This window comes from Musa acuminata, chromosome BXJ3-6, assembly GCF_036884655.1.
Source record: "Musa acuminata AAA Group cultivar baxijiao chromosome BXJ3-6, Cavendish_Baxijiao_AAA, whole genome shotgun sequence".
Lineage (NCBI taxonomy): Eukaryota > Viridiplantae > Streptophyta > Magnoliopsida > Zingiberales > Musaceae > Musa > Musa acuminata.
In genome coordinates, this window is record NC_088354.1 from 24553525 (window position 1) to 24625613 (window position 72089).

General features: G+C 40.2%; 1 pseudogene; it reads left to right on the top strand.

Moving 5' to 3' along the window:
• The first annotated feature begins 2590 nt into the window (after positions 1-2590).
• Positions 2591-26232, top strand: LOC135641409 (pyrophosphate-energized vacuolar membrane proton pump-like; annotated as a pseudogene).
• Positions 26233-72089: the final 45857 nt, after the last annotated feature.

Genomic DNA, 72089 nt, shown 5'->3' on the forward strand with positions numbered 1-72089 from the left:
TCAGTGTATGTTTAGTGCTCTTTTAGTGCTAAATGGGTGGGGTATTTATAGGCCCCAACCCAGTTTGAATTTGGAGCTCAAAACTGTCAATTCTCGGAATTTCGGGATCTGGCGGTAGCACCTCCTGACTGAGGTGGTTGCACCGCCTGGCAGAGCTCGAAGACTGAGCCTCTGGGTGGTGCCACCTCCTGTCAGGGGTGGTTGCACCTCCTGCTAGAGCTCGAAGACCGAGCTCTAGCGGTGCCACCGCCTGACTGAGGCGATTGCACCTCCTGCCAGAGCTCGAAGACCGAGCTCAGGCGGTGCCACCTCCTGTCAGGGGAGGTTGCACCGCCCAGTCTCGCTCGGAGACTGAGCCCAGGCAGTGCCACCTCCTGGCTGGGGTGGTTGCACCGCCCAATCTCGCTCGGAGACTTAGCCCAGGCGGTGCTACCTCTTGGCTTGGGCGGTTCAACCGCCTGGCAGAAATCAGGGTCCGAATGGGTTGATCCATTTGGCCCAATTTGGGTTTTTCAAGGGCCCAATTGCCCCAAGATTAAGTTAATGGGATCACCTCCCATTTCCAACTTAATCATTGTGCTAACTACAATATTTCCTAAGATATTTACTGTAACTTACTCCGGTGCGTCAATCGTTTCTTCCGGCGAGCTTCCGGCGAACATCCGTCGATTATCCAATGAACCCTCGGTGATGCTCCTGCGGACTTCCAGCAAACTCCTGGACTTGCGACGATCCACTTGCGAGTTCCGACGAGCTTCTTTGGCAAGCTCATGGACTTCTCGGATTTGTTCCCGTAGAACTTCCGACGACTGTCTGAACTTCCGTCAAACTCTCGAACTCCCAACGTGATCATTGTCTTGACTCCAGCGCAACTCCTGCTGCATATCTTACTTTCATCGTAGTTAATCTTGCACACTTATCTCAACATATAGATTAGATAATAATTGACAATTGACTTCATCATCAAAATCTGAGATTCAACAGTAAGAAGGTTGTAAGAGGGGTATTTGGTCCTCCCCTTCAAAGTGATTTGCTAGTGAAAGTTGGGAGCCTCATCGAAGAAGGCTTCGAAAGTGGATGTAGGTCATTTGACCGAACCACTATACATCATGGTGTTCCTTGAATGTGTGAGTGTTTAATGTTCTGAACCATTTCTCTATTTAGCTACAAACCGTTCGGATTTCATCTCCCTACCCTTGACTACCTTTACTCGAGCTATTTTAGCTAAGTCATCCTTTGTCGAATCGAAATCTCTACACATTTACGAAATCGATTTCAAAATTATGAGTTTTAATCGGCTACACTAATTCACCCCCCCCCCTCCTCTTAGTGTCGCTCCAATCCTAATAGCAAAAACTACCTGCGTGACCAGGTATGGAGCGTTTGAGTTCTTGGTGATGCCTTTCAGTTTAACCAACGCTCTGGCCACGTTCTGCACTCTTACTCTTATGAACCAACTATTCAAAGAGTATTTGGATAAGTTCATAGTTGTCGACTTGGACGATATCGTCGTCTACAGCCAAACACTTGAGGAGCATGTCGAGCATCTTCGGACAATTTTCAAGGTTCTCAGGGAGAATACTTTGTTCATGAAAGGGAGAAGTGCTACTTTGCTCAAACAGAGATCTTATTCTAGGGGCATCGAATCGGTGATGGCTCCATTCGGATGGACAAATCGAAGGTGCAAGCTGTTGCAAAATGACGAACTCCAAAGAAGGTGCCAGAGTTGAGATCCTTCCTTGGTTTCGTCAACTACTATTAACACTTCATAACGGGGTGTTTGAAGCGTGCAACTCCACTGACGGAGTTACTGAAGGAGCAGCCTTGGAGGTGGTCTAACAAATGTGAAGCTGCATTCCTAGATCTGAATGCCGCTGTGTTGGAAGAATCGGTGCTCAAATTGTCGGACTATGAGGAGCCCTTCGAAATCCATACAGATGCTTCAAACTTTGCTATTGGGGGAGTACTCATGCAGGAGGGTCATCCGGTGGCCTACAAGAACTGCAAGCTCAACAAGACCGAGCGGCAGTATCCGGTGCACGAGAAGGAGATGTTAGCGGTGGTCCACTATCTACGAGTTTGGTGACACAACCTTCTTGGATCACGATTTGTGCTGAGGACAGATAACATCGCTTTGAGCTATTTCCGAACTCAGAAGAAACTCTCCCTAAGGCAAGCATGACAGTAGGACTTCCTGGCTGAGTTTGATATGTCAATGGAGTACAAGCCCGGAAAAGCAAATGTCGTGGCCGATGCATTGAGTCGGAAGGTGGAGTGAGTAAACGCCATACAGTTGGAGGGTAGAGCCCAAGCAAGTAAGTTACACTCCAACTTCTTTTCTAGGATCAAGGATGGACTTTATAGTGAACCCCAGGCAGTAACCCTAATACAGCTCATCAAAGAAGGCAAGGCACGACTATTTTGGGTCTAGGAGGGACTCGTGTACACAAAAGGGAATAGGGTTTATGTTCCTCGAGTGGATAATTTGAGACGTGAACTCTTGATAAAGTGTCACGATTCCCTTTGGGCTGGACATCCGGGCATTCATAGAACCTTGGCTCTTGTGGAAAGGGCCTTCTTTTGGCTGAAGATGGGGACTGATGTGGAGGAGTATGTTCGAATGTGCCTCACTTGCCAACAAGACAAGGTGGAGCAGCGGAAGTCGGTGGGGCTTTTGGAGCCGTTGCCTGTACTAGAAAGGCCATGGGAGAGCATTTCCTTGGACTTCATATCAAGCTTGCTGACAGTATGGAGACTGGGATCGATACTCGTAGTGGTCGATCGATTTTCAAAGTTTGCAACTTTCATTGTTGCGCCCCTACAATATTCAGCAAAGGAGGCAGCCAAGTTGATGATGAAGAATGTGGTGAAGTATTGGGGAGTCCCGCACAATATTATCAGTGATCGAGACGCTCGGTTCCTGGGACGATTCTGGACCGAGCTATTTAAATTATTGGGGTCTAAGTTATATACTATTTGAGCTATTTAAACAAATCTCGCCAGCAAGGATATTCTTCCTCAACAAACTCAGGCCACAACAAACATCGCCAACAAGGATATTCTGTCTCAACAAGTACTATCCAGGATATTGTGCTGCAACAATCTTATCGTGCTTCAACAAACCCTGCCAATCAAGACCACATGATTCAAGGTATTTTAAAGTTTAAAAATCTGCAAGCTATAGATGAAGTGGATAAATATAGGAATAAAACCATAAAAGGTAAGGATATTGTACGGGAGGAAAATACAAAACCGAAGGATAAGAAAAAGGATGGTACAGTCCATCCAAAGTCGTAGGATGAATACCTTACCACCTTTTCATTTCTTTATTACTGATGAAGATAACATGTTGGAATGTTCGCGGACTTAATAAGCCGGAGAAATGTCGGGAGCTCAACAGAATAATCAAGTCTGCCGCATGTGATATTGTTATTCTAGTAGAAACGAAAATTAAACAATCGCGCGTTCAAGCTCAAAAGAATTTAATATGGCCGGACGCAGAACTGTTTACCAATGACTCAAATGAAACTTTTGGTAGAATATGGGTCTTATGGCATCCTAACTCTATTAATGCTTGGTTTATTTCTGCTACTGATCAATTCATTCATCTTTAAGGTAGAGGACAAAAAGAATGGTTGTCAATTCAATTTCACTAGTATATATGCTTCAAATAGTATGCAAGAAAGAAATACTTTTTGGTCTGACCTGACTAAAATTGTAAATGGCTGTCTCAATGTACCTTGGATTGTTCTTGGAGACTTTAATACTGTTCGGTACACAAATGAAAAAGAGGGGGGTAGACAACTTTCAGAAAGCCAGCTTCAAAGTTTTAATGATTACATTGACACTGCAGCTTTGTTTGATATGAAATCTGTGGGCAATTGGCTCTCCTGGAGTAATCAAGGTGCTGCTAACAGAAAAATAATGGCTCGACTTGATAGGTGTTTGATTAATCATGAATGGTTAACAGTTTACCCAGATTCACTTCTTGAGTATGGTGCTCCTTTGTTTTCTAACCATTCTTTAATGTATATACACGCAGACAAAGCGACACCAAGAGGCAAGAAACCGTTTAGATTCTTTAACATGTGGAGTACTCATCCTCAACTTCTTGATGTTATCAGATCTGCTTGGAATGTTAATGTGCATGGATCCCCCCCTTACATCTTATGTCAAAAGCTCAAAGCCTGTAAAGCAGCACTAAAGGAGTGGAATACAAATACCTTTGGCAATATTACCACCACAGTTTAATTTTGCAGGAAGGAACTAATGTCATTGCAACATGAGCTGCAACTTCAGCCAAATGATGAGAATATTATCTACAAAGAGACAGAAGCCAGAAATAACTTCATGCAAGCCTTAAAACAGGAGGAAAGTTTTGCAAAGCAGAAGTCTCGACAGCATTGGCATACACTAGGAGATTCAAATACTAAATTTTTCTATGCTTCAATTGCTACTCGAAGGGCTGTTAACCGTATCAGCAAATGCAGAGACAAAGATAATAATCTTATTGAGAATTTAGATGAGGTTAAAGCACACATAGAGCAATTTTTTTATTCCTTACTCAATCAAGCTGGGAAAACTAATAACATTCATGTGGAGCCGACTAGAAAACTTGATTCGGAAGCTATTTCAATCCTCAATGCTCCAATTACAGATGACGAAATTGTATGTGTTGTCTTTAAGTCACCAAAGCACAAAAGCCCAGGTCCAGATGGATTTCCAACTGAATTTTACCAAACTGCTTGGTCTATTATTGGAAATGATGTGATTAAGGCTTGCCAACATTTTTTCTCTTCAGGTCATATTCTTAGAGAGATGAATTGCACTTTTATTTCTTTAATTCCGAAGAATGCAGGGGCTGATTCACTAGAGAACTATCGACCCATATCATTATGCAATTTTATTTACAAGATCATCTCCAAAGTATTGGCAAATAGAATGCAAAAGGTAATACACAAGATCATTAGCCCAAATCAAGCTGCTTTCATCAAAGGGAGAAGTATACATCATAAAATTTTGCTTGCTAATGACTTGGTCAAAGATTTGCATTCAAAAGCAAGAGGGACAAAAATATGTTTTAAAGCTGATTTACGGAAAGCCTTTGATTCAATTAATAGGAAATTTATCTATAAGATGCTCCTCGATATGAACTTCCCACAGCAGTGGGTTAATTGGATTCAATCTTGCCTGGAAACTCCAAAGTTTTCGATACTCTTTAATGGCTCACCTATTGGTTTTTTTGGGAGCACGAATGGCATCCGACAAGGTGATCCACTCTCTCCGTATCTCTTTACTATTGCGATGGAAGGACTTGTTGAATCTCGTATTTTGATGATTAAACTCCTTGATATATGTTTATGATTTAATCTGCGTTTTGAGTGACGTAGGGTGCTTCGATCAGGATGAGACAATTCAAGCAGGAACATCATGTTGTGCCGGAGGAACATGTCAGAAGATTGGACGTCGGGCCGGTGGATCGGTCGACGTATCGACAAAAGGCTTCGGGCAGTGGACTCGGGCATCAGGCCAAGAAGAGCGGTTATTATGTCAAGGATATCGGAGTTGCGGAGTCAACTGGCCGATTGGGCAGTAGGCCGCAGGAGAGGACGATGCGCCGAAGAATCAGACGAAGCGTCGAGGGACCAATGACATGCCGGACAACTTGGTTAATTGCTTAGGATTAATTGTCTCGATCGAAGTTTTGTTTTAATTGTGCAGGATTAACTATGATAACGATGAAGACATAAAGCGAAACAAAGTGTCGGAGTCAAGCGCGAAGGATTTGTTGCCAGTTCGAGAGTTCGACGGAAGTCCAAAGGTTCGTCGGGAATGCTACCGGAACTAGCCGAGAATGAAGTCTAGGAGCTTGCCGGGAGTCCGCAGAATGGTTTCCGAGAGTTCATCGGAAGACCGCCGGAAGTTTGCTGGAAGTCGCCAGAAGAAGTCTTGACTTGCGGACTTTGTAATAGCTTAGAAAATGTCTTTAAAATCATAGTTAGCACATTAATTAGGGTTAGGATTAGGTGTTAATCCTATAACCCAAGTAGGGGCCAATTTGGCCCAAGTTCGGACTGGTTTGGGCCAAGTTTGGAGCCAAACCAAGTGAGCTGAAATAGTGAAAGAGGTGGCACCGCCCCAGCCAGGAGGTAGCACCGCCCAGGCTATGTCTCCCAGCGAGACTGGGAGGTGCAACCGCCCCAGTCAGGAGGTGGCACCGCTTGGGGCTCAGTCTTCGAGCAAGACTGGGCGGTGCAACCTCTCTGGCAGAGAGGTGGCACCGCCTGAGCTCGGTCTTCGAGCTCTGCCAGGCGGTGCAACCTCTCCAGTCAAGAGGTGCAACCGCCTGATCCCGGAATTCCGGGATTTGATCGTTTTGAGCTCCAAATTTGAATTGGGTTGGGGCCTATAAATACCCCACCCATTCAGCACTGAAAAGAGTAAGAACTTACCCGAAATCTTGATCTTTTCAGTGGTTCTTAGAGCTCAAAACTGCTAGTTTTCCTCCTCCTTCTGTTCTTCAAGTTTGAGTTGTAAAGAGAGGAGAGAAAACATCAATAAGGGTTGTCTCCTAAGCCCGTCAAAAGGAGTGAATCTGTAAGAGGGTAGTTGGCCTTCGCCTATTGAAGGAAGGCCTCTAGTTGACGTCGGTAACCTCATCGGTGGAGGAAGCCAAAAGTGGAGTAGGTCAAGACTGACCGAACCACTCTAAATCTCTGGTTTGCGTTTATTTTGAGCACTTTATCATTACTGCAAACCTCCTACATAGCTACTGCTCTCTGCGCTTTTACGAACGAGTTCTATGCAGTTTACGTTCACGTCTTAATTCCATTTACAAACTGCAAACTGCTCTCTGCGCTTTTACGAACGAATTCTGTGCAGTTTACGTTTACGTCTTGATTCCATCTACAAACTGCAAACTGTCTCTCTGCGCTTTTACGAATGAGTTCTGTGCAGTTTACATTTACGTCTTGATTTCACTTACAACTGCAAACTATCTTCTGCGCCTTTTTTACGGACAAGGTTCTGTGCAGTTTACGTTCACGTCTTGATTTCATTTACAACTGCAAACTGTCTTCTGCGCTTTTACGAACAAGGTTCTGTGCAGTTTACGTTTAAGTCTTGATTTCATTTAGAACTGCAAACTGTCATCTGCGTTTAGATGCAAACTGCGTTTAGACGCAAACTGCGTTTAGACGTAAACTGCGCTTAGACGCAAACTGCGTTTAGACGCAAACTGCGTTTAGACGTAAGCTGCGTTTAGACGTAAACTGCTCTTAGACGTAAACTGTGTTTAGACGCAAACTGCGCTTAGACGCAAACTGCGTTTAGACGTAAATCTGCGTTTAGACGTAAATCTGCGTTTAGACGTAAATCTACGTTTTAGACGTAAAACTGCGTTTAGACGTAAACTACGTTTAAACGTAAAACTGTGTTTTAGACGTAAACTGAGTTTGGACGTAAATCTGCTTTTAGACGTAAATCTGCGTTTAGACGTAAATCTGCGTTTAGACGTAAAACTGTGTTTAGACGCAAACTGCATTTAAACGTAAGTTGTGTTTAGACGTAAACTACGTTTAGACGTAAACTGCACTTAGTCATAAGTTATCTTTGAGTCGGCTTTTGCTTCAAAACTGATTTTTATCGAACGAACGCAGCTTTTGTTTTTAATCGCTAAAAGATATCCGCTGCACTAATTCACCCCCCCCTCTTAGTGCTCTCGATCCTAACATTTGGTATCAGAGCGGGGTATTTCTCATTTCGGATTTACACCCGAGAGAAATGGCTCTTCAAGAGGGCTTTTCGGTCTTTCATCCACCGTTCTTTAACGGATTGGACTACACTTATTGGAAAACTCGAATGAGAGTTTTCTTGATTTCTCTAAATCTGGATTTATGGAATATCGTTGAAAACGGTTTTCAACTTCCCTCTAAACCGATGAACGAATGGTCGGATTTAGAGAAGAAGTATTTTTCTTTAAACGCAAAGGCTATAAATGCCTTATTTTGCGCTTTGGACAAAAATGAGTTCAATCGGGTTTCTTTGTGCGAAACGGCTTTCAATATTTGGCGTGCTCTTGAAATCACGCACGAGGGAACTAGTAGAGTCAAAGACTCGAAAGTTAATATTTTACTGCATGATTTCAAGCTTTTTCATATGAAACCAAGTGAAACCGTTGTTGACATGTACACCCGTTTTACGGATGTCGTCAATGGTTTAAAATCACTTGGTAAAAGCTTTTCGGATTTTGAACTCGTTAACAAAGTTTTGCGCTCACTTTCTAAAACTTGGGATTCAAAAGTAACTGCTATTCAAGAATCAAAAAACTTGAACCAATTTCCACTTGAAGAACTAATTGGTTCATTGATCACATATGAAATGACGTGCAATGCACGTGAAGAACTTGAGAACCACCTTCCAAAGAATAGGAAGGATTTGGGACATAGAACATTTGAAGACCACTCGAGCATAAGCTCAAGTGATGGTGAACTTAAACTACAAATGAAACGAAAATTAAAAGGCAAAAAGAATCAAACTACTTGCTTTAAACGCAAGAAGAAGAACAAAAATTGGGATGAATCGAGCTCCTCCGAAGAAGAGAAAGTCAACAAAAGCAAGGCGGCAAACTACGCCTTAACAGCCCACAATGATGAGGTAATCGAAATCCCCCTAATTTATTTTGAAATTACTTGATGCTTTCATGATGTATTTTTCTCTTTTAGTTTAGAATTAATTTTCTTAAAAATTACATGTTAAAAAAAAATTATTATGATCATACTAAGTAATTTCGAAAATGATAATATTGCATATTTTATGATAAACAAATAAAATGATCTTGATTGAAAATATGAAATCATGGTTAAGAAGTAATAATGTGCATTACGTTGATTTCCATTGTTATTTCTCGATTTTGATTAAAGATCATGTTTGATTTGAAGAAATGCATAATGATGAAATTAAATATTTCGATTGACAATTTCATGCATGAGATATACATGATGATTTTTGTGATTGATGGTTTTATGATGAAATTCATTTTACGATCCTAAACGTTGATGCATGTTTTCATTTGACATAAATGAAAAGGCATGCTAACATGAAATCGATCACTTAAGATGAAACACTTAAAAAAGGGAAGAAATATATGAATTGATGCTATAAACACTATGCTATGATTATCCCATGCTTGCATCATCAAGAGATATATGAATTGATGCTATGATTGCCAAATTTGCATTATGCCATGTTTGCATCATGCGTTAAGATATCAAGAACTTGTATCGTAATTTTACGCATTGATATCTTACCATATGATGAAATGCTACAATTGATGAACACTTGAAATGTAATCCTCTATCTTATTGATCTTTCAATAAATCTATGCTTGTCATACATGAATTTATTGAATGTAATTTTGAGGATGATTTCAGATTTGTCAAATGCTTGATTCGTATTTACGACATAAGATACACTTTAAATATGAAACATGCTTCAATCATGTTAAATGCTTCAATCATTTTCTATCTCTAGAGTTCTCGATTTTGATGAAATACAAGTGATAAATTCATTTATGATATCTTGTAAATCACTTGAATTATGAATGAGTTTTTTATGATGTGTTAAAAGAATCACTTAAAAAGAAAATGCTTTTCCCATCTAATCGAGATTAATGATTTCATGATATTTTGTGAATCTCGAAATTAATTTTAATGACTTGATTATGAATTTCAAGTTAATGATTTGATTTGAATAAGTTTTATCTAAATCATAATCTTGATCTTGCAAAATTGAAGTCACAAATAATATCCTGTGCTATTCATGAATTGATACTCACAATATGAAAGCATTGATATTCATGACTTGAATTGGATTGAAACATTGTATGCTTAAATTAATCATTCTCCTATGTTTCAAAAATTCCTTAAATGCCTTATGTGATGATTGAAAACTAACTTGCTTTATGATGAATCACGAATCATAACTTGATCTATGATGCCTTGAAATGATTGAAATATTTAACACTTTTATGCTCTACCCCCTACTTTCTTCTTGTTTTCAATGATAAAATGGGGAGAAGTTTTGATCATGCATGGTAGGATATAATTTGACAAAATTGATACCATCATGATATGAAACATTTATGATGTGCAATTATGCATGCAATACTTGTGCTTTCTAATTATGATGTGATGTGTTGCATATGATGTAAATCATGATTTAAAATGCTATGAGTGCTAAGTTACACACTTTGAGAAGAAATTGCTATATTGAAACATTAATGTAATTATGAATGGTGATATGAAATTATGCATGTAATACTTCAACCTATGATAACGATGCATGCAATGATAAAATATTCATGATGAAAAATTGTCTTGACATTCATAACTTGATTATTCATCCTTTGTCATGATTTTGAAATCATTGTAAAAGGAAAACGAACTACAAAACTGTATTCTTCCTTTCTTTTTGACAATGACAAAGGGGGAGATAGCTAGCTTGCACAAGTCAAGAAGATGCAAAAACTTGATTGCTAACTTGCTTATTTCAAGAAGCAAAAATTGTCTTCTTGAAAATCACTATCTTGAATATCTCAAGAAGCAAGACTTGCAACCTGCACATTACAATAGGAAGCAATAATCATGAGCCTACACAAGAAAGTTATCTTGCATTTGCTTTCGAAGTTTTTGCTAGCTTGTATATTGCGAAACTTGTATATTGTAAAAATTGCTAGCTTATAGTCTAAAGAGAAGCGAAAAGTTGCTATCTCAAAAGAAGCATATGTGTTATCTTGCCTATCTCAAGAGGCAAAAATGCTAACTTGCACATCTAGCAAAACTTGACAAATTTGCATATCTCAAGAAGCAAGAGTTGCTTTCTTGAACATCTCTAAATTGTTAGCTTGCATATTTCTAAAAGTGCTATCTTGTATACTGTAAAACTTGCATATCTAAATCTTGATAAGCTTGAATGTTCGAAGCATGATATAACATTTGCTAAATTTTTTTGGCTTCAAAACTGCATGATGATAAAACTTGATATTATGTTTTTCATGCAATGAGTTGAACCAATATCACAAACACTTGATTGTGATACTTCTCCTTTTTGTTGATGACAAAGGGGGAGAAGTATGTTGATGACATGACATGTGATGCATAAGTTTATGCATATGTTCATGTTGACGTGTTGAAAGTATTCATGATGAATATTGCAATGACTTAAATTCAGTTTGAATTCAAGGTTCTATCAATATGGCATATTGATAGGGGGAGTTTGTTTAAACTCTGGGAGTTAAGGTTAACTCAGTTTATGATGACATGTTGCTTAGATTTTTGAATCTAAGAGTTTCTATCAATAAGGCATATTGATAGGGGGAGTTTGTTTAAACTCCGGGAGTTAAGTTTAACTCCGTCATCAAGTAGTTGTCATCATCAAAAAGGGGGAGATTGTTGAATCTCGTATTTTGATGATGAAACTCCTTGATATATGTTTATGATTTAATCTGTGTTTTGAGTGACGCAGGGTGCTTCGATCAGGATGAGACAATTAAAGCAGGAACATCATGTTGTGCCGGAGGAACATGTCAGAAGATTGGACGTCGGGCCGGTGGATCGGTCGACGTATCGACAGAAGGCTTCGGGCAGTAGACTCGGGCATCGGGCCAAGAAGAGCGGTTATTGTGTCAAGGATATCGGAGTTGCGGAGTCAACTGGCCGATTGGGCAGTAGGCCGTAGGAGAGGACGATGCGCCGAAGAATCAGACGAAGCGTCGAGGGACCAATGACATGCCGGACAACTTGGTTAATTGCTTAGGATTAATTGTCTCGATCGAAGTTTTGTTTTAATTGTGCAGGATTAACTATGATAACGATGAAGACATAAAGCGAAACAAAATGTCGGAGTCAAGCGCGAAGGATTTGTTGCCAGTTCGAGAGTTCGACGGAAGTCCAAAGGTTCGTCGGGAATGCTACCGGAACTAGCCGAGAATGAAGTCTAGGAGCTTGCCGGGAGTCCGCAGAATGGTTTCCGAGAGTTCATCGGAAGACCGCCGGAAGTTTGCCGGAAGCTCGCCAGAAGAAGTCTTGACTTGCGGACTTTGTAATAGCTTAGAAAATGTCTTTAAAATCATAGTTAGCACATTAATTAGGGTTAGGATTAGGTGTTAATCCTATAACCCAAGTAGGGGCCAATTTGGCCCAAGTTCGGACTGGTTTGGGCCAAGTTTGGAGCCAAACCAAGTGAGCTGAAATAGTGAAAGAGGTGGCACCGCCCCAGCCAGGAGGTAGCACCGCCCAGGCTATGTCTCCCAGCGAGACTGGGAGGTGCAACTGCCCCAGTCAGGAGGTGGCACCGCTTGGGGCTCAGTCTTCAAGCAAGACTGGGCGGTGCAACCTCCCTAGCAGAGAGGTGGCACCGCCTGAGCTCGGTCTTCGAGCTCTGCCAGGCGGTGCAACCTCTCCAGTCAAGAGGTGCAACCGCCTGATCCCGGAATTCCGGGATTTGATCGTTTTGAGCTCCAAATTTGAATTGGGTTGGGGCCTATAAATACCCCACCCATTCAGCACTGAAAAGAGTAAGAACTTACCCGAAATCTTGATCTTTTTAGTGGTTCTTAGAGCTCAAAACTGCTAGTTTTCCTCCTCCTTCTGTTCTTCAAGTTTGAGTTGTAAAGAGAGGAGAGAAAACATCTGTAAGGGTTGTCTCCTAAGCCCGTCAAAAGGAGTGAATCTGTAAGAGGGTAGTTGGCCTTCGCCTATTGAAGGAAGGCCTCTAGTTTACGTCGGTAACCTCATCGGTGGAGGAAGCCAAAAGTGGAGTAGGTCAAGACTGACCGAACCACTCTAAATCTCTGGTTTGCGTTTATTTTGAGCACTTTATCATTACTGCAAACCTCCTACATAGCTACTGCTCTCTGTGCTTTTACGAACGAGTTCTGTGCAGTTTACGTTCACGTCTTAATTCCATTTACAAACTGCAAACTGCTCTCTGCGCTTTTACGAACGAATTCTGTGCAGTTTACGTTTACGTCTTGATTCCATCTACAAACTGCAAACTGTCTCTCTGCGCTTTTACGAATGAGTTATGTGCAGTTTACGTTTACGTCTTGATTTCACTTACAACTGCAAACTATCTTCTGCGCCTTTTTTACGGACAAGGTTCTGTGCAGTTTACGTTCACGTCTTGATTTCATTTACAACTGCAAACTGTCTTCTGCGCTTTTACGAACAAGGTTCTGTGCAGTTTACGTTTACGTCTTGATTTCATTTAGAACTGCAAACTGTCATCTGCGTTTAGATGCAAACTGCGTTTAGACGCAAACTGCGTTTAGACGTAAACTGCGCTTAGACGCAAACTGTGTTTAGACGTAAACTGCGTTTAGACGTAAGCTGCGTTTAGACGTAAACTGCGCTTAGACACAAACTGTGTTTAGACGCAAACTGCGCTTAGACGCAAACTGCGTTTAGACGTAAATCTGCGTTTAGACGTAAATCTGCATTTTAGACGTAAAACTGCGTTTAGACGTAAACTACGTTTAAACGTAAAACTGCGTTTTAGACGTAAACTGAGTTTGGACGTAAATCTGCGTTTAGACGTAAATCTGCGTTTAGACGTAAAACTGCGTTTAGACGCAAATTGCATTTAAACGTAAATTGTGTTTAGACGTAAACTACGTTTAGACGTAAACTGCACTTAGTCATAAGTTATCTTTGAGTCGGCTTTTGCTTCAAAACTGATTTTTATCGAACGAACGCAGCTTTTGTTTTTAATCGCTAAAAGATATCCGCTGCACTAATTCACCCCCCCCTCTTAGTGCTCTCGATCCTAACAGGACTTAGCTGTATGTTGGAACATGCAGTATTAAATGGCAGCATTAAGGTACCCAATGCTGGCTCTATTCATATATCACATATAACATTTGCAGATGATTTACTTATCTTTCTCCAAAATGATCCAACTTCAGTAAAGAACCTGGCTACTATTATGAATGACTTTGGTATGGTTTCTGGACTTCAGTTAAATCATGCGAAAAGTAAAATATATATGAGCCCTTACGTAGAGGATACGGTCTTTATTGCACAAACTTTGGGAGTTAGTGAGGGAAGCCTGCCAGTTCCTTATTTGGGTCTCCCGCTCATATCCACAGGCATCCACAAAACCCACTGTCAACCTATCCTGCAAAAAATAAAGAATAAAATTTCTTCTTGGAAAAATAGGCTTCTATCAAAAGCAGGACGACTCGAACTCATCCGTTCTGTATTGCACTCCTACTCTATATATTGGTGTAATGTATTTCTTCTGCCTGCTGGACTTCTCCAAGATATTGAACGGGTATTAATGAACTTCTTCTAGAATGACACAAATGATAAGACAATGCATATGGTAAATTGGGATAGCATTTGCAAACCGAAAGATGAAGGGGGGCTAAACTTGAGAAATAATAGAGATTGGAATCAAGCATGCCTGGTATAACAATTGTGGGATCTTTTGCAAAACAAATGTTCCTAATGGTCACAATGGGTTTCTACTAGGTATCTTTCAAAGGAATCAATCTGGGAAATTTCAACAAGAACATACCACTCTACAGCTTGGAAAGAAATTTTAAATGCAAGGAATTGGCTAATCAAACATATTTCTTATGCAATCTCTTCTAGAACTAGTACTAATATGTGGTACGATCCTTGGGTGAATGGGAAGAGTATATTTCAATTATATGGCGACAGAATACGAAAAGATCTTGGGGCTCCCAAAGATTGGAAGGTTTCCGAGTTCATTGCTAACGGTACCTGGTGTCTCCCTAATCCTATTTCTCCCGGATCGACCGGGATCACAAAGACACTCCTTATGTACATGGTAGGCCCTTCTCAATAAACTACCTACAATAGACAATATGAAAAGAAGAGGTATCTATCATGTTAACCGATGCTCCCTTTGTTTGCAACAAGAAGAAACTGTTGACCACCTCTATTTTGCTTGTGATTATACAAAATGGATATGGAAGGAGATTCTCCAGCGATTTGAACTCAATAGACTGCCGCAACCAAACTTGCACCAAGAACTAGGCGACCTTATGCAATGTTTCTCAAGAAAAGGGCCTCTTACACAACTGGCAAAGGTTACTTTCAGATGCGCTATTTGGTGGATGTGGAAGGAGAGATGTAATAGAATCTTTGAATGTCAACACACAAACAATGCTCAGCTCTTGAAAGAGATTATTAGAGACTCAAGATCCTGTTTGGAGCATGATCTCAAAATCGAGCACTTCACCCGAAGAGAAAAAGATATCTTTATCAAATTTAATTTTGCTATTAGCTAAAGATCTTGGGAATGATGCCAAATAATGTACCCACAGGTAGTTATAGTCTACAGCATGTGTAGTCATAACTATCGCATTCGCACTCTATGAGTTACTTGGCTTTGTCTATGACTTGTATAGATAAAGCTATTTGTAGAAACTTTACACATAATCAATTTACTTTTACTTACCAAAAAAAAAAAGTTATATACTTCTCCACAAGCCTCCACCCATAGACATATTGCCAACCAGCGAGATTGTGTGAAACTGTTGGACATAGCCCAATTCTCCTACAACTTGCAACCGAGCTCTGCATCCAACAAGAGCCCCTTCAAGATCATTACAGGGCAACAACCGTCGACTCCTCACACCCTGGCTATCGGATACATTGGGAGTAGTCTGTCAGCATATCACTTTGCCAAAGAATGATGCCAAAATGTAGATATTACGTGGGCTTACTTGGAGAAAGCGACTAAAAATATGAAGAAATGGGCCGACTTGGAAAGGCGATCGCAAGAGTTCAAAATCGATGATTTGGTGTTGGTGAAGCTCCAACCAACATCACTCCAATTCTTTAGGAATAAAGTACACAAAGGATTGGTGTGCAAGCATGAAGGGCCCTTCCCAATTATCAGTAGGGTGGGCAACGTCTCCTACAAGTTGCAATTGTCGACGTGGCTCAAAATCCATAATGTTTTTCATGCCAGCAACTTGAAAGCCTACCACTCAGATCTATAAGATGCTTCCCAAAGTGTTCCAACTCGGCTACCCCCCACCAGAGCCTCCTACGAAAAGCAAGTTGAAACCATTCTGGCCAATCGCAAGATAAAGCTACCCAATGGAGCTGAGCAGACCGAGTACTTGGTGAAGTGCCAAAAGCTTCCTTGAACTGAAGCCAGTTGGGAGCGCGAAGATGCCCTATGACGTGAAGAAGCAATCATCAACAACTACCAACAAGCATCGACGAGGGCGTCAATAGTTTAAGTGGGGGAGAATGTCACGAACGGTCGTCGCACACTCGCAACAACTTTATTCAACGAACTGTTCATCGCTTTTGCATGCTTGAACAGAGACATGACAGCCTGTTTTGTCTTGGTTTTGTGTGTTTTTTCTTGTAAAAATACATGTTCGAACGGGTTGCAATGCACAGTGCGACCGCTCACCGCGCCGGGCCAAAAAGCCCAAAAATGGCTCCATTTTCGTGTGTCACGGGCTGTTTTCTGCAGCGCACGAAATGTCAGCCATCTCAACACCCTAGAACCCCCTCGGGTGGCATAGGGTTGGATGGGGCTTCGATATATTGTCGGGCATTAAACAATCTTCACAAGTTCGCACGTTTTCTTACGAGAACTTGCCTTCGCGCCTGGCACCCAGTGAGCAGTTGTTTGTGGACTTGCAACTATTCGTTCTACCTTCTAAAGTCCTTATTTTCCTCCTCTCTCTTTCTCCTATGCACACAAGGTGCTTGCTGAATTGCTTGTAAAGCTTCCCACTTTACGAGACGTCGGGATTTGTCCGTCGCTCGTTTTCAATCTAATCAACTTTCTGTTTTACAGGTCCTTCGGGACCTATACGAGGTTGCAACTAGGCTGACCCTTTGCGAACATATATGTCGCAAGGATGCCTCAAGACTTAGGCAATCCCAACTAAGTCCGAGAAGTTAACGCAAGGGTGCGTCGCGACTGAGGCAACTTAAGCTAAGTTCGCGTCTTGGCCGCAAGGGTGCCTCACGACTTAGACAATTCCAGCTAAGTCTGTGACAATACACTTTAGTATGCCATCTATTTGCAAGTGATAAGAAGCATTCATATCCTTCCAGAAGGTGCTAGAAAAAACTTTATCTCGATCACTAGCAATGGAACGTGAAATTCTATACAACTTCACTATATTCTCAACAAAAGGACAAGCAACACTTACAGCAGTGTAAGGATGTCGTATAGCACAAATATGAGCATAGTTTGTCAGTCCAAGCATCATCAGGAATAGGAAGAGACTAAAGCAAGTTAGGGGTATCTCACCTTTATGGCGCTAGCAAACATCACATTTTGCAATAAACTTCTTGATGGTTTTCTTCATACCCTTCTAATAAAAAAGTTAATAGATGCATTTGTATGTATGAAGCAATCTAGAATGACTCGCAGTTGGTGATGAGTGAAACTCCTTCAAAATTATATTCTAGCAAGAAGAATTTGGTGCAAAGACAATTATGCCCTTATAGTGCAAATCTATGAGATTCCAACTGTAATTAGGAATAGAAGTTAGATCTTTTTCTAGCTTTGTAATAATATCTTGAATTTTAGGATCATCCAACCATTCACTCCTAATAAGTTCTAGCGTTATATAAGTAGAAATAGAAATAGCCACTAGTTCAGCTTGCTTTGGAAGGCGAGAAAGTGCATTTGCAACTAAATTTTCAACTCCCTTCTTTAAATAATCTCATTGTCAATATCCAATGGCTTAGTGACTCATTTTTGCTGCTCTAAAGAAGAAACCTTTTACTCAAGAAAATATTTTAGGCTTTTGTGATCGATGCGTATTTGAAACCGTTGACCAATTAAGTAAGGCCTCCACTTAGTGACTATATGAACAATGGCTAACATCTCCTTGTTAAACATATAAACTCAAATGAGATGGGGAAAGTGCCTTACTAGTATAAACAATTGGACGACCTTCGTGCATTAGTACAACTCCAATGCCCACTCTTGAAGCATCAGATTCAATCACAAATAACTTGTTTAAATCTGGTAAAGTAAGAACTAGCGTAGTCGTCATTGCATACTTTAGATAAATAAAAGTTTGAATAGCTTCTTCTATCCACTTAAATGCATCTTTCTTCTAAAGTTATGTTAAAGGAGCATTGATTTTGCCATAATTCTTCACAAACTTCCGATGATAACTAGTGAGTCCTAAAAATCCCCTTAGAGCCTTAATTGATTTTGGAATTGGCCAATCTTTCATTGCTTGGATTTTGGAAGGATCAACTGCAACACCCTCTCGCGAAACAACATGGCCAAGATATTCCACCTCAAATTGCGCAAAGCTGCATTTTGATTTCTTGACAAAAGGATAATATTCACAAAGAAGGGTAAAAACAACCCACAAATGTAATAAATGACTTTCTAAGGATGGGCTATATATCATAATATCATAAAAGAAAATTAGAATAAACTTATGAAGATGAACTCGAAAGATATCATTCATTGAACTCTAAAAAGTAGATAGCACATTGGTTAACCCAAAAGGCATTACCAAAAATTCATAATGTATTCTAAAGGCAGTTTTTTGAATGTCATCTTCATGTACACGAATTTGGTGATAGCATGACCGTGAATACAGTTTAGTGAAAACTTGTGCATCTCCCAATTCGTTAAGTAACTCATCCACTATTAGAATTAGATACTTATCTTTTACTGTAATATTATTAAGTGCTCGATAATCTACACATCCGCCAAGAACTATTTTTTTTCCTTACTAATAAGATTGGAGAGGAATATGGACTAACACTAGCCCTTATGACCCCTACTTAAGCATCTCCTTAACGATTTTCTCTATCTCTGTCTTTTAAAAGTGTGGATATCGATTGGGCCGAATATTAGTTGGTGCACTCCCAAGCAGTAGAGGAATTCAGTGATTATATGATCGAAGAGGTGTAAGTCATTGTGGTTCTGCAAATACATCCATAAGTTATCCGAGTAATCAATGAACATTTTCATCTTGTTCAAGTATTGTAGCTTCCTCTTTACTGCTTCATAATTGTACCAAAACTCCATGGTGTGCCTTCAAAGAACCCTCTCCATTCTATGGCTAATAATAGTTGTGACCTTACTACCACGCTTTCCCTTTAGTATCACTCACTTTCCATTGATAAAAAAATTTATAATTAATTTAGAAAAATTTCAAGAGACATCACTCAGAGTTAATGTTGGGAAATCTTAGGGGCGACATCAGATGCGCAGCGGAAGAATAAGAAAACAAATTCCCCAATTCCTAACGAGATGTTCATCGTCGTGCGAAGATTGGTGCGCAAAATCTGCGAAACTGAAAAACTGCGTATAGAATAGATTGTGTTACCTAAGAAGATCGTATATCCCTGTTTCCTTGTAGATCCTTAGGAGAGGGTGAAGGAGGTCAAGCGTTCTCCTCTCTAACGGTGATCCACACAGCAGGGCTGCGACGACGCTCCTCAAAACTCCAGGCCTTCTCTGAGAGGTGGAGAGGGGAAGGAGAATAGGAGAGGCAAGCAAAGGCTCTAGCCTATGAGGCTCTGAATCCCTCATATTTATAGAGGTCCCCTGTCAAACCCTAATGGATCCTCCCCTAGTGGGTATTGGATCTGCATCTAATAACCCAAGTCTTTTAGATTACTGGATCTCTATCCAATAATCTCTCATGGGCTCTTATTGGATCTCGTCCATGGGATCCAATAATTCAGGAGCTTATTGGATATCTAATAAGACAAGGGCTCCGTCGGATATCTCATATCCGAACCTCTACTCATTGCAATGCCTACCATATGCGTGTGACCCTCTAGGCCCAATATTGAGCTGGCCGTGAGTCATACCTATCAGAACTCCTTCTAACTCAGTAAATTATTATCTCTATAATAATTCACTCGACTCATCGACTACGAACGTACTAGGCCACTATGCCGTAGTCCCCAGACGATACAAGGGAATCCAATCCATTGGACCTGTCTGTCCTCAATTACCATGTACCTATAGTCCCTTATCCATCTAATATCCCAGAGGCCGTATATCGAGCATGGTGCTGTCAGACCCATATGGTTTCTACTCGAGTCTCGCTCTAATCGGATTCTCTCGGAGAACTCTTTCTCTCTCAACCCGAATGACCCTAGCCAAGGATTTGTCTGAGCAAGAACACATGGGATATTCCTCTCATGACGTCGAGAGTGGATAATCCTCTATCGACACTCAATAGCCCTCGTAAGGTCGACTACCACTCCTAATGACCAGTTGTATTAGATTTGGGACAGCCAAACCTATAAGTCTGGTATCAAAGAGTGGAGCACTCATACAGGACATCCTTGGTATCTCAAGTCTAAGGACCAGATATACCACTAGGACTACGGAATCACTGTCTGACAATAAGGTATCATCAACCATCCAGCATTCTGTAAGCGGATCAATCAGTGAACTCATTCTCCAATGAGCACCTGTACTGTATCCCTAGTGTCCCTACATGAGCAGCTATGAGACCAACTGCATCCATCATATGGACAGGTATACGGCACACTAGTCTGTCCGGTTATCATGATGACCATCTCGAGTAACCTATGACCGGGATTATTTAGGATACGTGTTTAAAGGTGAATTGATCTCATTTTCATGATCTCATCACGATCCGATTCCCATTGCACAAATTCAAGGACATCACAATATATATATGTGCATATATGCAATAGTTATAAAGTGATATATGCCAAAATATAATTAGTAAAAAAATTATGTATCAAGTCACACGTGTCATCACTCACGTGATTAGCTTGTTGGGCACCTATGACTAGTAGTTAATAGCCACTCAATTCCAAGCACAACCTCATAGTCCTCCAATGGTAGTAAGAAAAAATCCATGAGCAATTCTTGGCCCTTTATAACAAGCTTCACTTTAGAACACTTACTATCATAAGTTAAAATTCGTACATCAGCAACCTTTACCTCGAACGTATCACAACGTTCAATACGATAGGTCAATCGCACAACAACCATAAAATCGCACAACAACCATATTATCCATAAAATTGTTGGTACTACCAATATCAATCAAAACAGTAACAAATTGACATTTCAAAAGCCCTTCAACTTTCATAGTTTGAGGATTAGAATAGCCAGCCAATACATGAACAGTATGTATGACAGGTTTAATGATCTCATCATTATCAGTACCGTCATGATCAGAGTCTACAGCCTCAATCTCTAGTTCCTCCTCAATTGATTTAATCATCAAAAGTTTTCCTTACTTGGATCGATGCTCCCTACTCCACTTTTCATCACAATGCCAGCACAAACCCTTTATTGATCGTTTTTTGAGTTCCTCTTGAATTAGTCTTCTTGTATTATAATTCCGATTAAAAATGGTTGAAGTAATTGACTTACTAGTCACCTATTTATTAACGCTCCTGGTTCAATGATATTTCATATTAAGTTTTTCTTCATGCAATCATGCAAAAGAAATCACAACTGTCATAGTGCGAGATTGGCGAGTCTTAACTTCACAACGAATGTCTGAATTAAGACCTTTAATGAATGTTCCCACCAATTACCTTTCAGATCAATCTTTAGCCCGATTTGATAGTCGTTCAAATCGACTTTAATACTATAACATAGTAGAAGTCTAGTGAATCTTGGCAAGTTGCTTGTTAACATTTTTATATTCGAATTGTCCAAAATAAACAAGAAGCCCTTTCTTAAATTGCTCTTACGAGAGAACTCCACAACAAGTTTTATATCAATCATACTATTGAATAGCATCCCCATCTAGTTGGATTGAAGCTATTTCCACTTTAGAATCATTTGGAGTTCTATGAAAGCAGCAAAATTTCTCTGCTCTAGAAATTCAATCGATCGGATCTTCATCTTCCCATCTAGGAAATTCTACTTTTATGCGAGGGTAGCCAGTATCATGATCTTGGTAATCTCTCCCTATGACGTCAAATCAGTTTAGTTGTTTAATGGTAGGAGTTCTATGAAAGCAGCAAAATTTCTCTGCTCTAGAAATTCAATCGATCGGATCTTCATCTTCCCATCTAGGAAATTCTACTTTTATGCGAGGGTAGCCAGTATCATGATCTTGGTAATCTCTCCCTATGACGTCAAATCAGTTTAGTTGTTTAATGGTAGAAGCTGAACTTCCATGTTGTTGATTTTTGCTAAAACTCTCAAGCAAACTCTATTTTAAATCATTGAGAGTTTCTTATACTCTGCTCTCAATTTTTGCTTACAAGGCTTCAAATCGAGATTTCATAGAATTATTATCATTACGTGTGATTGTAGATCTACAATTCCTAAGTTTTGTTTTTGATTTCAAGTCAAAGGCATAAGCACTGCTTACTTGGTGTTGAAGGTGAAGTCGTCGTTGCCGGCACGGGTATCGAGGCCTGTGGCGATGTTGAAGAGGAGATTGAGGGAACGTCGAGGAAAAACTCAAAAACTACTATCATTACTAAGGAAAACTAAATAGAAAAATAATGATTAATATCAAATCCCTAAAATTAAGAACTTCTAAAATTTAGGAATCCTAACAACTTAATATGAAAAATAATCTTTACCTCTCGATGATAAACATTCATTTTTTTAGAGATGAATCTTCAGTCACAATTGAAAATCTTCAATCAAGAATGAACATGATTTGTTTTATTTTTTTCTGCATTTGCTTCATTTTTCTTTTCATTGAGTAGATGTTGTCATGTGACAACTTATTACTTATGCAAAATATCTCTAAACTAATCAAATTTATTTAAATAAGAGAAAGATTAAATTGGTCAATGATGCGGAGTTGTGTGTAAACTTTGACTTTATCAATATGACGACCTCAACATAAGACTTTGGCCATTGTGTTTAAATATCGAATCCACCTAAGATTAACATTCCTCATTTTTCTATTAATTTTATCATTCCTTTTTTGCCCATATTGTTCAATTTAAAAGCTTAATCTTTCAATTTAAAAGCTAAGAGTAAGCAAAGATATTCGGTAACTTTGTTTAATTCAACAGGAGCAACTTCTTTCCTCTTCACCGAATACCAGTATGTTGGAGTCTTCATGGCTGTTTTTGCAGCCCTAATCTTCCTCTTTCTTGGCTCTGTTGAATGCTTTAGCACACAAAGCCAGCCATGCACCTATCTATAGCAAGGACAAGTACTGTAAACCAGCACTTGCAAATGCTGTCTTTAGTACTGTATCGTTCTTGCTCGGTGCTGTCACCTCTGTGGTGTCTGGTTTTCTTGGGATGAAAATTGCAACATATGCCAATGCAAGAACAACTCTAGAAGCAAGGAAGGGTGTTGGAAAGGCATTTATTACTGCATTCAGATCTGGTGCAGTTATGGGTTTTTTGCTGGCTTCAAATGGCCTTTTGGTGCTTTACATTGCGATAAACCTGTTCAAATTGTATTACGGTGATGACTGGGAAGGCCTTTTTGAAGCGATTACTGTTTATGGTCTTGGTGGTTCCTCCATGGCACTCTTTGGAAGAGTAGGTGGAGGTATCTACACTAAAGCAGCTGATGTTGGTGCTGATCCGGTTGGTAAGGTTGAGAGGAACATTCCTGAAGATGACCCTCGGAACCCAGCTGTAAGTTGTGTTGTCTTAGGTGGAAAGATTTCTGTCGATGTTACATTGCTAGTGTTCAGTCATTTACTGAAGCATGCAAAGTATTTATTTCTTTTAGATCTATGTTAACTTTGTGCCTTTCTTTGTTTCTACGTGACCCTCAAAATTATATAACTGATATCTAGAATGTCATATCAGAATCATAAGAAGATGTCTAGAATATCATCATATTCAGGTTCTTGCTAGTACTTATATGGCATGAAACATTTTCTTGTCGCAATTAATATTCTAGATACATTTTACAGGTGATATTTGACAATGTTGGAGATATTGCTGGGATGGGATCTGATCTGTTTGGCTCGTGCTGAGTCCTTATGTGCCACCCTGGTTGTAGGCTCTATTTCTTCCTTCGGGATTAACCATAATTTCACTGCAATGTGCTACCCCCTACTTGTTAGCTCCATTGGTATCATCATTTGCTTGATAACTACACTTTTTTGCTACTGACTGAGCCTCCACTTAAGAGACAGCTCATAGTCTCCACTACTCTTATGACTGTTGGCATTGGAATTATTAGCTGGATAGCTCTCCCATCTTCCTTTACCATCTTTAATTTTGGTGAGCATAAGCAAGTGAAGAACTGGTAAAGTAAACTATCACTTGATTAAAAGAGTAGGATCTTAAGAAAAAACTGACCTCCCCTGATTTTATTGCTACTGAGCTGTTCTTCTGTGTTGCAATAGGATTATGGGCTGGTCTGGTTATTGGGTTTGTCACAGAGTATTATACAAGCAATGCTTACAGATTAGAGAACTTTAATTGTTCCTTCCATGAATTGTATCACGTCTCTTCTTACACTACCCCTTTTGCAGCCCCGTGCAAGATGCTGCTGACTCATGTCGAACTGGTGCTGCCACTAGTGTCATTTTTGGGCTTGCTTTGGGATATAAATCTGTCATCATACCAATTTTTGCTACTGCTGTCAGCATTTTTGTTAGTTTTAGTTTTGCTGCCATGTATGGCATTGCAGTTGCTGCCCTTGGCATGTTGAGCACTATAGTAACTGGGCAGGCTATTGATGCCTATGGTCCCATCAGTGATAATGCTGGAGGCATTGCTGAGATGGCCAGCATGAGCCATAGAATTCGTGAGATAACTGATGCACTGGATGCTGCCGGCAATACTACTGCAGCTATTGGAAAGGTACCATTAGCTTTATGCAAAATCTTCTGCAGGTCCACTATGTACTAATCTATTAAACAGTGGCATGAAAAACTTATTTTATGGTGTTATATGAGGAAATTTCCATGCATTCAGCAGTGGACTTCTACATTAGATAATGTTGGACACTGAACATGGTGGTTTCAATCTCAAGATGAAGTTTTGTGGATTGTTGCATTAAGAGGCTTCTTTGAGAACCAAATCCCATCATTTCTTAGGCGTTTAGTGGAGTTTTACCTAACATCTGGAATTTTAGATCCTTCCACTTTCTTATGCCTTTATTGATCTCTCCATTTTTTGCTTTGGTTTAAAGTTTGAACACTTATCATGGCTCTTACATGTTTATTACTCTTCTAACATCTAGTTTATGAGTATGGAATTTACATTTACAATACTTGCCTTTTTTAGGGATTTGACATTGGTTCTGCTGCCCTGGTGTCCCTTGCGCTCTTTGGTGCTTTTGTGAGTAGAGCAGCAATCAAACTGTGGATGTTCGCACACCAAAAGTCTTCATTGGGTTGATTGTTGGTGCAATGCTGCCTTACAGGTTCTCAGCCATGACCATGAAGAGTGTTGGTAGTGCAACTTTGGAGATGGTTGAGGAAGTCTGTAGACAGTTCAACAGCATTCCTGGGTTCATGGAGGGCAATGCAATGCCCGATTATGCCACCTGTGTTAAGATTTCCACAGATGCTTCAATCAAAGATATGATTCCTCCCGGTGCCCTGGTGTTGCTCACGCCTCTAATTGTTCGAACCTTCTTTGGTGTGGAAACCCTAGCTGGCGTTCTCGCAGGTGCCCTGGTTTCTGGAGTTCAGGTATGTGAAAAGTAGCCAAGCTTATCTGTACTAGAGAATATTGTGCATCTCATATTGATGGTTGTTCGTTCCCTTTTGCCAAACAGATTGCTCTCTGCATCAAACACCGGTGGTGCATGGATTAGCAAAGAAGTATATTGAGGTAAGTTTACTGCCATTAAGGTCTAATATTTGTGCATCGATGTCCACTATCATACTTAGCATCCCTTGCTCATAGTGGTATGTAGGAGGATATATGGATGCATGACATTGGATATACTTAGCCATTTTTCAGTTATGATAAAAGTTGCTTAAGTTGTGGGGTTTAAACTTGTTGCTGACCTGAGCATCCGTATCTAATGTCAAGTTGTATTGTTCTGGCTGGTGCGTTCGAGCATGCTAGGACTCTTGGGCCTAAAGGATCAACTGCCTACAAGGCTGCTTTCATCGGCGACACCATCGAAGATCCTTTTAAGGACACCTCTAGGCCATCACTCAACATCCTCATCAAGCTGCTGATGGCAGTAGAGTTGCTATTCTTTGTGGCTCATTGTTATGGACTTAACTGGTTTTACCTAAGTTGTGCGGTACCCTTGTGTGTCCGTCCACAAAGGTCAGTGTTAGGACTCTAGCTAGGAGAGTCCTAATTGAGAGGGACATTCTGTTAGGACTCTATTAGGACTCTAGCTAGAAGAGTCCTAATTGAGAGGGACATTCTGTTAGGACTCTAGCTAGGAGAGTCCTAATTGAGAGGGACATTCATGTAGGAGGTTTTTTCTTAGAGAAGAATTAGGAGTTGTAAGGGAATAGGAGTCTTGAGTAGGAGTCCTATTAGGAGTTGGTTAGAAGTAAGAGTCTTAAGTAGGAGTCCTATTAGGAGTTAGGGTTTAGAAGCCCTATAAATAGTCATGTATTCCTCCTCTTTTCATAAGCAATAGATGAATCTTTTCTGCAGCCTTTAAGCAGCAACTTAGAGGGAGGAACCCCTATAGAGTTCCAAGGAGACCGATCCCCTAAAGAGATCAACCCCAAGTTTAGAATCTGCAAGGGTTCTATCACCTGGTATCAGAGCAGCATTCTTGGCATCTCGCTGCCCTTCCACTGCCATCCATCAACCATCTCACAACTGTCCAAAGCAATTCCCACAATTGCTTAAAAGATCGTCGCCAAATTCTGCCATCATCTCCACCACCGTGGATCATCCCGTGAATTGCAACATGTTTTGGTTTCCTACCTTACTATTGCTGCAATTTAGTTATCCCTATTTGAAAATCCAAAAAAAAAAAAAAAATTTGTTCCTATATTGCTGCATAAACTTTTCGTCACAAAGTTTTCATCTCTACAACGAAAGATACATTGCAGAATTTCAGCCGCATAGCATTGTTTGTTTGATCTTGATACTATATTTTCTCTATCATATCAACTAAGATATTACTATCAATTCCCTCCTCAAATCTCTCAAATTTTTGGTGGAGATTTCGTCGAGAAACCGTTGTTTCTTCGACGATAATTCTGCTCTTACAAGACAACACAATTCTACAACAAACTTTCACTGATTTCTATCAAACCTATACATGCCTTTAACCCGTCAACAAAAGAGAGATCTTAACATCATAGATTTGGAGTCATATACTATGGCATCTGAGGAGGCAATCAATGCTAAATTTGAAGCCTTTGAGGCATGAATGGAGGATAAGATTCAGACTCTCCTTACCAAATTCAGTTTGGGCCGACCACCAAGCCCGAAGAAATCACATCAAGGAGAGAGCTCTAACCAATCACATCATGCCCAAAGAGATGACTTCCAAGAGAGGGGAGGCTCTATGACTGACCCCAACTATTCGTGCATGAGAGTGGACTTCCCTAGATGGGAAGAAGGAGACCCAATTGGATGGATCTCGCGCGTGGGGCGATATTTTCGGTACCATAAAACTGTGGATGCATCCATGGTGGAAATTGCAGCTATACATCTTGAAGGGGATGCCATACAATGGTTTGACTAGTTTGAACACACTTATGGAGTCCTTTCATGGCGACAATTCAAAGAAGGACTACTGATCCGCTTCGGACCAACTTATTACGAGAACATTGACGGATAACTAGCAAAGATCCGACAAACCTCCACCATTCAGGAGTACCAAACCAGGTTTGAAAGATTATCTAATCAAACTCGTGATTGGTCTGAAAAACAACTGTTGGGGACTTTTATTGAGGGCTTAAAGTCGGAGATCCGGGGAGAAGTTAAGGCGCGACAACCATACACGCTTATGGCAGCCATCTCTTTCGCACGACTTCAAGAGGAGCGATTGAACCATGAAGCCCGGAGGACTAGGATCACTCCACGACCTACAATACTAAAGCCCTCAGCCCCCTACTATCAACCGAGTCCCTGCACCGAAAAGGTTAACAAGAGAAGAACTTCGGGAGCGATCTGCGAAGGGGTTATGTTGGCATTGTGACGAGCCGTGGAGCCGCGAGCATCGCTGTAAAAAAGGTAGACTTCTTATGATTGAACTAGTAGAAGAAGAGGTCATTGAACATCTAGAAGAGAGCATTGAACATGAAGAAGAAGATATGGAAGAAGAACCACAACCGACCGACATTACGGTACATGCACTAACCGGCTACTCAAATCCACAAACGATGAAAGTTGGAGGCCTTCTCAAACAACAGCCGATCACTGTTCTCATCGACATGGGTAGCACTAATAACTTCCTGAATAGTAAGGTTGCTGCTCGGATGACACTGCATATTGAAGGTTGCAGCAAGTTCGATGTAAAGGTTGCCGACGGCAGAATCCTAAAGTGCGACCAAAGATGCCCGCAGGTGAAACTATTACTGCAAGACCAAGAAATTATCACCGATTTCTTCCTCCTACCAATCAATGACTATGAGGCAGTGCTTGGTATAGAATGGCTGACTACACTAGGTGATGTCTCTTGGAACTTTTCTAAATTAATTATGAAATTCTACTGTAACGGCAAATATATCATCCTACACGGGAAGCGCGGAAGCAACGTTACCACTGTTTCAACCCAACGAATGGAGAAAGTTTTGCACAAGGTAAATGGTGGCTTTTTGATGCATCTCCAGCCACAACCAGAAGAGAAGAAAATAGAAATTGAAGATCAAAATCTTACCTAATTGCTTACTGAATTTGTCGACATATTTGTTGAACCGCGCGGTCTTCCTTCTTCTTGGCAACATGACCATCGAATTCCAATCCTTCCGGGCAAGCCACCAGCGAACACTCGACCGTACCGATATCCTCACCTCCAGAAAGTTGAAATTGAAAAGATCGTAAAGGAGATGCTTGAAACAGGGGTGATTCGGCCAAGTTGCAGCCCCTATTCCTCACCGGTGCTACTTGTACGCAAGAAGGACGGAACTTAGCGGATATGCATCGACTACCGAGCTTTAAATGGCATCACCGTCAAGGACAAGTACCCAATACCAGTGGTGGATGAACTTCTTAATGAATTGAAAGGAGCTCGAGTCTTCACGAGGTTGGACCTCCGATCCGGTTACCACCAAATTCGGGTATGTGACGATGACATTCCAAAAACTGCATTTTGCACACATGATGGCCATTATGAATTCTTGGTAATGCCTTTTGTACTCACTAATGCTCCTTCAACTTTTCAAAGTCTCATGAATGATATATTTCGGAGCTTTCTTCGTAAATTTGTGCTGGTATTTTTCGATGATATTCTCGTTTACAGCCCTTCTCTTGAGACTCACTTTCAGCATTTACGGATTGTTTTGACGATCCTTCGGGAGAATACTCTTTTTGTTAAGCAACCAAAGTGCAGCTTTCTCTAGCAAAAAGTAGAGTACCTTGGGCATATAATATCAGAAGAAGGAGTGGCGATAGACCCAACAAAAATTGAGGCAATGCAAGGCTGGCCGAAACCTACAAATGTGAAATTACTGCGGGGGTTCCTTGGACTAACGGGCTACTACCAAAAATTTGTTAAGGACTATGGGAAGATCAGTGCACCACTCACTTCTTTACTGAAAAAAGATGCTTTCTAATGGTCGGACAAAGCCTCTGCTGCCTTCGACAAACTTAAAGCAGCCATGACAACAACGCCGGTGCTTGCGCTACCAGATTTCAATAAACCCTTCATCATTGAGGCCGACGCATCTGGAGTCGGAATTGGAGCCGTTCTCATGCAAAATGGTCGACCACTCGTATACACTAGCAAGACATTATCTCCCACCCATCAAAACATGTCAGTATATGATAAGGAGATGCTTGTTATTGTACACGCAGTAACGAGGTGGAGACCCTACCTGATTGGCTGGCGATTTCAAATTATAACTGACCATAAAAGCCTCAAGTACTTTTTGGAGCAAAAGATATCATCCCCTGAGCAGTAAAAATGGGTAACCAAACTTCTTGGATTTGATTATGAAATTATTTACAAAAAGGGGAAAGAAAACGTTGTTGTAGATGCACTCTCACGGCTACCTGAACAAGCTAAGGTTTCAGCCATCTCCCTTCCTACCACTGGTCTCCTCGAGGACATTAGGGAAGAATGAAAGAAGGATCCAGAGATCAGCAACATCATAAAAAAATTGGAGGAGGTTCCAAGTGCAATAGCCCACTACACCTGGGATTCGAGGGATCTATGCTATAAAGGTTGCATTGTGCTTATACCTGACTCCCCTTGCATCGCAATCATCTTGCATGAAATGCACTCCATACCTTCAGTAGGGCACTCTGGATTCCTAAGAACCTACAAAAGAGTGAAGCAGAATTTTTATTGGAGAGAGATGAAAAAAATTATTGCTGAATATGTGGCACAATGTGATGTATATCAACAGCACAAGGGTGAAACTGTGACAAATCCAGGGAAGCTACAACCACTACCCATACTAGACTCAGTGTGGACTGACATCTCCATGGACTTCATTGAAGGGTTGCCATCTTCCAAAGGTAAAAGCACGATTCTCGTGGTGGTTGATCGACTTACGAAATATGCTCATTTTTGTGCTGTGAGAAATCCCTACACTGCTGCTAGTATTGCCCAGATCTTCACTAGTAAGTGATCGTGACAAGATCTTCACTAGTATTGTTAAACTGCATGGGATGCCAAGGTCCATCGTAAGTGATCGTGACAAGATCTTCACTAGTAAATTTTGGACCGAGTTATTTCAGTTACAAGGCACCAAACTCAAGATGAGCACAACGTATCATCCACAAACTGACGGCCAAATAGAGGTGGTAAATAAGTGCTTAGAGACGTACCTATGGTGTTTCGCTAGCAACTGACCAAAAGAGTGGGCGAAATGGCTTCCCTAGGCCGAATGGTGGTATAATACTACTACATATCATTCATCTACAAAATGTGCCCCTTATGAAGCATTGTATGGTCGACTAGCCCCTGTGATTCCAAAGTATGTAATTGGCTCGTCCAAGGTAGATCAGGTTGACCAGGAATTTATTGATAGGGATAAACTCTTACAACTGTTAAAAGATAATCTCTCTACCGCTCAAGCCAGAATGAAGCAGCAAGCCGACACACGACGAAGTGAAAGAGAATTTTCAGTGGGGGATTGGGTTTATCTTCGCCTACAACCATACAAGCAACTCTCTATCAACACTCGAGCCTCCATGAAGCTATCCCCACATTTTTATGGGCCCTATCAGATCATAGAGCGTATTGGAGCCATGGCGTACAGACTTAAATTACCTGAGGATGCCAAAATTCACCATGTCTTCCATGTATCATGCCTAAAGTCCAAGTTGGGAGAACACGAGTCACCCCAGATCCAACTGCCCAACACAACTGAGGATGGAGTTATTCAAGCCCAACCACAAGCCATCCTCGATCGTAGGATCGTGATGCGTCGCCGACATCCCTCTACTGAAGTACTAGTGCATTGGAATAATCTACCACTTGAAGACGCCACATGGGAACCATATAAGGAGCTGAAGACCCGGTTCCCTGAGTTCATGGAATCCCAGCCTTGAGGACAAGGCTGATTTGAAGAGTCTGTTAGGACTCTAGCTAGGAGAGTCCTAATTGAGAGGGACATTCTGTTAGGACTCTAGCTAAGAGAGTCCTAATTGAGAGGGACATTCTGTTAGGACTCTAGCTAGGAGAGTCCTAATTGAGAGGGACATTCATGTAGGAGATTTTTTCTTAGAGAAGAATTAGGAGTTGTAAAGGAATAAGAGTCTTGAGTAGGAGTCTATTAGGACTCTAGCTTAGAGAGTCTTAATTGAGAGGGACATTCATGTAAAACTATTAGGACTCTAGCTAGGAGAGTCCTAATTGAGAGGGACATTCTGTTAGGACTCTAGCTAGGAGAGTCCTAATTGAGAGGGGCATTCATGTAGGAGGTGTTTTCTTAGAGAAGAATTAGGAGTTGTAAGGGAATAGGAGTCTTGACTATGAGTCCTATTAGGAGTTGGTTAGAAGTAAGAGTCTTAAGTAGGAGTCCTATTAGGAGTTAGGGTTTAGAAGCCCTATAAATAGCCATGTATTCCTTCTCTTTTCTTAAGCAATAGATGAATCTTTTCTGCAGCCTTTGAGCAGCAACTTGGAGGGAGGAACCCCTATAGAGTTCCAATGAGGCCGATCCCCTAAAGAGATCAACCCTAAGTTTAGAATCTGCAAGGGTTCTAACACCTAGTATCAGAGCAGCGTTCTTGACGTCTCGCTGCCCTTCCACAGCCATTCATCAACCCTCCACAACCATCCAAAGTAATTCCCACAATTGCTTAAAAGATCGTCGTCGAATTCCGCCATCATCTCCACCACCGCGGATCATCCTTTGATCTCCCCGTGAATTGCAACATGTTCTGGTTTCCTACCTTACTACTGCTGCAATTTAGTTATCCTTATTCGAAAATCCAAAAAAAAAATTGTTCCTATATTTCTGCATAAACCTTTCGTCACAAAGTTTTCATCTCTACGACGAAAGATACATCGCAGAATTCCAGCCGCATAGTACCATCTATTTGATCTTGCTACTATGCTTTTTCTATCCAAATTTTTATGAAATTTTTATGACATCTTTGACACTTCCTAACAGCAGATTTCCCTTTGGTTTTTTCAAAAAATTCTCAATATAAACCATTGATCTTTTACATCAAATCTGCTATACTTGAAAATCTGCACTGTAAAATTTCAGCCACATAGCACTATTTGTTTGATCTTAATACTGCATTGTTTCTATCCAAATCTCTACAAAATTTTTATGATAGCTTTGAAACTTCATAACAGTAGATTTCTCTTTGGTTTCATCAAAAAATTCTCAATATAAACTACTGATCTTTTACATCCAATCTGCTATACTTAAAAATCTGTGCTACAAAAAATTTCAGCCGCATATTGTTGCCTTAACGCATCTATTTGCAATCTTTTTTGAGTGAAATTTCTTATACACTTCATAGATCATCTTGGCTTCCATCTAAGATTGATCTATTAATAAATTCATCTCTAAAAACGATTTTATGTTGCTGCAAATTTTTGTCGTAACCCGCTGAAATTTTTCGACGAGAATTCTGCAATCGCAACTTGCACCAATTTCCTTGCTGTTATACTGCCGAAATTTTCTTGATTAAATTAGATATCCTTGCTGTCATATAAACTGTGATTTTGCTATCAATTCCCTCCTCAATTCTCTTAAGTTTTTGGTGGAAATTACGTCAAGAAACCGTTTTTTCTTCGACGACAATTCTACTCTTACAAGACAGCACATACTTGCTGCAACTTCCACTGATTTCTATTAAACCTTTGCTACCATCTACCACAGATCCAAAATATTCATCCATTGCCCTAAAACTCCACTAAACCACACCCTCAAACTGCACCCAAAACAGCTACAAAACAAGCCTAAATCGTAGCCTACATCCATCGATCCACCAATCCTTTCGACCATCACTTCTCTCAACTATACATGCCTTTAACCTGACAACAAAAGAGAGATCTTAACATCATAGATTTAGAGGCATATACTATGGCATCTAAGGAGGCAATCAATGCTAAATTCGAAGCCTTGGAGGCGCGAATGGAGGATAAGATTCGGACGCTCTTTACCGAACTCAGATTGGGCCGACCACTAAGCCCGAAAAAATCATATCACGGAGAGAGCTTTGCCCAATCGCACCAGGCTCAAAGAGATGAGTTCCAAGGGAGGGGAGGCTCTATGCCTAAACCCAACTATCCATGCATGAGAGTGGACTTCCCTAGATGGGAAGAAGGAGACCCGATTGGTTGGATCTCGTGCGCGGAGCGATATTTTCAGTACCACAAAACCGCGGATGCATCTATGGTGAAAATTGCAGCTATACATCTTGAAGGGGATGCTATACAGTGGTTTGACTGGTTTGAACATACTTATGGAGTCCTTTCATGGCAACAATTCAAAGAAGGACTGCTGATCCGCTTCAGACCAACCGATTACGAGAATATTAATAGACAACTAGCAAAGATCCGACAAACTTCCACCATTCAGGAGTACCAAACCAGGTTTGAAAGGTTATCTAATCAAACTCATGATTGGTCTCAAAAACAGCTATTGAGGACCTTCATTGATGGCTTGAAGTCGGAGATCCGAGGAGAAGTTAAAGCGCGACAACCGTATACGCTTATGGCAGCCATCTCTTTCGCACGACATCAAGAGGAGCAATTGAACCATGAAGCTTGGAGGACTAGGGTCGCTCCTCAACCAGTAATATTGAAGCCCTCAACCCCCCCTACTATTGACCAAGTCCCTACACCAAAGAGGTTAACAAGAGAAGAGCTTCGGGAGCGATATGCGAAGGGGTTATGTTGGCATCGTGACGAGCCGTGGAGCCGTGAGCATCGCTGTAGTAAAGGAGGACTTCTTATGATTGAACCGATAGAAGAAGAGGTCATTGAACATTCAGAAGAGAGCCTTGAACATGAAGAAAAAGATGCAGAAGAAGAGCCACAACCGACCGAAGTTACGGTACATACACTAGCTGGCTACTCAAACCCACAAACGATGAAAGTTGGAGGCCTTCTCAAACAACAACCGATCACTATTCTCATCGACACGGGCAGCACTAATAACTTCCTAAACAATAAGGTTGCTGTCCATATGAACTTACCTATTGAGAATTGCAGCAGGTTTGTCGTTAAGGTCACCAACGGCGGATTTTGAAGTGTGATCATAGGTGCCCGTAGGTGAAACTGTTGTTGCAGGACCAAGAGATAATTGCAAATTTCTTTCTCCTCCCTCTTGATGATCATAAGGCCATACTTAGAATTAAATGGTTGATGACATTAGGTGATATTTCTTGAAATTTTATATAACTATTTATAAAATTTTACAGTAAGGAGAAACAGGTGATACTGCATGGGAAACGTGAGGGCGACGTAACGATGATTTGCACACAACAAATGGAGAAGGTTTTGCATAAAGCATGCAGGGGCTTTTTGGTACAACTTGAGCAGCAAATTAAAGGAGAGCCAATAGAATTTAAAGATCCAAACCTATTTCCTTTGCTTGCTGAATTTTCAGATATATTTGACGAGTTGCACAACCTACCTCTTACTCGTCGGCATGATCATTGTATAATGATTTTTTCAGTCAAATCTCTAGCAAATACTCAGCCATATCGGTATCTACATCTCCAGAATGATGAAATAGAAAGGATTTTAAAAGAGATGCTTGAAACAGGAGTTATTCGGCCAAGTTGCAACCTCTACTTTTCACCGGTGCTACTTGTACACAAGAAGGACGGAACATGGCGAATATGCGTTGATTACCAAGCTCTCAATGGCATAACCATCAAGAACAAATACCTTATTCCAATAGCAGATGAATTGCTAGATGAAAGGGAGCACAAATCTTCACAAAGCTGGACCTTCGATCCGGGTATTATCAAATACGAGTGTATGAAGAAGTCATACCGAAAACCGCCTTTCGAACACACAACGGCCACTACGAATTTTTACTTTCTTCAACAAAAGGTGAAATATCTTGGGCATATCATATCAGAGGAAGGTGTGATGGTGGACCCCTTCAAAATTGAAGCAATGTAAAACTGGCCTACCCCGAGGAACATAAAATTGCTACATGGCTTTTTGGGTTTAATAGGCTACTACCGTAAGTTCGTGAAAAACTATGGAAAGATCAGTGCACCACTTCCTTACTGGAAAAAGATGTCTTCCAATGGTCGGACAGAGCTTCCACTGCCTTCGACAAACTTAAGGCAGCCATAACGACGACGCCGGTGCTAGCGCTACCATATTTCAATCGACCCTTCATCATTAAGGCCGATGCATCTGGAGACAGAATGGGAGACATTCTCATGCAAGATGGTCGACCACTCACATACATTAGCAAGACATTGTCTCCCCCCTATCAAAACATGTTAACATATGATAAGGAGATGCTCGCCATTATGCACGCAACAACGAGGTGGAGATCGTACTTGATCAGGCGATACTTTCAAATCAAGACCGACCATAAAAGCCTAAAATATCTCTTGGAGCAGAAGATATCTTCTCCCAAGTAGCAAAAATGGCGACTTCCTTGAGGATATTAAGATGGAATGGTAGGAAGATTCGGAGACTAGTAAGATCAAAAAAAAAATTAGAGGAAGCACCAAGCTCCGTGGCTCATTACAATCGGGACTCAAAAGAATTATGCTATAAGGGACACGCATTGTGCTTGTGACAAATTCTACTTGCATCTTCAAGAGCAGATTTTGGACAAGGTTATTCCATATGCAGGGTACTAAATTGAAATGGAGTACGATATATCACCCACAAACCAACAGCTAGACGGAAGTTTTAAATAGGTGCTTGGAGACAGCCCAAAGCCACCCACCAAATATGATTACCCAAAGAAAACTCCAGACCCAGCCAAGTGCCATTATTGATTGACGGATCGTGACTCGACGACGATGACCCACTAATGAAGTACTAATACAGTGGGCGAATCTACCAATAGAAGATGCCACTTCGGAGAACTATGACGACTTGAAGATCAAATTCTCAGAATTCACGAATCATCAGCCTCGAGGACAAGGCTGATTTGAAGAGGGCGGGTCTGTTAGGACTCTAGCTTGGAGAGTCCTAATTGAGAGGGACATTCATGTAAAAGCGTTAGGACTCTAGCTAGGAGAGTCCTAATTGAGAGGGACATTATGTTAGGACTCTAGCTAGGAGAGTCCTAATTGAGAGGGGCATGTTAGGATCAAGAGCACTAAGAGGGGGGGGGGGGGTGAATTAGTGCAGCGGAAATCTTTCAACGATAAAACACGTTCGAACGATAAAAATGATTTCGGTGTGAAAGCCGATCCTAAGATTACTTAAACTTAAGATCAAGCGAGATGACGTTAAAATCAATCTATGAAGGCAGTTTGCAGTTATGATGAAAACCAGAATATAAGCGCAAATTGAAATATGACGTTCGTACGAAGAAGCTGATTTACGTCTAAATGCTGATTCATAAATCACTTGATTAGGCGAGATGCAGTTTAAGCAAGGATATAAAGGCAGTTTGCAGTTATGATTGAAATCAAAACGTAAACGCAAACTGAAATATGATGATCGTACGAAAAAACAGATTTACGTCTAAACGCTGATTAAGAAAGTGCAAAGCTTGAAACCCGATTGTATATGCGCAGAAAGTAGTAAGCTTTAGAGGAGGTTTGTAGTAAAGGTAATATGCTCAAAGTAAATGCAAACCGAGATTTAGAGTGGTTCGGTCAATCTTGACCTACTCCACTTTTGGCTTCCTCCACCGACGAGGTCACCTACATCAACTAGAGGCCTTCCTTTAATAGGCGAAGGCCAACCACCCTTTTACAGTATCACTCCTTTTGACGGGCTTAGGAGACAACCCTTACAGAATTTTCTCTCCTCTCTTTACAACTCAGAACTTGGAAGAAAAGAGGAAGAAGAACTTTTGGCCTTTACAACAATTTTGAGCTCTAAAAATCACAGAACAAGATCAAGATTTCGGTGTGTATTCTGTGCTTTTTTAGTGCTGAATGGGTGGGGTATTTATAGGCCCCAACCCAGTTCAAATTTGGAGCTCAAACTGTCAATTCCGGGATCAGGCGGTGCAACCTCCTGACTGGAGAGGTTGCACCACCTAGTAGAGCTCGAAGACTGAGCCTCTGGGCGGTGCCACCTCCTGTCAAGGGCGGTTGCACCTCCTGCCAGAGCTCGAAGACCGAGCTCAGGCGGTGCCACCTCCTGACTAAGGCGGTTGCACCACTCAGCCAGTGCTCGAAGACCGAGCCCAGGCGGTGCCACCTCCTATTAGGGGAGGTTGCACCGCCTAGTCTCGCTCGGAGACTGAGCCCAGGCGGTGCCACCACCTGGCTGGAGTGGTTGCACCTCCCAGTCTCGCTCGGAGATTGAGCCCAGGCGGTGCAACCTCCTGCCTTGGGCGGTTCAACCGCTTGGCAGAAATCAGGGTCTGAATGGGTTGATCCATTCGGCCCAATTTGGGTTTATCAGGGGCCCAATTGCCCCAAGATTAAGTTAATGGGATCACCTCCCATTTGCAACTTAATCATTGTGCTAACTACGATATTCCCTAAGACATTTACTGCAACTTGCTCCGGTGCGTCAATCGCTTCTTCCGGCGAGCTTCCGGTGAACTTCCGTCGATCATCCGATGAACCCTCGGTGATGCTCCTACGGACTTCCGGCAAACTCCTGGACTTGCGATGATCTACTTGGCGATTTCCGACAAGCTTCTTTGGCAAGCTTATGGACTTCTCGGATTTATTCCTGTAGAACCTCCGACGACTGTCCGAACTTCCGTCGAACTCTCGAACTCCCAACGTGATCATTGTCTTGACTCCGACGCAACTCTTGTTGCATGTCTTACTTTTATCGTAGTTAATCCTGCACACTTGTCTCAATATATGGATTAGATAACAAATGACAATTGACTTCATCATCAAAATCCGAGATTCAACAATCTCCCCCTTTTTGATGATGACAATCAATTGATAATGGACTTAACCTTAACTCCCCCTGTCTATATGCCATACTTGAGATAAGTCTTTCTTGAATTCAAAACCTTTGAATTCAGGAGACATATTGATAAGTTAAAATCATTTAATCTTATCAATACTCCCATCATAATTCCCATCATGATGTATCTCTCTGAAGATGATGTCAAGGCTTGACATTCATTTTCAAATTTTACATTACAAGTTTGAATGATGGTAATAGTAGCAATTTATCATATTGTAAGATATCAACATGTAAATCTACGAAGTAAGATTTTGATATCATTACATGATGCACACATTTCAAATGTTTTAGCAATTATTGCATTTCATCACATGGTAAGATATCAATACGTAAAATTACGATGCAAGTTTTTTGTTTGATATCTTGACCTGATACAAACAAGGCATAATGCAAATTATAGCAATCATAGCATCTCTTGGTGATGCGAGAATGGCATTAATACTCGTATATTTCTCCCCCTTTGTCATCAACAAAAAGCATGGTAATTGTGATACCAGGAGAACAATATAAGCAAATTTTAAGCATAAGTATGATAATTGTTCATGCCTTTATTCGGTTCATGTTATTTTCCTATAGTAAGTGATAGGAAATCAATTATACAAGCATGATATGCAGATCACTTTGAATACTTCTTCCTTTATTTGTTATAATCTTTTTTGCAGGAAGGAGGAAGGCCATTTGTGATACCAGCTATTTGTGAGTTTACATTGAGTGAAGTTAAAACCAATGAGAGATTAAATCATACTTCAGGTATCAAGATATGTATGTGAAGCAAATCTTTGCAAGTAAAAAAAACTATCATTCATATTTCAAGATGGAATTCATAAGCAGGAATTATTTCATCAAATCCATTTCAGAAAAATATTTTTCACATATAAGTGTATGAGGAAATCCGATTTTTAGGATATCAATTGTTAAGCAAATCCAAACATGAAATGAACACTTTCATGCATTCGGACAAGACTATGCTACAGATTTTCAAATACAATCATGAAGACAAAACATGCTTATTGTTATGGAAATTTTTGTATTCAACACAAAATTTCCAACATGTTATTTTGGCAATCAAGTGATTTGATCATTCAATTAAGTCCGAACGATAATTGTACTCGGACACATCAACATTCCTAATTCTCTTCTTATGAAATCAAATTGTTCTTCACTTAGAGGTTTTGTAAAAATATCAGCTAGTTGATGTTTAATATAACATGACGCATCAATTGCATTGGTATATCATTTTCACAAATCATATTTATCATGGAAATCAAGACACAAGGTTTTAAAAAAAAAACATTTAGTTTCGATGAGTAACGAGATTAAACAATGAGTAATGTTTGTAACTCTGCTCATAAATAAATACATCAGGTAACCAGATCAAGGATCAAGGCACAAGGTATTGTGATCATAGTGAGTAACATAAAGAGTTTACAATACACATACAAGCTCATTCAGGAGGTGAAAAATTAAAATGCCTAAATAAAGAGTCAAATTGTTGATGAATTTGCTGCAACTCCGATAGGATTTGATCTTGTCGATGTTCAAGCCGTTCTTATCTTTGTTCAAATCGGTCCATCCGAGTCCTAATATCTTCAACAGATGATGTATGAGCTGGCTCAAATGAATGTGTTTCCTCAAAGGGACAGATCGGAGGAGATTGAGTACCCCTAAAGACTGGTGTTTCCGGTTCTGGTTCAGGTTAAGGGGGATCGGTTCTTCTAGGCATTCTAACCCAGTTACCATTTCTATAAACACATCTTAATCGGTGAAGTAGATTTTTATTTATTATGCTAAACCTATCTACTTTTATTACTTCTTCTTCCGGTGGTATTAGAATATCGTAGGCTTTCAGTATTCTAGTGATTATACCACCATATGAAAGCATCATGTCTTTCTTAGTTCTAACATGTTTTGCTGGATAAGATAACCAAGACAGATGTCATGTCCTTTCATGATCAAATACATAGTTCCTAATTCTAATTGGCTTACTTCATCATGATGGTATTGTTTAGGGAGAATGATGCTAGTTAGGATATGATGAAGTACCTTAGTGTTTAGTGGTAGTAGATGTTCACAACTTTTAAGAACAAATGTTAAGTTGGGATTGGCGAAAATAGTTCCTAAGGTTTCAACATATGTTGTCTCAACAGTTTCATCATCCCATGATCCTCTAAAGTAAAGTCCTCTACTTTTTATGGGAATGTCTATCATGTCACAAATGAATTTATCCGTAATGGAGATGTGTTGTCCTAAGAGATAGGTAGACATTCTTTCTTCTTCATCTAATTGTATGTTGTTGTAAAACAATCTAACAAGTCTTGGATAGATGGGTTCATTAATTTGTAAAATAGGGAGTAGATCTAAGTTTGTAAACCATTGGATTGTCTCTAAGTCTCTTAGTTCATTTAAATCAACATGTTTTCCCTTATTGACACTCCTAAGTTCGAAAGTGGAAAACTTTTCAGTATGATATTTTGAATCGAAAAAGGTAAGATCAAAATCTTCCACTAATCTCCTCTTCCCTTTGTCCCTTGAGGATCTTCTAGATCCCATAACTACTGTTGTTTAGGAGGATAATAATGAGCAAGAGTAAATGAATCAAAAACAGAATTTAAGGGCTTATTAGAGAATACCTTAGTGAGATCTTCAAGAGGGGGAAAGATTGTTGATCTTTTGCTTCAAAATAAGGAGTATTTGGTATGCTATGAGGGGAGAAATGGAGGTGGGGAAGCTTTGGAAGAGTAAAGAGGGGAAAGGATGTTGAATCTCGGGTTTTGATGATGAAGTCAATTGTCATTTGTTTGTCTAATCTATGTGTTGAGATAAGTGTGCAGGATTAACTACGATGAAAGTAAGACATGCAGCAGGAGTTGCACCGAAGTCAAGACAATGATCACGTTGGGAGTTCGAGAGTTCAACGGAAGTTCGGACAGTCGTCGAAGGTTCTGCGGGAACAAATCCGAGAAGTCCATAAGCTTGCCAAAGAAGCTCGTTGGAACTCGCCAAGTGGATCGTCGCAAGTCCAGGAGTTTGCCGGAAGTCCGTAGGAGCATCACCGAGGGTTCAACGGATGATCGACGGAAGTTCACCGGAAGCTCGCCGGAAGAAGCGATTGACGCACCGGAGCAAGCTGTAGAAATTGTCTTAAGAATTATCGTAGTTAGCATGGTGATTAAGTTGGAAATGGGAGGTGATCCCATTAGCTTAATCTTGGGGCAATTGGGCCCCTGCAAAACCCAAATTGGGTCGAATGGATCAACCCATTCGGACCCTGATTGCTGTGGGAGGTGCAACCGCCCAAGCCAGGAGGTAGCACCGCCTGGGCTAAGTCTCCCAGCAAGACTGGACGGTGCAACCGCCCCAGCCAGGAGGTGGCACCGCCTGGGCTCAGTCTCCAAGCGAGACTGGGCGGTGCAACCTCTCCTAACAGGAGGTGGCACCGCCTGAGCTCAGTCTTCGAGCTCTGTTAGGCGGTGCAACCACCCCAGTCAGGAGGTGCAACCGCCTGAGCTCGGTCTTCGAGCTCTGGCAGAGAGGTGCAACCGCCCCTGACAGAGGTGGCACCGCCCAGAGGCTCAGTCTTCGAGCTCTGCCAGGCGGTGCAACCGCCCCAGTCAGGAGGTGCAACCGCCTGATCCTGGAATTCCGGGAATTGACAGTTTTGAGCTCCAAATTTGAACTGGGTTGGGGCCTATAAATACCCCACCCATTCAGCACTGAAAGAGCACAACTTACACTCGAAATCTTGATCTTTTTATGTGATTCTTAGAGCTCAAAATTGTTGTAAAGGCCAAAAGTTCTCCTCCCTCTGTTCTTCAAAGTCTTGAGTTGTAAAGAGAGGAGAGAAAATTTCTGTAAGGGTTGTCTCCTAAGCCCGTCAAAAGGAGTAAAACTGTAAAAGGGTGGTTGGCCTTTGCCTATTGAAGGAAGGCCTCTAGTTGACGTCGGTGACCTCGTCGGTGGAGGAAGCCAAAAGTGGAGTAGGTCAAGATTGACCGAACCACTCTAAATCTCGGTTTGCATTTCCTTTGAGCATTTTATCTTTATTGCAAACCTCCTAAATAGCTACTGCCTTCTGCGCTTTTACGAATGAGTTTCTAAGTTCAGAGCTTTCCGAATCTGCGTTTAGACGTAAATCGGCTTTTTCATACGATCATTACATTTCAGTTTACGTTTACGTTTTGATTTCAATCATAACTGCAAACTGCCTTCTGCGCATTTATAAAACGTATCTCAAAGTTCAGTATCTTCAAAATCAGCATTTAGACGTAAACCGGTTTTATCGTACGAACGTCGCATTTCAGTTTGCGCTTGCATTCTGATTTTCATCATAAACTGCAAACTGCCTTCGTAAATTTACTTTAACGTCATCTCGCTTAATCTTAAGTTAAAGTAATCTTAGAATCGACTTTTACATCGAAATTGTTTTTATCGAACGAACGCAGCTTTCGATTTTAATAGTTGAAAGATTTCCGCTGCACTAATTCACCCCCCCCCCCTCTTAGTGCTCTTGATCCTAACAATTGGTATCAGAGCTCGGTTAACTCTCAAACGGATTAAAACCCAAAAGAGATGGCTTACGCCGGAAACCAAGAGGGCCATTCTATTACACCTCCACCCATGTTCAATGGGACGGACTACACCTATTGGAAGACCCGAATGAGGATCTTTCTTATTTCTATGGATTTTGAACTTTGGAATCTTGTCGAAAATGGTTTTTCGAAGTCTTCTCTTCCAATGATTGATTGGAATGATTTGGAGAAGAAGGCTTTCGCTCTTAATGCAAAGGCTATGAATGCCTTATTTTGTGCACTTGATAAAAATGAGTTTAATCGTGTTTTGATTTGTGAAACTGCATTTGATATTTGGCACATACTCGAAGTGACTCATGAAGGCACAAGTAGAGTGAAAGAGTCAAAAATCAATCTTTTGTTACACTCTTTCGAACTTTTTCGGATGAAACCGAGCAAGACTATTGGCGACATGTTCACCCGTTTCACGGATGTCGTTAACGGTCTAAAAGGACTCGGAAAAAGTTTTTCGGATTTTGAGCTCGTAAATAAGATTCTAAGATCCCTTCCCAGGAGTTGGGATCCTAAAGTCACTGCTATTCAAGATGCAAAAGATCTAAACAACTTTCCTCTTGAAGAACTAATTGGGTCATTAATGACCTACGAAATGACTTGCAAAGCTCTTGAAGAGCAAGATGACATCCTTCCAAAGAACAGGAAGGATATGGCACTTAGAACTTTAGAAGACCACTTGAAAGAAAACTCAAGTGATGAGGACTGTGACGATGACTTGGCACTTCTAACAAGAAAATTTAAAAAAATCATTAAAAGAAACAAGTTTAAGAATGACACAAAAAATAAACTTGAACCCAAGAAGGACCAAGTTATTTGCTATGAGTGCAAAAAGCCAGGACACTATAAGAATGATTGTCCCCAAGTCAAAAAGAGAACAACAAAGAAGAAGGCGCTCAAAGCAACGTGGGATGATTCAAGCGCGTCCGAAGAAGAGGAGTCCAACATCGAGCAAGTTGCTCATTACGCCTTAATGGCCACCGGAGAGGAGGTAACAAATTTAATAGATGCTGATTTATCTTTCGATGAATTATTAAATGCCTTCAATGACTTATTTGATGAATGCAAAATTATTGGTAGAAAATATAAATTGCTAAAAAAGGAGCATGATAGTCTTATTTGTAATTTCGATAAATTAAAAGCTGAATATCATGATAGTTTAGGCTCATGCATGAAATGCCATGATCTAGAAACTCTCCAAAAAGAAAACTTGCTGCTTAAGGACACCTTGAAGAAATTCGAGGTTGGTAGCAAGTCATTGAACATGATCCTTGCAAACAAGGGTCACGTTCCCAAAAGAAGTGGAATTGGATTTGTGAGAAGTCCTCACCAAAATCCAACCACCTTCATAAAAGGCCCCATCTTACATGTTCAACACCAAAGCAAATGCAACTTTTGTTGCAAGCTTGGACACAAAACTCATTATTGTCCATTTAAGAAAATTAGTCCAAATAAATTAATTTGGGTCCCTAAAGGAACCATGATAAATTCTATGCAACATGACAAACAGTGTAGATCTATTTTTGAGGCACCCAAAAGCAAATGGGTACCTAAAAATCATCGTTTCTTGTAAAAACATAAAATTATAAGCTGGAGCAAGAAATAATATTCTGCTCCTTGGATTCACGATATTCATGACCCAAGATCCAAAAAGAACTCGCAATGCTCTCTAGCCTAAATAACGAATGAAGATTAAAAATTTAAAATCACAAAAGCGATTTAGATACAATCCTATTTGATTTTTCAGAATTAGAAATGCATGATTTTCGAAGCCATTAATTTCATCCGTTTATTACTTTTGAATCCAACTCTATAACATGAACTGACTAAATTTGTCATGAACTTGCAAGGCTTATCAACTTGAACAAAATGTCACAAACATTTGTACGACATTAAGAGTTTGCACGTCAAAAGATCTATCTTGATCGTGCAAAAGTTCTTACCTTAAAATGAAAACTCTTACGTAATTATGATTGCTCTAAATGAAAATTCTTCTCAAGACAAAAACTCTCAAATCAGATCACACTGCGATCAGAACAAGTGCTCACCGCCTGCAGGTGGTGGCACCGCCCCAACTGGAGGTAGCACCTCCGGCTGTCACGTGTTGCAAGCGGTTGCTACCTCAAAAACTCTCAAAAACTCTTAAATCAGATCACACTGCGATCAGAACAAGTGCTCACCGCCTGCAGGTGGTGGCACCGCCCCAGCTGGAGGTAGCACCTCCGGCTGTCACGTGTTGCAAGCGGTTGCACCGTCCCAGCTAGAGGTGCAACCGCCCGCAACTCTGCCCTTTTTAACCCAAGCTAGGGCCGGCGGTGAAACCGACCCCAACTCACTCCCTTCCCTTCTTTACTCTTCCAAAGCTCCTCAATCCCCATTTCTCCCCTCATAGCATCCCAAATACGTCTCATTTTGGAGCAAAACATCAACAATCCTTCCCTCTCTTGAAGATCTCACTAAGGTATTCTCTAAGAAGCCCTTAAGTTCTGTTTTCTTTCATTTACTCTTGCTCATCACTATTCTTCTAAAACAGCAGTAGTAATGGGATCTAGAAGATCCTCAAGGGACAAAGGAAAGAGGAGATTAGTGGAAGATTTTGATCTCACCCTTTTCGATTCAAAATACCATGCTGAAAAATTTTCCTCTTTCGAACATAGGAGTGTCAATAAAGGAAAATATGTAGATTTAAATGAGCTAAGAGACTTAGAGACAATCCAATGGTTTGCAAACTTAGATCTACTCCCTATCTTACAAATTAATGAACCCATCTATCCAAGACTAGTTAGATTGTTTTACAACAACATACTAGTAGATGAAGAAGAAAGAATGTCTACCTATCTCTTAGGATAACACATCTCCATTACGGATAAATTTATTTGCGACATAATAGGCATTCCCATAAAAAGTAGAGGACTTTACTTTAGAGGATCATGGGATGATGAAGCTGTTGGAACAACATATGTTGAAGCTTTAGGAACAATCTTTGCAAATCCCAACTTAGCATTTATTCCTAAAAGTTGTGAACATCTACTGCCTCTAAACACTAAGATACTTCATCATATCCTAACTAGCATTATTCTCCCTAAACAATACCATCATGATGAAGTAAGCCAATTAGAATTAGGAACTATGTATTTGATCATGAAAGGACATAACATATGTCTTGGTTATCTTATACAACAAAACATGCTAGAACTATCTAAGAAAGACATGATGCTCCCATATGGTGGATTAATCACTAGAATAATAAAAGCCTATGATATTCTAATACCGCCAGAAGAAGAAGTAATAAAAACAGATAGGTTCAGCATAATAAATAAAAATCTACTTCACCGATTAAGATGTTTTTATAGAAACGGTAACTGGGTTAGAATGCCTCGAAGAACCGATCCCCCTCAACCTGAGCCAAAACCAGAAACACCAGTCTTTAGGGGTACCCAATCTCCTCCGATCTGTCCCTTTGAGGAAACACATCCATTTGAGCAAACTCATACATCATCTGTCGAAGATATTGGGATTCGGATGGACCGATTCAAACAAAGGCAAGAACGACTTGAACATCGACAAGATTAAATCCTATCTGAGCTGCAGCAAATTCATCGACAATTTGACTCTTTATTTAGGCACTTTAATTTTTCACCTCATGAATGAGCTTGTATGAACACAATCATCTGTTGTTGTTGTAAACTCCTTATGTTACTCATCATGATGGGCTTTGCCTTGATCTTTGATATGGTTACCTGATATGTTGTAAACTCCCTATGTAACTCTTTATTTACCTTGATCTGTGAGCATATGAAAAGTTACAAACATCTCTCATTGTTTATCTCGGATTTTACATTGAAACTAAATGTTTTGAAAACCTTATGTCTTGATTCCCATGATAAATATAATTTGAGAAAGTCAGGAACTTCATCTCTTCCAATATCATTGGATCCGTCCACAATAACTCAACAAACTCAGGCCCAAACAAATCTCGCCAGCAAGGATATTCTTCCTCAACAAACTCAAGCCACAACAAACATCGCCAACAAGGATATTTTGTCTCAACAAACTCATGCCCCAACAAACCTCTTTAGCCAGGCTACTCCAACAAGTACTATCCAGGATATTGTGCTGCAACAATCTTACGTGCTTCAACAAACCCTGCCAATCAAGACCACATGATTCAAGGTATTTTAAAGTTTAAAAATCTGCAAGCTGTAGATGAAGTGGATAAATATAGGAATAAAGCCATAAAAGGTAAGGATATTGTGCGGGAGGAAAATACAAAATCGAAGGATAAGAAAAAGGATGGTACAGTCCATCCAAAGTCGTAGGATGAATACCTTACCACCTTTTCATTTTTTTATTATTGATGAAGATAACATGTTGGAATGTTCGCGGACTTAATAAGCCGGAGAAATGTCGAGAGCTCAACAGAATAATAAAGTCTGCCGCATGTGATATTGTTATTCTAGTAGAAACAAAAATTAAACAATCGCGCGTTCAAGCTCAAAAGAATTTAATATGGCCGGACGCAGAATTGTTTACCAATGACTCAAATGAAACTTTTGGTAGAATATGGGTCTTATGGCATCCTAACTCTATTAATGCTTGGTTAATTTCTGCTACTGATCAATTCATTCATTTTAAGGTAGAGGATAAAAAGAATGGCTGTCAATTCAATTTCACTAGTATATATGCTTCAAATAGTATGCAAGAAAGAAATACTCTTTGGTTTGACCTGACTAACATTGCAAATGGCTGTCTCAATATACCTTGGATTGTTCTTGGAGACTTTAATACTGTTCGGTACACAAATGAAAAAGAGGGGGGTAGACAACTTTCAGAAAGCCAGCTTCAAAGTTTTAATGATTACATTGACACTGCAGCTTTGTTTGATATGAAACCTGTGGGTAATTGGCTCTCCTGGAGTAATCAAGGTGCAACTAACAAAAAAATAATGGCTCGACTTGATAGGTGTTTGATTAATCATGAATGGTTAACAGTTTACCCAGATTCACTTCTTGAGTATGGTGCTCCTTTGTTTTCTGACCATTCTTTAATGTATATACACGCAGACAAAACGACACCAAGAGGCAAGAAACCGTTTAGATTCTTTAACATGTGGAGTACTCATCCTCAATTTCTTGAAGTTATTAGATCTGCTTGGTGTTAGGATCGGAGCGGCACTAAGAGGAGGGGGTGAATTAGTGCAGCGGATTAAAACTTCGATTTTAACAAAATCTTTCGTACGTTAAGAACGAAACTTGAGAAATTTAACTTGAAGGCGTATTCTTGAAGTTGCGCAGCAAGAGTAATAAGGAACTAAAGCAGTAAGAAGATTTGCAGTAATGTAAATGACAATAATAAAGAGCAAACCAGAGATTACACCGATTTTTAGAGTGGTTCGGTCAAATGACCTACTCCACTTGCGAGGCCCCTCTTCGATGAGGCTCCCACCTTCCACTAGCAAGTCTCTTGAAATGGAAGGGTAAACACCCCTCTTACAACCTTTTACAAGCAGCTCAACCTCTTATAAATTTTCAATAAGAAAGAAGGAGGAGAACTCTCTAGCAAATTGAAAACAAGACTTGCTAAGACTTTCTAAGACTTTTCTCTCAATCAAAATGCTTCTCAAAAGTTGTGACCTCAGCTGAGATTTGAGGGGTATTTATAGGCCTCAAGAGGATTCAAATTTTGGGCTTCAAAATTTGAATTCTCTTAGGGTTCCCGGTGCTGGAGGTGCCACCGCCCAGCGCTCGGGTGCTGGACGGTGCAACCGCCCAGCCAAGGAGGTGTCACCGCCCAGCCAGGCGGTGCCACCGCCTGGCTTTCCGATTCATTGGTTTGGCTTAATTTTAGCCCAAACCAAATTTGACTTTGGGCCCAGTTGGCCCCTAACCAGGATATAGGATTATCTTTTAATCCTAATCCTAATTACAGGTGAACTACATAACACAAAAAAAACATCCTAAGCAAGTTTTTTAACCGCGAACGTCGAGTCTTGTTCCGGCGAGCTTTCCGACGAATTCCTTCCGACGGACTCCCTACAAGCTCCCAATCTTTATGATGACTTTAACGAGTAGCCGAACCTTCTCGGTGATCTCCGCGAGCCTCCGACGATTTCTTCGGCGAACTTCCGACACGTTCCCTATTTCTTCTCGGTTGGTTCCGGCAGCATCTCCGATGATTCTTCGGTCTCTTAAACGTCCATCGAGCTCGACTCCGGTATCCTTGCTTTATGTTTTCTGGTTATCGTAGTTAATCCTGCACACTTAACTCAATAATATGGATTAGATCAATTAACCCACCAATTGATTATATCATCAAAATCCGAGATTCAACAATCTCTCCCTTTTTTATGATGACAATCAATTGATGACGGAGTTAAACATTACTCCCCCTATCTATATGTCATATTATGAGAAGATAAAAAACACTTGAATTCCATCCCATTGGATTCAAGCATAACCCGATAAGTTCTAATCGTAGAACTTATCGTTATCCTCATTAAACAATAGTAAGTACGAAACTTCGATGAAAATCATAAGTTAAATGATACAGGATGAATTTTGCTACGATAGAAGATAAAGATTTTCAATATAAATTTCATGATATCAATCTTGTGATATTTTCAAGGATTTGCAAGTCATATAAGACATTCATATCACACAGAAGATAAAGATTTTCAATATAAATTTCATGATATAAATCTTGTGATATTTTCAAGGATTTGCAAGTCATATAAGACATTCATATCACACAAGTTTTTGTAATTCATATTAGTCATGTTATCGTTCTTGTGTAAGTCATCACTTCTCCCCCTTTGTCATCAACAAAAAGAGACAAGCCAGCTAATTGATGATCATAGAAAAAAGGTTTAGCATTTATCAAAGTTCATCATTCAAATTTGCCAGAAATAATTTATCCAAAAGACATCATCATCTATGCAGATTAAGACAGTAGTTATCTAAAGGAAAGATCAGTTATCGTACAATCGATGACAAACATGAACTTGTTTTTAAAAGCAAACAGAACAGAATAAAAAGATACATCAATTTAATCCTTAGGAGGTAATCCACAGTGCTGATACATGATATCTATTTTTTCATTCATCTGTCGTAGTATCTTCAAAATTTCAACTTGTTGATTCTGAATTTGTTCTTGCTATGATTTGATCTGAGATAGCTCCGCCATAATGATATCTTCAGAGGAGGAAACAGGAGCTGAAGGTGCTGCTCCAAAGGGACTAGGAGGAGGAGATTCATTTCCCATAAGAATTGGTGTTTCGGGTTGTTCTATTGGTGTAGGAATTGGATCCGTCCTTCTAGGCTGCCTAACCCATATGCCATTGCTAAAAGTGCACCTAAGTTTTTTCAGCAGGTTTTTATTTATTATGTTATATCGATCATTTTGAATAGATTCTTCATCGGGTGGAATGCAAATGTCATAGGCATGAAGAATTCTAGTGATTAACCTCCCATATGGCAATATAGTATCTTTAGTCATAATTTCCTGCATGTGTTGGTGAATCAAGTACCCAAAACAATTATGCTGACCGGTCATAATCCAATACATGGTTCCTATCTCTAATTGACTTACTTCGTCAAGATGAAATTGTTTGGGGAATATGATGCTTGTGATAATGTGATGAAGAATTTTAGAGTTGAAAGGCATTAAGTGTTCACAGCTCTTGGGTAAGAAGTCAAGGTTTGGATTTGCAAAAATTGTTTTTACGGCTTCGGCATAGGTTGCTCCTATTTTCTTGACGTCCCATTTACCTTTAAAATAGCATTCCCTATCTTTTTCAGTTATGCCAATTAGCTCACAAATGGTGCTGTCAAATATTCTAATGGGTGTTCCTAGAATGTAAGTGCTTAGGCTATCATTGTCTTCATATAGGTTGGCATAGAACAATCTCACTAACCGTGGATAGATTGGTTCCTCTATTTGTAGTAGAGGTAGAGCTTCTAGTTGAGCAAACCACCTAATGGGATCTAAGTCCTCTAGTTCATCCAAATCAACGTATTTTCCCTTATGGACACATCATGTTTCAAATTTTGGAAAGCTAAGGGCTACCTCTTTTGATCTAAAAAGGTCATGGTTATATGAATCTCCTTCAATCCTTATTCCTTTTGATCTCTTTGGAGCCATTTTCTAGACAAGATGATGATGAAATTGTGAAAAATAAGCAAGAGAAAGAGAAAAGAAAAGAGGGATTTCAAGTGTTACCTTGTGGAGATTATGTTGAGAGATGGAAAGCTTGGACCACCAAGAATCCTTCTCCAATGTTTCTAAGAGTTAGAATGAGGGTTAGAGGGAATGGGAGAGGGTTTTTGAGAGGTCTTTCTTCGGGTTGGGGGCGGTGTCACCGCCGGCCCTAACCCCTTGGGTTAAAAGGGTGACTCGGTCGGTGTCACCGCCAAACTGGTCGGTGTCACCGCCTGGCGCCCGAGCGCCAGTCGGTGCAACCGCCGGATCTGGCGGTGCCACCGCTGGCATCACGCGGAGGAAAGAAAAAAAAGAAAAAATTTTCCTTCCTTCCTTTTGTTTAGCTTCTTCCCTCAAGATCATAATTTATACTTTAATGGATCATTTTGAATTGAAGAAAAAGGAAGAATTCAAATTCATAAACGAAGGGAAAAGAACGAGTCCTTTTTGTGAAGTTCATTTTAGGGACAATTTAGCATGCCTAATTCCCTTCGGATGAATTCAAATTGGTCTTCATTCAAAGCTTTTGTAAATATATCTGCTAATTGATGCTTTGTGTCAATGAATTCTAGAACAACATCATTGTTAAGAACATGATTGCGTATGAAATGATGCCTAACATCGATGTGCTTAGTTCTAGAGTGCTGAATTGGATTTTTAGTAAGGCATATGGCACTAGTATTATCGCATTTTATGGGAATATTTTCAAGGTGAATTCCATAGTCTTCTAATGTATTTTTCATCCAAATTACTTGTGCACAACATGCACTTGCAGCAATGTATTCGGCTTCCGCCGTAGATAGTGCAACTGAATTTTGTTTCTTGGAAGTCCAAGAAACAAGTGCATGTCCTAAAAATTGGCATGTTCCGGATGTACTTTTTCTATCTATCCTGCATCCGCCAAAATCGGCATCTGCATAAGCTATTAGATTGAATTTTTCAGATTTTGGATACCACAATCCTAAATTTGGAGTTCCTTTAAGATACCTAAATATTCTTTTAACACTCTTAAGATGAGATAATTTAGGATTAGATTGAAACCTAGCGCAAAGTCCTACACTAAACATAATATCCGGTCTAGTCGCAGTGAGGTAGAGTAGACTACCTATCATTCCCCTATATGTTTTTTGATCGAAACTTTCACCATTTTCATCCATATCTAACTTAGTCGCAGTACTCATAGGGGTGTTTATTGCTTTTGAATTATCCATGTTAAATCGTTTTAACAATTCTAATGTATATTTAGATTGGTTAAGAAATATACCATCACTAAGTTGTTTGATTTGTAATCCCAAAAAGAAAGTTAGTTCACCCATTAAACTCATTTCAAATTCAAGACTCATACATTTGGCAAATGATTCACATAGTGATTCATCCGAAGAGCCAAACACAATATCATCAACATAAATTTGCACAATAAGAAAATTATTTTCAAAATGTTTAATAAACAATGTAGTATCAACCTTGCCTTTGGTAAAATTATTTAAAATAAGAAATGAACTAAGCCTTTCATACCAAGCTCTAGGAGCTTGTTTTAAGCCATAGAGAGCTTTAGTCAATTTGAATACATGATTAGGAAGAAGAGAATTTTCAAATCCGGTAGGTTGTTCGACAAATACTTCTTCGGAAATAAAACCATTCAAGAAAGCACTTTTAACATCCATTTGAAATAGTTTAAAATTATTACTACTAGCATAGGCAAGGAGCATCCTTATGGCTTCTAATCGAGCCACGGGAGAGAAGGTTTCTTCGTAATCGATACCTTCTTCTTGGTTGAAACCTTTGGCCACTAATCTAGCCTTGTTTCTAACCACAATACCATTTTCGTCTTACTTGTTTCTAAAGACCCACTTAGTACCTATGACTAAGTGGTCACTTGGTCTAGGAACAAGCTTCCATACCTCATTCCTCCCAAATTGGTTCAATTCTTCTTGCATTGCAATGACCCAAAAATCATCTTTTAAGGCTTCGTCAATGCATTTAGGTTCAATTTGAGAAAGGAAAGCGGCGTTAGCACAGAAATTTTTGAAAGAAGAACGAGTTTGAACCCCTTTTGATGTATCTCCTATAATTTGCTCTTTTGGATGAGCATCTACATACTTCCATTCTTTTGGTAAAGAAATTTCGGAAGAAGATGCATTCAAATGGCTATTTTGAGGAGAGGGTTCATTTAAATTCAAATTATCAAAACCAAGATCATCATCAAAATTATTTTTCTTTAAATCAGAAATTTCATTAAAAACTACATGAATAGACTCTTCAATTACTAAAGTTCTTTTATTAAAAACCCGAAAAGCTTTAGAAACGGAAGAGTAACCAAGAAAGATGCCTTCATCGGATTTAGCATCAAATTTTCCTAAAGCATCCCTTTCATTTAAAATAAAGCATTTACAACCAAAAACTTTAAAATAGGAGATGTTTGGTTTTTTGTTATTCCATAATTCATAGGGAGTTTTGGATAAGGATGGTCTTATTAGGACTCTATTCATGATGTAGCAAGCCGTATTTACGGCTTCGGCCCAAAAGTACTTAGGTAAACTATGTTCATTCAACATAGTTCTTGCCATTTCTTGTAGGTTTCTATTTTTCCTTTCAACTACTCCATTTTGTTGAGGATTTCTTGGAGTTGAGAAGTTGTGATTGTACCCATTACTTTCGCAAAAATTTTGAAAGTCACGGTTTTGGAATTCACCATCGTGATCACTCCGAATTGATGAAATCATGAAGCCTTTTTCGTTTTGAGTGAGTTTACAAAATTTAGAGAAACACTTGAAGCAATCACTTTTGTGAGCTAAGAAATAGGTCCAAGTGTATCTAGAGTAGTCATCCACAATCACAAAAGCATATTTGCTTCCACCTAGACTTGTTGTATCAATTGGTCCGAATAAGTCCAAATGGATCAATTGTAATGGTCTAGTAGTGCTGATTTGATTTTTTGGTTTGAAGCTTGTTTTTATTTGTTTGCCTAGTTGACATGCATCGCATACTTTGTCCTTAATAAACTTTATATTTGGAATTCCTCGTACTAATTCTTGAGATGAGATCTTAGATATTATTTTCATGCTTGCATGGCCTAATCTCCTATGCCAAAGCCAAGCATCATCATTTACGGCGGAGAAGCACATTTCATTACTTAGTTCATCAAGATTGATGGTATAGACATTATTTTGTTTTAAAGCAATCATAGTCATGTTATGATTTGGTTTTTCAATAATGCACATATTTGATTCAAATCTAACGATGTAACCTTTATCGCATAGTTGACTAATACTCAATAGATTATGTTTCAATCCATCAACTAGTAAGACATCATCAATGGAAAAATTAAATTTGTTACCAATAGTTCCCTTGCCAATGATTTTGCCCTTGTTGTTGTCTCCGAAGGTAACGTACCCTTCTTCTTTGCTAGTGAGCATAGAGAAATGAGATGGATCTCCAGTCATATGTCTTGAGCATCCACTATCGAGATACCATCTCTTGCTCCTAGCTTGTGGGTTTGTCTACAAAAGAGGATGATTTTTAGGTACCCATTTGATTTTGGGTGCCTCAAAAATTGACCCACTAACTTTGTTATTTATGATTGAATTCTTTATAGTTCCTTTAGGAACCCATATTAATTTTTGTGAACTAATTTTCTTAAATGGGCATTTATAGGTAATATGTCCGGATTTGCAACAAAAGTTGCATTTCATATAAGAGGAAACATGTAATGTAGGTCCTTTTATGAAAGTGGTAGGATTTTGATGTAATCCTTTTACAAATCCAATTCCATTTTTATTTGCGATGTGACCCTTGTGTGCAAGGATCATATCTAATCCTTTGCTACCAACCTTAAACTTGTTTAAGGTTTCCTTAAGAAGCAAATTTTCATTTTTTATTACTTCTAAGTGCTCACACTTAAAGCATGGAGGAGTTTGAAGACTATCAAACTTATCTTGTAGCAAAGCATGCTCTTTCTTTAAGATACTTAACTTCTTGCTAACAGTTCTACATTCATCAAATAATTCATGAAAAGTGATAGATAGTTCTTCAAAAGATAAATCTTCATTAAATAAATCACATACCTCTTCTCCTAACGCCATTAGCGCGTAATGAGCAACTTGCTCAGTGTTGGACTCCTATTCTTCGGATGCGCTTGAATCATCCCACGTTGCTTTGAATGCCTTCCTTTTTGATGTTCTCTTTTTGGCTTGAGGACAATCGTTCCGGTTTTTTGCATTCATAGCAAATCACTTGGTCCTTCTTTTGTTCAAATTTATTTTTTGTATTATTTTTAAATCTGTTCTTTCTTAAATATTTTTTAAATTTTTGAGTCAAAAGTGCAATGTCATTGTCACTATCCTCATCACTTGATGTTCCTTTCAAGTGGTCTTCTTGTGATTTGAGTGTCATATCCTTCCTGTTCTTTGGAAGGGGGTTCTCGAGCTCGTCATGAGCTTGACATGTCATTTCGTAGGTCATTAGAGACCCAATGAGTTCTTCAAGAGGGAATGCTTTAAGGTCTTTGGCCTCTTGAATGGCCGTAACTTTTGGATCCCAACTTTTAGGGAGGGATCTTAAGATTTTAGTTACTAGTTCAAAGTTAGTAAAATCTTTACCAAGAGCTTTGAGTCCATTGATGACATCCGTAAACCGGGTGTACATGTCTCCGATGGACTCACTTGGTTTCATTCGGAAAAGTTCGTAAGAGTGCATAAGGATGTTGATTTTGGACTCTTTCACTCGGCTAGTGCCTTCATGAGTGACCTCAAGAGTTCTCCAAATATCAAAAGCCGAATCACACATTGAAAAACGATTAAATTCGTTTTTGTCTAGTGCACAAAACAAGGCATTCATAGCCTTTGCATTTAAAGCAAAAACCTTCTTCTCCGATTCATCCCATTCGCTCATCGGAAGAAAAGATTTTTGAAATCCATTCTCGACAATAGACCAAAGCTCAAAGTCCATAGAAATGAGGAAGATTCTCATGCGAGTCTTCCAATATGTGTAATCCGACCCATTAAATAAAGGTGGTCGTGCAATAGAATGGCCCTCTTGCATGCCGGAGTAAGCCATCTCTCTTGGGTATTAAACCAAATATGAGAGATAACCTTGCTCTGATACCACTTGTTAGGATCGGAGCGGCACTAAGAGGGGGGGTGAATTAGTGCAGCGGATTAAAACTTTGATTTTAACAAAATCTTTCGTACGTTAAGAACGAAACTTGAGAAATTTAACTTGAAGGCGTATTCTTGAAGTTGCGCAGCAAGAGTAATAAGGAACTAAAGCAGTAAGAAGATTTGCAGTAATGTAAATGACAATAATAAAGAGCAAACCAGAGATTACGCCGATTTTTAGAGTGGTTCGGTCAAATGACCTACTCCACTTGCGAGGCCCCTCTTCGATGAGGCTCCCACCTTCCACTAGCAAGTCTCTTGAAATGGAAGGGTAAACACCCCTCTTACAACCTTTTACAAGCAGCTCAACCTCTTATAAATTTTCAATAAGAAAGAAGGAGGAGAACTCTCTAGCAAATTGAAAACAAGACTTGCTAAGACTTTCTAAGACTTTTCTCTTAATCAAAATGCTTCTCAAAAGTTGTGACCTCAGCTGAGATTTGAGGGGTATTTATAGGCCTCAAGAGGATTCAAATTTTGGGCTTCAAAATTTGAATTCTCTTAGGGTTCCCGGTGCTGGAGGTGCCACCGCCCAACGCTCGGGTGCTGGACGGTGCAACCGCCCAGCCAAGGAGGTGTCACCGCCCAGCCAGGCGGTGCCACCGCCTGGCTTTCCGATTCATTGGTTTGGCTTAATTTTAGCCCAAACCAAATTTGACTTTGGGCCCAGTTGGCCCCTAACCAGGATATAGGATTATCTCTTAATCCTAATCCTAATTACAGGTGAACTACATAACACAAAAAAAACATCCTAAGCAAGTTTTTTAACCGCGAACGTCGAGTCTTGTTCCGGCGAGCTTTCCGACGAATTCCTTCCGACGGACTCCCTGCAAGCTCCCAATCTTTGTGATGACTTTAACGAGTAGCCAAACCTTCTCGGTGATCTCCGTGAGCCTCCGACGATTTCTTCGGCGAACTTCCGACACGTTCCCGATTTCTTCTCGGTTGGTTCCGGCAGCATCTCCGATGATTCTTCGGTCTCTTAAACGTCCATCGAGCTCGACTCCGCTATCCTTGCTTTATGTTTTCTAGTTATCGTAGTTAATCCTGCACACTTAACTCAATAATATGGATTAGATCAATTAACCCACCAATTGATTATATCATCAAAATCCGAGATTCAACACTTGGAATGTTAATGTGCATGGATCCCCCCCTTACATCTTATGTCAAAAGCTCAGAGCCTGTAAAGCAGCACTAAAGGAGTGGAATACAAATACCTTTAGGAATATTACCACCACAGTTCAATTTTGTAGGAAGGAACTAATGTCATTGCAACATGAGCTACAACTTCAGCCAAATGATGAGAATATTATCTACAAAGAGACAGAAGCTAGAAATAACTTCATGCAAGCCTTAAAACAGGAGGAAAGTTTTGCAAAGCAAAAGTCTCAACAGCATTGGCTTACACTAGGAGATTCCAATACTAAATTTTTCTATGCTTCAATTGCTACTCGAAGGGCTGTTAACCGTATCAGCAAATGCAGAGACAAAGATGATAATCTTATTGAGAATTTAGATGAGGTTAAAGCACACACAGAGCAATTTTTTTATTCCTTACTCAATCAAGCTGGGAAAACTAATAACATTCATGTGGAGCCGACTAGAAAACTTGATTCGGAAGCTATTTCAATCCTCAATGCCCCAATTACAGACGACGAAATTGTATGTGTTGTCTTTAAGTCACCAAAGCACAAAAGCCCAGGTCCAGATGGATTTCCAGCTGAATTTTACCAAACTACTTGGTCTATTATTGGAAATGATGTGATCAAGGCTTGCCAACATTTTTTCTCTTCAGGTCATATTCTTAGAGAGATGAATTGTACTTTTATTTCTTTAATTCCGAAGAATGCAGGGGCTGATTCACTAGAGAACTATCGACCCATATCATTATGCAACTTTATTTACAAGATCATCTCCAAAGTATTGGCAAATAGAATGCAAAAGGTAATACACAAGATAATTAGCCCAAATCAAGCTGCTTTCATCAAAGGGAGAATTATACATCATAACATTTTGCTTGCTAATGACTTGGTCAAAGATTTGCATTCAAAAGCAAGAGGGACAAAAATATGTTTTAAAGCTGATTTACGGAAAGCCTTTGATTCAGTTAATAGGAAATTTATCTATAAGATGCTTCTCGATATGAACTTCCCACAGCAATGGATTAATTGGATTCAATCTTGCCTAGAAACTCCAAAGTTTTCGATACTCTTTAATGGCTCACCAATTGGTTTTTTTGGGAGCACGAATGGCATCCGACAAGGTGATCCACTCTCTCCGTATCTCTTTACTATTGCGATGGAAGGACTTAGCTGTATGTTGGAACATGCAGTCTTAAATGGCAGCATTAAGGTACCCAATGCTGGCTCTATTCATATATCACATATAACATTTGCAGATGATTTACTTATCTTTCTCCAAAATGATCCAACTTCAGTAAAGAACCTGGCTACTATTATGAATGACTTTGGTATGGTTTCTGGACTTCAGTTAAATCATGCGAAAAGTAAAGTATATATGAGCCCTTACGTTGAGGATAAGGTCTTTATTGCAGAAACTTTGGGGGTTAGTGAGGGAAGCCTGCCAGTTCCTTATTTGGGTCTCCCGCTCATATCCACAAGCATTCACAAAACCCACTGTCAGCCTATCCTGTAAAAAATAAAGAATAGAATTTCTTCTTGGAAAAATAGGCTTCTATCAAAAGCAGGACGACTCGAACTCATCCGTTCTGTATTGCACTCCTACTCTATATATTGGTGTAATGCATTTCTTCTACCTGTTGGACTTCTCCAAGATATTGAACGGTTTTTAATGAACTTCTTCTGGAATGGCACAAATGATAAGGCAATGCATATGGTAAATTGGGATAGCATTTGCAAACCGAAAGATGAAGGGGGGCTAAACTTGAGAAATACTAGAGATTGGAATCAAGCATGCCTGGTACAACAATTGTGGGATCTTTTGCAAAACAAATGTTCCTTATGGTCACAATGGGTTTCTGCTAGGTATCTTTCAAAGGAATCAATCTGGGAAATTTCAACAAGAACATACCACTCTACAGCTTGGAAAGGAATTTTAAAGGCAAGGAAATGGCTAATCAAACACATTTTGTATGCAATCTCTTTTGGAATTAGTACTAATATATGGTACGATCCTTGGGTGAATGGGAAGAGTATATTTCAATTATATGGCGATAGAATACGAAAAGATCTTAGGGCTCCCAAAGATTGGAAGGTTTCCGAGTTCATTGCTAATGGTACCTGGTGTCTCCCTAATCCTATTTCTCCCGAAATGTTATCACTTTGGCCGACTATCATAGTTATTCCAATCAGGAACAACTCTTCAGATATACTTATTTGGCATCATGACAATGGCAAATTTAGTGCCACATCCGCATGGAATCAAATTAGGCAAAGAAATAACAAGTGGGTCCCAAGCAGTTGGACATGGGATCGACCGGGATCACAAAGACACTCCTTATGTACATTGCAGGCCCTTCTCAATAAACTACCTACAATAGACAATACGAAAAGAAGAGGTATCTATCATGTTAACCGATGCTCCCTTTGTTTGCAACAAGAAGAAACTGTTGACCACCTCTATTTTGCTTGTGATTATACAAAATGGATATGGAAGGAGATTCTCCAGCGATTTGAACTCAATAGACTGCCATAACCAAACTTGCACCAAGAACTAGGCGACCTTATATAATGTTTCTCAAGAAAAGGGCCTCTTACACAATTGGCAAAGGTTACTTTCAGATGCGCTATTTGGTGGATGTGGAAGGAGAGATGTAATAGAATCTTTGAATGTCAACATACAAACAATGCTTAGCTCTTGAAAGAGATTATTAGAGACTCAAGATCCTGTATGGAGCATGATCTCAAAACCGAGCACTTCACCCGAAGAGAAAAAGATATTTTTATCAAATTTAATTTTGCTATTAGCTAAAGATCTTGGGAATGATGCCAAATAATGTGCCCACAGGTAGTTATAGTCTACAGCATATGTAGTCATAACTATCGCATTCGCACTCTATGAGTTACTTGGCTTTGTCTATGACTTGTATAGATAAAGCTATTTGTAGAAACTTTACACATAATCAATTTACTTTTACTTACCAAAAAAAAGATATACCAATGCAGTTGATAAGTCATTAACATGATATTGATACTAAACTAGCTGATATTTTTACAAAACCTCTAAGTGAAGAACAATTTGATTTCATAAGACGAGAATTAGGAATGTTGATGTGTCCGAATACATAAACTAATTCTTCGGACTTTATTAAATGATCAAATCACTTGATTGTCATTACATGCCTAAAATAACATGTTCGAAATTATGTGTTGAATACAAAAATGTTTTGTCTTAATTTGAAAATCTGTAGCATAGTCTTGTCCGAATGCATGAAAGAGTTCATTTCATTTTCGGATTCGCTTAAAAATTTAAATGCTAAAAATCAGATTTTCTCGTACACCCTTATGAAAAATATTTTTCTGAAATGGATTTGATGAAATAATTCCATCTTAAAATATGGATGATAGTATTTCTACTTACAAAAAGTTGTTTCACATATCTTGACTCAAAGCAAACTCACAAATAGCATGAATCAAGCGATCAACATATCATGTTTTCCTTTATGTGCTTGAAAAATTGATTTCCTATCATTTACTATTGGAAATAACATGAATCAAGTAAAGGCATGAAACAATCATCGCACTTATGCTCAAAATTTACTTGTATTGCTCTCTTGGTATCATAACTACCATGCTTTTTGTTGATGACAAAGGGGGAGAAATATATGAATTGATGCTATAAACACTAATGCTATGATTACGCCATGCTTGCATCACCAAAAAATATATGATTGCTATCACTAATGCTATGATTATGCCATGCTTGCATCACCAAGAAATATATGAATAGATGCTATGATTACTATAATTTGCATTATGCCTTGTGTCAAGATATCAAACAAAAAACTTGCATCGTAATTTTACAAGTTGATATCTTACCATGTGATGAAGTGCAATACTTGCTAAAATATTTGAAATGTGTACATCATGTAATGATATCAAAATCTTACTTCGCAGTTTTACATGTTGATATCTTACAATATGATGAATTGCTACAATTACCATCATTCAAACTTGTTATATTTGAAAATGAACGTCAAGCCTTGACATCATCTTCAAAAAGTTATATCATGATAGAAATCATGATGGGAGTATTGATAAGTTCAAATTTTTTAACTTATCAATATGTCTCTTGAATTCTTAAGGTTTTGAATTCAAGAATGACTTATCTCAAGTATGGCATATAGACAGGGGGAGTTAAGTTTAACTCCATTATCAATTGATTGTCATCATCAAAAAGGGGGAGATTGTTGAATCTCGGATTTTGATGATGAAGTCAATTGTCATTTGTTTGTCTAATCTATGTGTTGAGATAAGTGTGCAGGATTAACTACGATGAAAGTAAGACATGTAGTAGGAGTTGCACCGAAGTCAAGACAATGATCACGTTGGGAGTTCGAGAGTTCAACGGAAGTTCGGACAATCGTCGGAGGTTCTGCGGGAACAAATCCGAGAAGTCCATAAGCTTGCCAAAGAAGCTCGTCGGAACTCGCCAAGTGGATTGTCGTAAGTCCAGGAGTTTGCCGGAAGTCCGCAGGAGCATCATCGAGGGTTCATCGGATGATCGACGGAAGTTCGCCGGAAGCTCGCTGGAAGAAGCGATTGACGCACCGGAGCAAGCTGCAGAAATTATCTTAAGAATTATCATAGTTAGCACGGTGATTAAGTTGGAAATGGGAAGTGATCCCATTAGTTTAATCTTGGGGCAATTGGGCCCCTGCAAAACCCAAATTGGGCCGAATGGATCAACCCATTCAGACCCTGATTGCTGTGGGAGGTGCAACCGCCCAAGCCAGGAGGTAGCACTGCTTGGGCTAAGTCTCCCAGCAAGACTGGGCGGTGCAACCGCCCCAGCCGGGAGGTGGCACCTCCTGGGCTCAGTCTCTAAGCAAGACTGGGTGGTGCAACCTCTCCTGACAGGAGGTGGCACCGCCTGAGCTCAGTCTTCGAGCTCTGTTAGGCGGTGCAACCGCCCCAGTCAGGAGGTGCAACCATCTAAGCTCAGTCTTCGAGCTCTGGCAGAGAGGTGCAACCGCCCCTGACAAAGGTGGCACCGCCCAGAGGCTCAGTCTTTGAGCTCTGCCAGGCGGTGCAACCGCCCCAGTCAGGAGGTGCAACCGCCTGATCCCGGAATTCTGCGAATTGACAGTTTTGAGCTCCAAATTTGAACTGGGTTGGGGCCTATAAATACCCCACCCATTCAGCACTGAAAGAGCACAACTTACACTCGAAATCTTGATCTTTTTCTGTGATTCTTAGAGCTCAAAATTGTTGTAAAGGCCAAAAGTTCTCCTCCCTCTGTTCTTCAAAGTCTTGAGTTGTAAAGAGAGGAGAGAAAATTTCTGTAAGGGTTGTCTCCTAAGCCCGTCAAAAGGAGTGAAACTGTAAAAGGGTGGTTGGCCTTTGCCTATTGAAGGAAGGCCTCTAGTTGATGTCGGTGACCTTGTCGGTGCAGGAAACCACTCTAAATCTCGGTTTGCATTTCCTTCGAGCATTTTATCTTTACTGCAAACCTCCTAAATAGCTACTGCCTTCTGCGCTTTTACGAACGAGTTTCTAAGTTCAGAGCTTTCCGAATCTGCGTTTAGACGTAAATCGGCTTTTTCGTACGATCATTACATATCAGTTTACGTTTACGTTTTGATTTCAATCATAATTGCAAACTGCCTTCTGCATATTTATAAAACGTATCTCAAAGTTCAGTATCTTCAAAATCGGCATTTAGACATAAATCGGTTTTATCGTACGAACGTCGCATTTCAGTTTGCGCTTGCATTCTGATTTTCATCATAAACTACAAACTACCTTTGTAGATTTACTTTAACGTCATCTCGCTTAATCTTAAGTTAAAGTAATCTTAGAATCGGCTTTTACATCGAAATTGTTTTTATCGAACGAACGCAGCTTTCGATTTTAATAGTTGAAAGATTTTAGTGCTCTTGATCCTAACAAAGGAGTGAGTTGGGGTCGGTTCCACCGCCGGCCCTAGCTTGGGTTAAAGAGGGCAGAGTTGCGGGCGGTTGCACCTCTGGCTGGGGCGGTGCAACCGCTTGCAACACGTGACAGCCGGAGGTGCTACCTCCAGCTGCGGTGGTGCCACCGCCTGCAGGCGGTGAGCACTTGTTCTGACCGCAGTGTGATCTGATTTGAGAGTTTTTGTCTTGAGAAGAGTTTTCATTCAGAGCAATCAACTTTACTTACGTAATTACGTAAGAGTTTTCATTTTAAGATAAGAACTTTTGCACGATCAAGATAGATCTTTTGACGTGCATACTCTCAATGTCGTACACATGTTTGTGACGGTTTGTTCAAGTTGGTAAGCCTTGACGAGCGTAGTCAGTTCATGATATAGAATTGGATTCGAAAGTTATGAACAGATGAAATCGATGGGTTCGAAAATCCAGAGGATATGTGAATTGAGAATCATGGGTTTCCAATTATAAGAAATCAAATAGGATTGTATCTAAATCGCATTTGTGATTTTAAATTTCTAATCTTCATCTGTTATTTAGGCAAGTCATCTCATAGGTCATTAATGAACCGATTAGTTCTTCAAGAGGGAAGTTGTTTAGATCTTTCGCCTCTTGAATAGCAGTGACTTTAGGATCCCAACTCTTAGGAAGGGATCTTAGAATCTTATTTACGAGCTCAAAATCCGAAAAACTTTTTCCGAGTCCTTTTAGACCGTTGACGACATCCGTGAAACGAGTAAACATGTCGCCAATAGTCTCACTCGGTTTCATCCGGAAAAGTTCGAAAGAGTATAACAAAAGGTTGATTTTTGACTCTTTCACTCTACTTGTGCCTTCGTGAGTCACTTCGAGTATTTGCCAAATATCAAATGTGGTTTCACAAACTGAAACACGGTTGAACTCGTTTTTATCAAGTGCACAAAATAAGGCATTCATAGCCTTTGCATTAAGAGCGAAAGCCTTCTTCTCCAATTCATTCCAATCGATCATTGGAAGAGAAGACTTCGGAAATCCATTTTCGACAAGATTCCAAAGTTCAAAATCCATAGAAATAAGAAAGATCCTCATTCGGGTCTTCCAATAGGTGTAGTCCGTCCCATTGAACATGGGTGGACGTGTAATAGAATGGCCCTCTTGGTTCCCGACGTATGCCATCTCTCTTGGGTTTTAATTTGTTTGAGAGTTAACCCCGCTCTGATACCAATTGTTAGGATCAAGAGCACTAAGAGGAGGGGGGTGAATTAGTGCAGCGGAAATCTTTCAACGATAAAACACGTTCAAACGATAAAAACGATTTCGGTGTGAAAGCCGATCCTACGATTACTTCAACTTAAGATCAAGCGAGATGACGTTAAAATCAATCTATGAAGGCAGTTTGCAGTTATGATGAAAACCAGAATATAAGCGCAAACTGAAATATGACGTTCGTACGAAGAAGCTGATTTACGTCTAAATGCTGATTCGTAAATCACTTGATTAGGCGAGATGCAGTTTAAGCAAGGATATAAAGGCAGTTTGCAGTTATGATTGAAATCAAAACGTAAACGCAAACTGAAATATGATGATCGTACGAAAAAATAGATTTACGTCTAAACGCTGATTAGGAAAGTGCAAAGCTTGAAACCCGATTGTATATGCATAGAAAGCAGTAGGCTTTAGAGGAGGTTTGCAATAAAGGTAATATGCTCAAAGTAAATGCAAACCGAGATTTAGAGTGGTTCGGTCAATCTTGACCTACTCCACTTTTGGCTTCCTCCACCGACGAGGTCACCGACGTCAACTAGAGGCCTTCCTTCAATAGGCAAAGGTCAACCACCCTTTTACAGTATCACTCCTTTTGACGGGCTTAGGGGACAACCCTTACAGAATTTTCTCTCCTCTCTTTACAGCTCAAAACTTGGAAGAAAAGAGGAAGAAGAACTTTTGGCCTTTACAACAATTTTGAGCTCTAAAAATCACAGAACAAGATCAAGATTTCGGTGTGTATTCTGTGCTTTTTTAGTGCTGAATGGGTGGGGTATTTATAGGCCCCAACCCAGTTCAAATTTGGAGCTCAAAACTATCAATTCCCGGAATTCCGGGATCTGGCGGTTGCACCTCCTGACTGGAGCGGTTGCACCGCCTGGCAGAGCTCGAAGACTGAGCCTCTGGGCGGTGCCACCTCCTGTCAGGGGCGGTTGCACCTCCTGCCAGAGCTCGAAGACCGAGCTCAGGCGGTGCAACCTCCTGACTGAGGCGGTTGCACCGCTCAGCCAGTGCTCGGAGACCGAGCCCAAGCGGTGCCACCTCCTGTCAAGGGAGGTTGCACCGCCCAGTCTCGCTCAGAGACTAAGCCCAGGCGGTGCCACCGCCTGGCTGGAGTGGTTGCACCTCCCAGTCTCACTCGGAGACTGAGCCCAGGCAGTGCAACCTCCTGCCTTGGGCGGTTCAACCGCCAGGCAGAAATCAGGGTCCAAATGGGTTGATCCATTCGGCCCAATTTGGGTTTTTCAAGGGCCCAATTGCCCCAAGATTAAGTTAATGGGATCACCTCCCATTTCCAACTTAATCATTGTGCTAACTACGATATTCCCTAAGACATTTACTACAACTTGCTCCGGTGCGTCAATCGCTTCTTCCGGCGAACTTCCGTCGATCATCCGATGAACCCTCGGTGATGCTCCTACGGACTTCCGGCAAACTCCTGGACTTGCGACGATACACTTGGCGAGTTCCAATGAGCTTCTTTGGAAAGCTTATGGACTTCTCGGATTTGTCCCTGTAGAACCCCCGACGACTGTCCGAACTTCCGTCGAACTCTCGAACTCCCAACGTGATCATTGTCTTGACTCCGGCGCAACTCCTGCTGCATGTCTTACTTTTATCGTAGTTAATCCTGCACACTTGTCTCAACATATGGATTAGATAACAAATGACAATTGACTTTGTCATCAAAATCCGAGATTCAACAGGGCATTCATGTAAGAGGTGTTTTCTTAGAGAAGAATTAGGAGTTGTAAGGGAATAGGAGTCTTGACTAGGAGTCCTATTAGGAGTTGGTTATAAGTAAGAGTCTTAAGTAGGAGTCCTATTAGGAGTTAGGGTTTAGAAGCCCTATAAATAGCCATGTATTCCTTCTCTTTTCTTAAGCAATAGATTAATCTTTTCTACAGCCTTTGAGCAGCAACTTGGAGAGAGGAACCCCTATAGAGTTCCAAGGATGCCAATCCCCTAAAGAGATCAACCCCAAGTTTAGTATCTGCAAGGGTTCTAACAGAGTCCTATTAGGAGTTGGTTAGAAGTAAGAGTCTTAAGTAGGAGTCCTATTAGGAGTTAGGGTTTAGAAGCCCTATAAATAGTCATGTATTCCTCCTCTTTTCACAAGCAATAGATGAATCTTTTATGCAGCCTTTGAGCAGCAACTTGGAGGGAGGAACCCCTATAAAGTTCCAAGGAGGCCGATCCCCTAAAGAGATCAACCCCAAGTTTAGAATCTGTAAGGGTTCTATCAGTCAGCCTCCCCAAAATCTCCTATAGTCTCTTAGGACCGATAAAAGAGAAAACAGGTTTAAGAAAACGCCTCACTCGGGATCCACAAGCAATCGTTTCAGAAAACACTTCATAGCTAATGCAAATTATAAATAGACTTTACAAGCTCTAAACAATTGCACAACAAATGATCTAAAATGGTCCACTACAGGCCGAAAGAAAATAGGGCTGCTAAGCCTACTATCAGCCCTTTACATGTTGTGCAAAGCTTGAACAAACCAAAATACACGGACATACATAAGCATTGCGTCGAACATCTCATTTACAATTTTGTCCATGACATTCTTCCCCACTTATTCCTTCGACGTCCTTGTCGAAGCCTTTGTCGACATTGCAACTCCTCGTCTTTGTTAAGTCTTCAATTTTTTGTTCAAGTTGTAATGTGCCTCTTGGTTCCCAACTACTCTCCACTACTGTTATTGAATAGTCGAACTTTTGATCTGTCATGCTGTTTCAACTCGCTAATGACTTTGACTCTTGTGTGGGGTTGGCTGAGCTGTGTTGATCCCTGTTGGTTCCTGCGGATCCTTCATATGAAAGAAAAGACCATCCTTACTATGCGCTAGTCTCTCAAATATCTTATGCTGCTTGAACTGGGCGGATGCTTATTGGAGTTTTAACGAGCATCGTCTCGCATACTTTTAAAGTTTTTGGGTCCTTCCTCCACAAAATTTGTCCATCGACTCTTCTTTCACTTAGTTGTCACTTTCAAGTAGATTTGCATCACTTTCGCTTTCGATTGGCATTTTGTTAGGAAATGAAGCGGATAATCTACTCTCAATAGCACTAATCACCATTGGTGAGTATTTGATAACTATTGTCTTCTATTTAGTTTCTTCGAATGGTTTTTGAATATGTGCAAAGCTCCTCTACTGGATAGATAAGAGAATTGGGGTACTCAGTTTCGCTTATTCTTTTAAGAGTTGAGAAGGCAAAGGTTACTTGACTTCGCCCATCTCCTCGAGGGTTGTTCTCCATACATCGAGCTAGTTACTAGCCTTCGTCTGCTCATTGCTCACACTTCTGAAGCACTTGAAGTGTTTGCACTCCTTGCGTTGAGTTAGCTACTGTGATTCACCTTCTCAATGCCATCAAACTTTTGGAATGTAAGAAGTTTTCACCTCAACTTAGAGTAAGTCTTTAATAGTTTTGGCTGCCTTTGGGATTGTACCGTCTTCTCCATCAACTTTGCCGCTTACTCCATAGAGTAGCAAAGGTATAGCACCGCGTACTACCTACTTCGTTCCTTGGTCATGCACTCTTGCACGACCCGAAGTCCTTCACTTTCAACTATCTTAATGAGAAGCTTGTTGACACCGGTCTTACGAAATTCCTTGGCCTCTGCCTTTCAGCCTTGTCTTGGTACTTGGAGTTTGTCTCTGCATGCTCCACCTTCTTAGCCCCTTTCATGACCAAGCGCTCTCCCTCCATGAGAGCAAGAAATCAATGACTTCACGGAAGTCCCGCCTCTGCGGTACCATGGCGTTGTCATGCCCATGGCCCTACTATCTGTCTTCTTATATTTGCATCCCCTTCTTCACGATCGGTAGATGTCTCTAGGGCACTCTTTTGAGTCCACCTCCATTTTAATTGATGCTTTGTTTTGGGTAGCTAAGTCACTCTAGACTCGTCATCGCTTCCTCGCCCCTTTCAACCCCCTACTTCAACACCTTTGTGTTCTCCTAGCAGTTCCCCTTGGTCGATAAAAAGACAGACTGTAACTCCCATGTATGGCCTCTGCCATCATGTTGTAGGGTTTACACCGATTCTGTTCTCCTTAACTTCCTTGGTGTTAGGATCGAGAGCACTAAGAGGGGGGGGGGGGTGAATTAGTGCAGCGGAAATCTTTCAGCGATTAAAAACGAAAGCTGCGTTCGTTCGATAAAAACTATTTTAATGCAAAAGCCAATTCTAAGATTACTTATGATTAAGTGCAGTTTATGTCTAAACACAGTTTGCGTCTAAGCGCAATTTATGCAGTTTGCAGTTTGCGTCTAAATGAAGATTGCGTCTAAGCGCAGTTTGCATCTAAGCGCAGTTTGCGTCTAAGCTCAGATTGCGTTTAAGCGCAGTTTGCGTCTAAGCACAGTTTACGTCTAAACTCAGATTGCGTCTAAGCGCAGTTTGCGTCTAAGCGCAGATTGCGTTTAAGCGCAGTTTGCGTCTGAGCGCAGTTTACGTCTAAGATCAGATTGCGTCTGAGCGCAGTGCAGTTTGCGTCTAAATGTAGTTTTACGTCTAAACACAGTTTTACGTCTAAACGTAGTTTTACGTCTAAACGCAGTTTGTGTCTAAACGCAGTTTTATGTCTAAACGTAGTTTTACGTCTAAACGCAGTTTACATCTAAACGCAGTTTTACGTCTAAACGTAGTTTTACGTTTAAAAGTAGTTTACGTCTAAAACACAGTTTTACGTCTAAGCAGAATCAAGACGTAAACGTAAACTGCAAAGAAACTTGTTCGCAGAAATCAGTTTGCAGTTATAAACAGAATCAAGACGTAAACGTAAACTGCAAAGAAACTCGTTCGCAGAAATCAGTTTGCAGTTATAAACAGAATCAAGACGTAAACGTAAACTGCAAAGAAACTCGTTCGTAAAAGCACAGAAGACAGTTTACAGTTATAAATAGAATCAAAATGTAAGTGTAAACCGTAATGTAGAGATCGTACGAAAACACCGATTTACGTCTGGATGCAGATTTGAAAAGAACAGAACTTAGAAACTTGTTCGTAAAAGCGCAGAGAGCAATAGCTATGTAGGAGGTTTGCAGTAATGATAAAGTGCTCAAAATGAAAGCAAACCAGAGATTTAGAGTGGTTTGGTCAGTCTTGACCTACTCCACTTTTGGCTTCCTCCACCGACGAGGTCACCGACGTCAACTAGAAGCCTTCCTTCAATAGGCGAAGGCCAACTACCCTCTTACAGATTCACTCCTTTTGACGGGCTTAGGAGACAACCCTTACAGAAGTTTTCTCTCCTCTCTTTACAACTCAAACTTGAAGAATAGAAAGAGGAGAACTAGCAGTTTTGAGCTCTAAGAAACACAGAAAGATAGCAAGATTTCGAGTGTGTGTTCTGTGCTTTCAGTGCTGAATGGGTGGGGTATTTATAGGCCCCAACCCAGTTCAAATTTGGAGCTCAAAACGATCAAATCCCGGAATTCCGGGATCAGGCGGTTGCACCTCCTGACTGGAGAGGTTGCACCGCCTGGCAGAGCTCGAAGACTGAGCCCAGGCGGTGCCACCTCTTGACTGAGGCGGTTGCACCTCTTTGCCAGAGCTCGAAGACCGAGCTCAAGCGGTGCCACCTCTCTGTCAGGGAGGTTGCACCGCCCAATCTCGCTGGGAGGCTTAGCCTAGGCGGTGCCCCCTCCTGGCTGGGGCGGTGCCACCTCTTTCACTATTTCAGTTCACTTGGTTTGGCTCCAAACTTGGCCCAAACCAGTCCGAACTTGGGCCTAATTGGCCCCTACTTGGGTTATAGGATTAACACCTAATCCTAACCCTAATTAATGTGCTAACTATGATTTTAAAGATATTTTCTAAGCTATTACAAAGTCCGCAAGTCAAGACTCCGATATCCTTGGCACAATAACCGCTCTTCTTGGCCCGATGCCTGAGTCCACGGCCCGAAGCCTTCTGTCGATACGTCGACCGATCCACCGGCCCGACGTCCAATCTTCTAACATGTTCCTCCGGTACAACATGATGTTCCTGCTTTAATTGTCTCATCCTGATCAAAGCATCCTGCGTCACTCAAAACGCAGATTAAATCATAAACATATATCAAGTAGTTTCATCATCAAAATACGAGATTCAACAATCTCCCCCTTTTTGATGATGACAACTATTTGATGACGGAGTTAAACTTAACTCCCGGAGTTTAAACAAACTCCCCCTATCAATATGCCTTATTGATAGAAACTCTTAGATTCAAAAATCTATGCAACATGTCATCATAAACGGAGTTAACCTTAACTCCCATAGTTTAAACAAACTCCCCCTATCAATATGCCATATTGATAGAACCTTGAATTCAAACTGAATTCAAGTCATTGCAATATTCATCATGAATACTTGCAACACGTCAACATGAACATATGCATCACATGTCATGTCATCAACATACTTTCATCAACATACTTCTCCCCCTTTGTCATCAACAAAAAGGAGAAGTATCACAATCAAGTGTTTGTGATATTGGTTTAACTTATTGCATGAAAAACATATTATCAAGTTTTATCATCATGCAGTTTTGAAGCCAAAAAATTTAGCAAATGTTACATCATGCTTAGAACATTCAAGCTATCAAGTTTTAGATATGCAAGTTTTACAGCATACAAGATAGCAATTTTATAACATGCAAGCTAGCAATGTTGCAACATTTTAGAACTTGCAAGCTAGCAATTTAGAGATGTTCAAGAAGGCAACTCTTGCTTCTTGAAATATGCAAGTTGTAAGCTAGCAAATTTTTACGATATGCAAGTTTTGCTTCTTGAGATAGGCAAGATAGCACTTTTGCAAATTTTTGTTTGGCAAGCTTGTGATGTTCAAGATAACAAGCTCTTTCTTCTCTTTTGAGAAGTGTCATTTTTGCTTTCTTTGCAAAGTGCAAGCTAGCAAACTGCCAAACTAGCAAGAGATAATGTTTTACATGAGGCAAGCAAACAATTTGGCAAGTGTTACATTTGCATCTTCTCTTTTGTAATTTTTGCCTTTTTCTTGAATTGTGCTAGCAATCTATCTCCCCCTTTGTCATTGTCAAAAAGAAGGGAAAAACCCTTTACATCAATTTCTAAATCATGACAAAGGTAAGTAATCATTCTTATTTGTTCATCATTATAGTTTCAATGCACAAATTCATTAACATTACATTTCATTTTTTTTTTTTTTTATGCACGATACCGAAAAATCAATCATCATCAT